The sequence below is a fragment of the Clinocottus analis genome, unplaced genomic scaffold, assembly GCF_023055335.1.
Source record: "Clinocottus analis isolate CAN_PGR_092001 unplaced genomic scaffold, fCliAna1.0.p SCAF_23, whole genome shotgun sequence".
NCBI lineage: Eukaryota > Metazoa > Chordata > Actinopteri > Perciformes > Cottidae > Clinocottus > Clinocottus analis.
In genome coordinates this window covers 4,370,888-4,437,040 of record NW_027175965.1, presented here as the reverse complement: position 1 = coordinate 4,437,040, position 66,153 = coordinate 4,370,888, and the positions used below count along the sequence as shown (strand labels likewise).

The following is a 66,153-nucleotide window of genomic DNA, read 5'->3' as shown; positions in this document are numbered from 1 at the left end:
TATTCCTCATCTGCCCGTCGCTTCACACATTATGGAATTAAGATTAAAAATGCAGCACGACTACCACACCTTGTCAAGAGACGCGGTTTCCCCAGATGTGCAGCCACTTTGGAAGCCGGCTGACTCCGACGGAAAACAACAGCGGGTTAGCGGGTTTTTCTTTCTCTAAATATAGTCTCAGAACAAATTTCTGACCCCACAATTGTAGAGTATTACCACGACAAAAGGACCTCAGCGACCGAAACCTCAAACTCGACAAACAGCTTTGACATCTAACGTGCAACAGCACCGACCTCAAGACTACCAATTAGGTCCTCTCTATTTTAAGGGGGGGCAGAAAAACATCCAACCTCTCGAAAGAAATATGGGTCTCATCCAACTATGAAGCAAGGCATCCCACTCTGTCTCTGTTTATGTGTGTGTGTCTGTTTCCTTTGCATATATTTTGTTCAACTTTGTTCATCTGATTTACTTCGAACTTGGCGGATGTGCCACTGAAGGAGTGTGAAGCCAGGCGATAGTTTCACCCACATGGCAACAACATAAAGTACAATATCAGTGTGCATTTGGGGAAGGCGGTAAGGAAAGCAACAGGACTACGGGTCCAGACATGCTCGGGGTCTGCGGAGCCGCTCTCACCGCGGCGTGGGCACGCCCGTGCTGTGACCTCGCGGACGTCAGCATGCTAACACGTTCACAAGAGGCAGATGAAAAGTTTGACTTGACGATGGAAAAGTCAGAAGATCGCAAAAAGTTATTACAACTAATCCCGGGTGATTAATCCAATAGTTGTTGAGGCATTTTACAAAAACAAAAAAAGGAATAATGTCATCCTGCTTGTGTGGCTGGAAAAAAAAACTGTTAGGAAGGAGTTTCAGTCAAAAAACTGTGTCGTTTGGTTCAAAAATGGAAAAATTACATATTTTATGCCTAAAGATTGACTGAATGGGGCATGCTGGGACTTAAAATTAGCGCAGGAGGATTTTGCGCACGGTTTCCAAAAGGTTAAGCCTGAAATCAAAGATAATCTAAAAAGAAAAGAGTGGAAATACAACAGTAAAGATCAACACAAAAACAAAAATAAATCTATTAAGACTCAATTACAGATCGTTACATGCAAGTTGAATGTCCATAATTACTTTAATGCTTGGTGCTTTAATTACAGATGGTGGGTCATTGTATGTTTATGTACCGTTTTATTGAGTATGTTTATGCTTTGCACAGTATGTGTGTGTGTGTGTGTGTGTGTGTGTGTGGTCTGGTCATTGCATGCCAGCCTTTACAGTGTGAGACCTTTCCTGAAACTCTTGAAAGCTGACAGTGCTTTGACGTGAGCTGTGTTAATTACAGTAATGGCCATGCATTCTCATTAAGTCATTGTTTGCGTATCCCCGGGCCTCATGCAGCCCCGATTGGCGCTCGGGTCCACTCCAGCACCGCCAGCCTCGCCGGCCTGTGTGGCTATGGCCTCGTTAACACAGACAGCTGTTCCTCCCAGCCACCGCCACGGCGAGCATGACGAGTGGTGCCGGACATGCCGCTGAACACACCCGACTGTCAGGAATAGAAGTATCCCACAAGGCAGGCAAATGTCAATGCTTAATCAGCGGGAAAGTGCTCCTTCGGGGGTTTATGTTTTTCAGGCCCAGCTCCCCCCCCTCCTTAACCCCCTTGATGAACCTGCCGCCCCCCCCTCTTCCTCCCACCCCCCTCCTTCACAAGACTGTTCACGAGGCTGTCTTGTCTTTTCCACCGGTGACCTGTGGTGAGGAAAGCTTCACGCACGAGATCAACAGTGGTCACAGGAGTCCAACGCTATCCCTCAGACAGAGCAAGCGGGCCAAAACGGGCGAGGCCAGTGGTGATGCTGCTGCACCGGTATTTATCAAACTGCTGCAAATGTAAGTTTGGACTTAAGTGGAAGATGAGCGTAAACTAACTTTGGCCCTCGGGAGTCTTCGTGCCACCAAATTCGAGCGCTCCTTTCAGTGTGAAAACACAAAAGGCCCTCTGGAGAGCAAGTGTTCGGTTTGTCCGTTCTGGGCTGCCGTAGAGACACGGCAGTGCAACACAGAGTCTACTTAGATATGAATGAAGGGCTCGTTCTCAGTGAACAAACCCACAAGGGGTTCTTAGTTTCAGGTCATAAACACTATAGTTATGAATATTATATTCAATTTCTGACGAGAGATTCCCCTAAATCCTAAAACACTGGCTCTTTAAGGTGGTTCAGCGTATAGAGCCCGGAGTTATGACAATGACAATATGTAAGCTGAAGCAATATGCTGAGATCAGAATGTTAGGTCGAGCACTGATTTTGTTTATCATTACTTAACATTATTTTTTATTATCCTCACTTGGAAAAGTGGTACAAAGAGTTTGTTTGCATTTTAAATCCATTTCAGACAATCTCAGAAATTCGACAATTAGGTGAGCTTCAGGGGCAGAAACTTACTATTATTGTTATCACTCCACCAAGTAAAAACAATTATTATGGATCATTCAGATATCTGTCTGGTCCGTAAAAGCTTTATGCAATAGTTAAAAAAAACACCTGTTACACTTTCCTGAAGACCAACGTGACGTACATACATCAATGACTTGTTGATACACTCCAAAACTGAAAGATATTCAATTTACGATCACATAAAACAAGTTGTTTTTTTTATCATAGCATTGGACGATTCCTCAAATTACCAAACCAGATAGTTCCTCAGCTCGTGCACATGGATGTTTGGACAGCTTGACAGTTCAAATCACTTCAGCCGTGCAGCTCGTGAGGAGGTTTCTGATCTCAGTCCCGTTTCCACCCTCATTTGCATTCATTTTCACTTTCCAAACATGATACTGTGGTGATACCTTCATATTTTTGTAAAATAGCTACTGCATGGCAAATTTAAAAAAAAAACAACTCATGGGATTAATCAGCATGATCAAAACCTAATCAGCCCATCTACACCTGACAGACTCCCCACAACCTGAACTAGTGACGCAGTATCAAATAAGAGTCGGTTGATATTGATAAATGCTTTCTAAAAAATTGTATTGCCATATTTAACTTATCCCAACTTATCCTATCAGAGGAAAGATGGCAGCGATGGCTTCAAGAAAACTGGGATTGAAATGTCCAATAAGGGAACGTCGGCTTTCCTCTGAACGTGTGAACTATAAAAGCTTTAATTTCCCTATCATCGCCAGGATCTAATACCAATCTGTATTCTTTATTCAGGCCGTCTGTGTTGCTGCCAGACACACAAAAAAAAGCCCTTTGAAAAGCCAATTCCTGGGAATTAAAGAAAAGAGATTAAAATATCATTAGGTGCGACATAATTGAATGTCAATTTTGAATAAACTTGAATTCAATTCCTGGTCATTAAACCGAATGTGGTCCACCGTTTTTTTTTCTTTTTTTTCTTTTTTCCAATCACGGGTTTGCGCCCGCAGATGAGAGCGTGGTGCGAACTTCAGAATCATTAAACGGAGGGGAGTTTGGTGTGGCCGCGGTGTGCTCCACTGCTTTGATTCTGGCTCGGAGCAGGGGGATGAGCAGCTGGAGGAGAGATCAAAATTGAAACAAAGCGCCGCAAAATTGAAGGAAACGTGAGCATAATAAATATTTAATAATTAAATTCCCGTAAAACAATGGCAACAGAATGAAGTAATCTGCAAAAGTGTGCGACATCATTTGCATAATTGACACAGCCCCCCCCTCCCACCCCCCCACCTCGTCTCCCTCCTGTAAATGAATGATGAAGACAATAAAAGATGTTGCTAAAATTGGGAACAATAACAGCAAAATTTCATCAAGGCCCCATGCTCTGATTAATCTGCGCTTGCAAATCAGTGCAGGGGGAAAGAGAGGGAGAAAGAAACAGAGGAAAGGGGGGTGGGGAGGGTGAGTGGGGGGGGGGGGGGGGCAGGTGATTAACAACAGCAGGGATTGCCGCCGCGGACAACGTGGCCTGTTTTGCTCGGCTCGAGGGGCAGCGCCGTGCGAACGCTTCCCCACAGCTGCTGCAGGCACCGGCGAGCTGGATCATCCCCTGGAAAAAGGCGAAACGAGTGCAATCGTTTGTATCGTCGTTAACCCCTCGAGCGCCGTCTCCCCATGCCTCGCCACTTATAAAGCCATAATTTATCTCCTCAACACCCCTCTGCCACCAAAAAAAAAAAAAAAAAAGGCTCAGATAGAAGTTTAGTTCCACGAGCAGCCGATCTGTTCAGTTCGATACCATTTTTTGTAACATTCCTGAGCACTTCTCTGTGAGTCGTGTGCTCCCCGAGTCCACTTTTCATTTGTAATTATCACTTTATCGAAAGGAACTGTGTTAAATAAAAGCGTGATACAATGAGAGCTCTTTTGTATTCAGGGTTTTCTCATTAACGGTTTCTGTTTATACTCCTTTTCCGTCTCTCTGATCATTTAGATAACAACTTTCATCTTCTGATGTTGACACAAAACCCCTAAAAAAAAAACAACAAAAAAAAACAGGCATCATCTAGATTTATGCTGCTGTTGCTTGGTAATTAAATAGCAGCATGGTTAGATGACGCAAGAGAGAAAAAAGGGAAGGAGGGGCTCAGGTTCCATCATGCTGTAAACAAGACAGGACAACAGACACGACACATAACAAGAACCACAACCCCATGTGAGAAGGAAAGGCTCTGTCCTTTTGGGCAGTCTGTCTTTGCATCTTTTCCAAATGATGTCATATTTATATTTTCGCCTGTGATGGTCAGCGTCTCTTATCCTCTGCGACTGAAAACATTCGTCAAAACACATGACGTTTTCACTCCATTCCTCCCCGACAACCTCCCGGGTGTCCTCACCCCCCCCCCCTCCCCCGCCCCCCATCTCTAGGTTCTCGAAAGCCACCACTATCTTGTAAATCCGGCGCAATTAGTGGCCTCGGCGTACCCGGAGACACTCATTTGATTTTAACCTCCTCTGTCCAATTAACAAAATGTAGGTTGGGAAATAAATGGCAGACGCCTGAGCAAATTAATTATGTGTCCACCAAGCTGTTAGCCCGTGTGCAGAGAGCAAGGGCTGGCAGCGAGAGCCGGGCACACACTGCCATATGGCCTGTGTGGGAGCCCACATCGTTTCGGGGGGGTTGGGGGGGGGTGGGGGTGCAAATCCTCACGGATATTTATGTCTCGGTCACAATGGATAACGCGTTGTGAAATGCAGCGGAATTAGTCTAATATAGTAGTTTTTTTGCAATTGTTTATCGCTCACGATGATCAGTACCTGACCCATCTGCGATCCCTTGAGCCAATTTCACTTCCCGCTGTAAATTAAATTCCACTGTGACTGTCCACACCGTGGGTTTTAATGGCAGATGCTTGTCTCTAAAATGCTGCTCTGAACAACAGTTTCTGCTTCCTTGACCTAAAGGAGGCAGGCGCCCAATTGTACATGCGTACATTTTAGTTTACAAGTCCCACTAGAGTACTCCTGGCCTGTGAGGACAGTGGTTTAGTAGAAACGTGGAATGGAGGAAAGGACACTGATGATGTCATCGTGATATCGTCGCAGCGATCTCAGGTCAAGTCTGAGGCCTCACATTTTCCGCAAAAAAAGCCTGCATCCCAAACTGCAATTGTGGGGTTGTGAAAAAAGGGCGAGAGAAGTGTAGAGGGTGCAGTGAACGATGAGTTGCATTGTGGGATATGGAGGATCTAGTTTCATTGCAGCTCTTTGCCCACAGCAGACACAGGAAGTCACAATGTGTCATCCTTTGCTGCTTCAACTTTGACCATTCTTTTTCTCTTGCAAGTCCCTTCACTGGAAGGAATCAATTAATTAAATGTTTACGACCAAAAAGTGTGTAGCAATGCCATGAACACCCTCAGAGCTCCTTGCTAAAGTTTGCTTTTGCGAGCAGGAAGGAGGACGCGACGCTGCTCTGTGTTCTCCTCCTGAACAGGATGTGATCTGTGGCCACCTAGAGGTCACATACGATATCACAGACATCTGGTCTCATTTCAAGGGCAACAATAACCTCAATCCGCCTCCATTAACGGGATCGTGACAGTGGATTATTGGCACAATATTCATAATTAACATAAATCATGACGGTATTATGCAGACAGACATCTAATCCACCAGGGATCCGGTAACCGCACACTACATATGTCTGATAAGAGCACCCCCGCGCAATAATCCTATTCACATTTTTTGGACCGCAGTTGTTGTGTTCCCAGCATAAGTTTACACTGGCACACTACAACCACAGCTCTGTTGGAGAAAACAGAGATGGATGTTACTGAGCAGGAAAGCTGTACCTGAACGTGGCACATCTAGTGTGTGAGCTAGCAGTTTGGAAATAGAAGCACTTTCACGAGCGCCGTGCGATAACTTGAAATGCAACAAATGAAATACTTTTAACATTAGCTGCCTGTTGGAAGGATGCACATTCGCTTTAAAAGGGGCAGATATTCCTGTTAAACTGAAGAAGGGCCTGGTTGTGCACGATACGGCGACTTTGCACGCCCAGAGAATTTGGCCAAACAGATGCTGAACTATAGAAAGCTCTTTCCAGCACTCAGTCATCAGTGGCGGGCCTGCACTTTAAGCTGGAGAAGAGAGCCTCATCTTCTTCAACCGAGGCCTCGGAGCCACAGGTAAGGAGGCGTTGATGTCTACCCTCTTCCTCCTACCTATGACCCCTACATTGATATTGACACGTCATGACCGCGTGACCCTCCTCTGAATTCATGTAGGCTCATGACGTCCAGGTAACTGGACGCCAGGTTTATGCAGACCCGTGAATAACCAGAGAATGAGCGGATTACACCTGTCTGCTGGGACAGAGGATCCGTTTCCTTTACATACACTGCAGCCGACTCCTTACTATTCATCTGCACTGTGTCCACAGCCTCATGGTTATAGACGGACACAAGCTGGCTTGACGAGTTTAAGTTGATTTTTCTGCCCACACGTCCATATTTTCACTCTATTAAAGCAGCAGCCATGTTTGAGTAAGACATGGTATTTATATGGATGTACCAAAAATGTTTTAATGAACTATTAAACACAAATTGAGTAGGTTTTGTTTCACTGTTGTAAAATGGAAAGACAAATACTAAACACGCATTAAATGCTTGATTACGGTGTACTTTGTCTCCCTCAAGTGGTCTGAATGATAAATGACATGTTTGAGTTTGGCTCTGATGAAAAAGAACTTTCAGATGTTTTCATATATCTTTTTTTTTTTTTTTTTTAAGTAGACATAATTACAAGTCGGAGCAGGAAAAACACAGGTATAATTAATGACTTTAATGATGGCTGCATTCCATTCAGAGGAGACAGTTTTGAGCCCCTGGCGCTGCGCATGCTGGTCCTCCACCGAGGGCGTTAAACAGAGTGGGAGACATCGTTAATGTTATTAATTGCACCTGTGCATTTCTGGCTTTGACAGTCAAAGTGCCCGCTGTGAGGAAAAGACATTACAGCTCTAATCAACTACTTATCTCGGTTTCAGCAACGCGTGTCATCTGTACTGAGGACTGCGTATGAATGTCTGGGAGAAATGTTTTGAAAAAGTGCAAAATTACAGCTCATAATTATAATTTCCATTAAAGTATTTAACAGGAAATTAAATAAAGTGGCAATTTGGCCTAAATTACTGAAAATACATCATAACATTAATGATATCTATGATCTCTTCAAGTGTCCTAGTGAGCCTCAAGGCAGTGTGACGGTGAAGCAGCAACTTTGGAACTGCTCCATATATTGATGAACATATGGATATAGTATATTCCTGAACACATGTACCTTGTGTCAGTGTTTATAGAAACATACACTTGGTTTGTGCACATACATTCGTGACACTTGTATTTATTCTCCCTGCTGACGAAGTAGAGACGTGTGCAGTGCAGAGGCACATGTGACAGGATTTATTAATTAAAGTGATTTAAGTCAACAGAACCGCGGGGTGGAAAGGCTTGTGCTGATTAACATGCTGATTTTCTCCATTTAGTCGTGACATCAGATTGCAACCCCAATCCATTCTGCGAGTCGGCATCAGCCCATGTCTGCTGAGGACAAAATGAGTCTCTTGTGGAATAATAGTATATGAAAAATGGAAAATAACATTGTTTCAATATGTTTTATCCACTCAAGTTTACAAGTTTCCTGTGTCGAAACAAGGGGATGCTGCTACCGGCTGACAGATGCTGTTAAGTGCACAACACCTTTGTATTGCTACTTACAGAGTGGAGATGTATGCTAAAGTTGAGTTGTTTTGATTACCTCTAGATATCATTTAGTTGCTACACATTTATTCGTTGACATAAGAGCACAGTGTACAGAGTGCAGCTCTACTTCAGCAAACTGAGATGAAACAGACAATGAAAGTGTTGAATAAATGCTCATTGAAGTTCAGAAATGTTACGTTTATAGTAATTGTTATGTTTGATCAGATGAATCTCAAAACAGCACCACATCTGTATCCATACACACATAAATGAAATAATGGAATAATCATCCTTTGTACACTTGAACCATCCAACTAATATAATTAAAAGGGCTCTAACTACATGCACACACACACAAAATCAAATATTTTAAAATGTTTAATTTCTGATCCAACATCTAAACCAATCAACTCTTGGATAGAAGGAGAACCGGGTGTTTCCCATCATGCCCTTTGTGCGCTGCCCAGATGCTTCCTGAGTGACGATCAAACACCTTTCGTTGGCGTTCGAAGGCTTTGTGCTAAAGTTTGCATCCTTCACATAAAATGCTGTTGGTAACTAAAAGCATGACCTTTTGTAGGCAATAGTGCATTAAATATTATAATAGCATGCCCATACTTGTTAAAGTAAAACACGTGTCACAGTAACTCTTTAAATTTGAAGTTTTGGTGTTGTTAAAGACCAAATGCAGACCTTTAAACTCAACAGGTATAACTCCACAGCAAAGATGAAACACTGTACGGCAATAAACACTACAAAGTGTCCAAAGAGAAGCTTTTACTCCAGAGTACTGGGCTTCAAGTCGAGGTTTACCGACTCCATGCTGTAATTTTTCAAAAGTCGACCGGGTTCCCAGGATTAGTTGAAGTGTTTTGAATAGGTGAAAATAAATTACTTTCGAGATAGCCACAATTATTCTTAAAACATTCATCCTTCAAAAATATTGTTGATTGGAAAAGTCCTTCCTGAGAGATATTTTATTGTGTCTAAAAATGTAAATTGTATATCTTCTTTTACTGTATGTTGCACACCATAGTGTATATGAGCCTACATTAGTCACGAAATATGCCGTGATAACGTTGTTTCTACTTGAGGCACACTTTTAATGTTAAAGCATTAAGTGGAATTAAATTAATCACACAATGCCTCCAATGATTTTGGTGACAACACTTCTTTGTGTACATTTATTAATTGCATTGATTGTAATAAAGTACATTGTTGTTTGAATCGCTGTGCAAATATTCTAGGATCTATTAAAACAGGGATTCTCAACCTTTTTGACCTCGGGGTCCTTACTTTTCAAATATTAACACTGTATTGGTTTATTACGACACTGCAACACGACTTTGGATAAGCAGCTGAAAATAGTTGGATGGATGGTTTAGTAACTAATTGATCTCATTCTTGGTTGCACTTGTATTCAATAACATTTATTGATGTATTGTGTTCGGCAGCACTTTCATCTTCATTATTTTTCCTTTTAAATACTTCTAACTGTCGTTACAGGCGAGAGGCTGGCTGAGTGTCTTCTTCTACATGCCGGAGCCTGTTAAACTGACTGACGCATTACCGCCACCAAGTGGTGGGAAGCTATATTATAACTGAGCGTCTCGTGGATAACCGTTAAGTCTCTGGTGTCTTCAATTCATCACCTATTCGGTCCCACGGCCCTCGCAGCCCACAGGTGAAAAACGGAATATTTTGGCGGCTCTATGGTTAAGAATCACTGCTTTTAAAAAAGTCAAAATAGGGACTGGCTTTATGCTAGTACAGTTTTTACTATGAGCATTTTACCAACCGTATGTGTGCAAAATTATAGTTAAATCCCATTTTGCTCAGACACCACATCCCATTAAATCTTCTTCCAGTTTTTCAAGATGGCCTCCGCTGCGTCGAGAGTACTATCTTGCTGTTAAGAGAAACACGGAAGGTTATGAAAATATTGTGTTTTTTTCAGAGAAAAACATGAATCCTAACATAACACTTTTTGGAAGCGCTGTTTTTTTATTTTATTTTATTTTTTAATTTTACCTTAATGAAGCAAAGGCGAATGTATTTCTCAAACTGCTTCTTGGACTCCTCTCCAACAAACGCCGTGACTGGAATGGCTGCCAGTTTCTGCAAAGAATATTGATATAAGGAACAAAACTTAAATGGCTGCAATGGGAAAGACACTTAAGAGTTAGGAAGTATTGCATATTGTAGGGAGATAAATGAATGAAACCAAGTCATTTACCTTTTCTTTAATCATCCACTTTACAAACTTGTAGTCGTAGGCCTCGTCTTCGACCATATGCGACAGGTCCTGATCTACAACCAACACAGAGCAGAGATGAACACCCGGCAGGCCGACAGAGCACGGATCCGCGTGGATAACGTACCGGTTAACGTACGGGTTAACGTCCAGGCGTAACGGTTAGGAGTTAATGAAGTTTCAAGTTGTGTCAACATTTCAATGGGCTCTCTTTTTATTGGCAGAACGCAAACATTGCTAGTAGTTATTTGTATTAATAGAAAGAGTTTATCGAAGCATAAAAGATATGCCCCATTGTAATCACTCTGAAAAAAAAGATGTATTAGTTCTCAATGTGAATTCTCTTTTTAAATATTGAGTTAAGAGGTATTGTATTCATTGGTTCTATATATGTGAGGGCCAGTAGCTGTTTCCTCTTAAAACTTGAGTTTTAAGTTTTATGAATTTCAAATCATTGAGTGTACATCTAAAATGATTAAAAACAGTTTTTCCTTAAGAATACACAACGCTTTTAACTCCTAAATGTGATGCAAACAGGCATTCAAGTGCAAATACACTTTGGGATTTAAAGCAAAAACCTTTCTACATAACAGCAGAGGGACGGCTTTTGCATAAAGTGATCTGCTGGGTTTCACAAATCTGGCAGTTCTCTTATCAAAACGACAGCTTGGACTTGGCAACTTCTTCTCTGTGAGCTAAAGCTTCCATCTCGCGTCACCCGTTCAATTCATTTTCCGCATTGGCACGTAACGTCAGCATGAAAACAAATACAAAAACCCAAATTGTTAACGTAACTAAATTGCAGAGAAAACAAGCTACCGAGCTGGATACGTCCGAACGAGTTAAGCAGCAGCGGTGCAGACGCGCCAGTGATGTCGGCTTCGATGTTCAGAAACTCACGGAGAGGCGTGACGTCCACCAGCATGAAGTAGCCTCCCTCCGGAATGATAGGAGTCATGCCAACCTCCTGCAGGATGGCAGCCATGCGGTCCCTCTTGCCCTCAAGTTCTTCTGCCAGCGACGAGAAGTAGCACTCCGGCTGACCCATCAGCTTCAAGTTATGCTGCAAGCCTTGTGCCACAGCCTCCTGCGAAGAAAAACATTTATAAAACAATCTGAAGAAACTACACTTTGGATTTCAAGGAGGAGCTTTGCAAACATGCCTGTAAAGGCGTCGGGCAGGTGTAGAGAGTATTCTGCATGACCGTCTGAAGGTGCGTCATCAGGTGCTCCGGTCCTATAGACCAACCGAGCTGGGAGAAAAGAATTTCAGCGACATGATGCGCAAGAACTTGAATTGTTGAATTTTAGAAATCATGTTCCCAGCCAACACATTTCTTACCTTCCACCCGGTTACGCTAAATGTTTTCCCCGCACTACTGATTGTGATCGTTCTGTCCCACATTCCCGGCAGAGTGGCTTAAGAGACAGAAAACAAACATCAAACCTTCATGAAATTAGAACTGAGGAGCTGCATATTTCTATTTCTATTTTTTTTTAAAAAGATGGAAGGCGATTGTCTTTGATTGACTACTTTGTCTAATGGGTGAGTTGAGCGTACCTATTTTGATGTGTTCGTGTCCCCGGTAGATGAGCCACTCGTAAACCTCATCACTGAAGCACAGAGTGTCGTGTTTAATACAGAGGTCAGCGATCATCTGCAGCTCGTCTCTGGTGAACACCTGCAGGAAGAGGACAGGACTGACTGAACGCACCGGTTCGCTCCGGCGTTGAAAGTCAGCGCAGGCGTTTTCTCTTGGACTGATTGCGAGCGTGATGCACACTTACCTTCCCGATAGGATTGTTGGGGGTGTTGATAATGATGGCCTTTGTCTTAGAGCTGAATTTACTGGAAAGCTCATCCGGGTCCAGGAACCAGTCGGCACTTGTGACCGTCTTCTTTCCAGACTTCTGAAACATAACAGACGACATTTCGTTAAACTCCACTAACTTACTCAAGGCGTTGAGTAGAAACTGTACACTTGTGGTACATGAACGCCAAAATCATCCGTTGCGGTGGGTGGAACTTACGAGGCGTAACGGTATCAACACAGGCGTGGCCCCTGCCATTCGCACCATCGGTACATAACAGTCGAAGAAAGGTTCTATTATGATGACCTTGAGAGAAAGACATTACACAATAAATACATTGTAAATACTGGGAACACATTGGTGAATATGTATATAAATCAATGAATATAAACACCTGTGTGTCACCCAGAGAGAGTGAGAGAGAAAGAGAAATGTCCGTACCTCGTCTCCATCTTCCACCAGTCCTTGCATGGTGCTGAATAGAGAACCATAGCCTCCCACTGTGACCAGGATTTCTTTGAGGGGGTCAATCTGGCGCTCGTAGACCTTCCCATAAACCTGAGAAAGGGCTTTCACCAAGGACGGATGACCCTTGCAAATCAACAGAAGGTAAAAAACAGGGGAACGCTAAAGTCAGTAGCACATATTTCAGAGAACACTATTATGATGGCAATTTTAATTTCATGTGGTTTCTCTGATCCAAACACTTAAAAACTGCAGCTTTTGTACAAGATGAGAGTTCTAGCTGGTAGATAAGTAATAATACATGCCAGGGATTGTTGGATACCTTCTACTTTTTTATTTGATTGTAAATTTCTATTAACTAATGTTTCCCGCTGACTGCTAATACATGATGTGCATCACTCCATTCATTCTAAAATACAGATCATCTCCCGTCGCGACCTAAATTAAATTCAAGATTGATAAATAGCACTAAAAATAAGAGGGAAAATATGGACTTTTGACTTTGGGGCTGAACTGTCTCTTCAAATAACTTGATTCCAGAAAACTACTCGTTAGTTCATCGTTCTTACGAAGCCCCTGGTGTACTGGTTCATCTTGTCTACAGATGCAGCCTGCGCGAGTGCCTCCTTGACGTACGACGGTGGAGGGATGTCTGGAAAGCCTTGGCCCAGGTTAACAACAGACGGGTCGGCCGCCAGTGAAGTGAATGCCACCCTGAATTGACAATAAAACAAGCAATTACTTGACAGGACTAGAGACTTAAACAGAACAAAGTAATGCTTTTGACCAAATAAACAAATTTCTCATGAAAAAAAAACTTGCATGTTGACAGAGTGAGTGTCAAAAGTGCAATAGGTTATACAAATAAATCAATCATTCAGTAAAAAACACTCCCATTCCCATTCAATTTGTTTATATGACATGTATCAAAATCAAGGACAGACTTGCTTTGCTCTTGTCTAACGTCAGTGATCTGGCTGCCTCTCATGTCACAACAGTATGGTGTATGTCACTCCAAAGGTCTGTGAACACAACTCCTCAAAGTGCGCCGTACAAGGAGAGGATTGTTTGAACTCACCAGACATTCTTGTCCAGTCCCTCGATTCTTTTGGAGTGTGTGTGCCGGGATGTCATTATATGCTGCAACACAAAACGGAGATGCATGAGAGATAACACCTTATGTCAACTTCTTAACAAGTGTCCCTTTACTTTTTGCAATCCCAATTACTACTTACTTGCCTGTCCCACAAACTGTGTGCGGGCAGTAAAATAATCATCAACCACTCACTCTGCTGCCATACACCAACATACCAGGACTTCGGTCAATGTTTTTTTTTTCTATTTTACTCTTGACACCAGGTCAGTGCATAATCTGAATGCATCATCCAGCCAGTCACAGGCAACACCATTCCCTCACTGCACTGGTGTTAATAAGATGAGGTTGTAAAGTAAGAGTAGCAGTATCCAAGAACTTAAAGCTTTCTTTTAACGTTGTTAAATGTAAAGTAAGTCCCACCAGTAAGTTCATCACCAGTCAGACTATGTGGCTACATGGAAAGAGCTTCAAAGTGGACTTACCTGTGAAGTGCAGAACCTCCTTTTGCAGTTTACGTTAGCTGAATGACATGCAAGCTTGGAGCGATTCAGGACTTGTCGTGTCAAGTTCATGCTGCACAAGCCGAGGGATGGAAAAACACGAGTTAGAGTTTTCTCATATTGTACTCTTAAAATGTGTGCTTACATGTTTGATTTATTTTAATTTATGTTGTCTATATGTTATATGTTGTCCTTTTTTTTAATTTTTAAACTGTGTTTTGCACTTTATTATTATTACTATTGCACATTTCACTATATGTTGGACAGAAGAGAAACATACTTTCGATCTTCTGTAAGTTTGCACTGCACATTGCACAAAATTGATAATAAAATTGACTTTGACTTTGATTCGGCCACACGGGCCGTTTGCTTCAGTGCACGTTGCCACCCGTGCATCTATTTACAGTTGTTGTAAGGGTCATTTCACTGCAGCACTCTTTTTAGAGACCAAACATCACCATAAATCTAAGTGCGGTGGCAAGATCTGACCAACACATATGTGTCCTATGTTCAACACACATTTAAATAACCAAAATTAGACATCAAGAATTAGGCTGACAACTGTTTGTTGACGCATTAGTTCAGTTGGAACAAATAAACATGACATTAAGTCATAGTTAATGAAAGTGGCAATGTAACTGACTACAGAGAGGCCATAGGGAAATGTAAGAATGCACAAACAGTAACACTGGCAATACATAAAATAACTTTATTTGCAATTTCGTCTTTATATCATTATGTATGTTTAGATATTGTACACTACACTAAGTACAAATACATCAATATGGAGAAGGGTCACTTTGAATGAGCTTCGTGCTGCCTGTCGGACAAACACCGTCTCTGAAGGGGGTCACCTTGGACTCCTTACTATTTTAAAATTCATTTCATTTATCAAACATACAGCAGATGGGGCCATTGTGCTACACATAAATCCAGCAGTCGCCTAAAACAGCGTTAGTCCATTGGCAACTAGGTTAAGCTAATTTTGCACGGTTGCGAGGGTTTCTAACGGAAATACAAGCCCAATAAAAAAAATGGGGAATTGAGACCACAATGGGGAAGTTTTACACCCCGTTTTTCGCCTTCAACTGTGAGAGGTTCTCGTTGCCCCACCGAAACGTTACAACGGGACACATGCATGTTGTTCGTGTTATCGTGCGCCACAGCCGAATGACTCACCGCCGTACTGTCAAGTGATGTTAGCTCGCATTGCTAGCACTCGCTAGCTAAACAGTGGGCAGCATTTAATGATTGGCGGCTGGCAAACAGACGAGCTGTTGCGCTCGCTTTCACTTGCTTTTAAAAGGAGGCAGCGACAGTTAACCGCCGTCGGTCATTCTTCATGATAAACGTATTATGTAAGCGTGAGTAATAGAAGTTATGCACCGCCAGCTCTGCAACTACAACTTACGTGTCGTTACACTGAACTGACCCAACAGCGCTCCAGTAGAAGTAGAACGGTCAGAGGAAGGAGGGCAGGAAAAAGTGGTGCTGCCTTCACAGTTATCGGAAACTGCTAATATTTACCGTTATATGTTGGCCACGGACAATAGACGTGAACTGACCACGCAAATTCAGCTTCACTTTAATATAAATAAAAAAGCAATATAACAGGTTTATATATAATATATATAATTTTTACAATAATACAAGCCTTGGCCTTCTGACATACAATTTATTCTGACACTGCATTAATTGTTGGCTTTTAAGACGAAGGAACAAGGTCCACTTGAATTAGGCACAAGTTGTTATCGGACTTTCTACGGGGTAACCGTGAATGCAGCTCGGTCCCGACCTGGATCCCCGGTGTCTTTGCTGAATGGACCATCTGGACAGCGAGCTCTAAACGCTTCACACAACATGAGAGAAAGCGCTGTTTTCACAAGGAGAAAAAAATAACACACATGTAAAAATAAACAAAACAAATGTGCTGGCGTGGGGGGAAAACATCTTTTTTTTTTCTTTTTACATCGTGAATCTTATTTCCTCTACATGTAATAATTCCGAATTCCTTCAGCCACATATCCAATGAGGGGACATCTCATAAAGTCGAAATTATGAGCTAATAATCGAAATTATGAGATAAATAGTCATAATTATGAGATAGTAGGTGCGCGTGAGCATGCGCTTCAGTGACGCTGGCTCTTTTTTTTCCTGTTAACTGCGCTGATTACCTCCCCCCCCCCACACCCCTCCCACCCACTCCACCCTACTGCCATCTGGTGGCCAATCTCTTGTATTGCTTTCTTTAAGATGGATCAGAAGTCACATGTAGTTAAAACGTCTCTGCCTGGCCTCTTTATGACATTGATGCCTGGCATTAACACGATATTAATGTTAACAGTATAGTGTTAAATACCAGCAAGATTAACACAGCAATGCTTGTAATGTGTATCGCACATTATAAGTATGTAGATATTAGGGTTCAAATTGGGATGCAAAATAAACAAGAACACAGTTATATTATTTTTCTGGGGAGGTTATCCCCAGTTCTTTCAATATCAAGAGGAGGGTTCAAAGAAAACAATAATTTGTCTGGAGAGGGCTTTTACAAAGTGAAACAATAAGGTTGTAATATAGCTGGGTAATCTGAATCACTGCCGGTATTATTTTTGTGCAGGCCCTTACATAAACAATGGCAAAGTGTTCTTTGCTATTGTCTGAGACCTCTGCCTGCAGTTAGAGTTTTTGACAAAACACCTCAATAAAATCTGTTCACCAAATGCTGTCCAAGTGTCCAAGTTTCTTATACGTTGAAAGGGACGACAGTTGATCAGAGAAAGACCAAGGACCCTATAGTTTCAAGTGTGCCTTTGTTTATATGTGGGATAAAAGCATATTAGAAACACATTCAACACAATACAACAACCTCCAAAATGACCATGAAGTTGAATCGATACCTCTATGGGACAAGTTCAGCATTTATGAAGGATTATAGTGCAGCGCTGTTGTATTAAACTGCCTTAATTTACTTCCTAAACTACCAGCTGAATGTGTATAGGAATTAAAAATGATGTATCTTACCACTGGTCCAGAGGCTTCAGAGTGATTCACCGTATGAGAAGAGTGCCAACAGGGGGGATCTGGAATGTATTGATCAGCTAGCATCTGCCCTCCAAGTTAGTTACATTTAAAGAGATGATGTGATGGATATGCAGAGATGGAAAGCGAGCGATAATTTCCCTTTTGCAATCAGGTAAGTTTACATTATTAATGCGATACATCAGGCCTGAACTATCCCTCTGTCTGGCTGCAGCAGAGGAAAATATTCAAACCACAGTCAATTTTCTGTTCATAAGTGGATCCCTATCCACCATGGCATCATGTGTTCTGTATTATAAGATGTTAAATGCATAATATTCATGCAGAAGATCCTATGATTGGGCATCACGTGTATAACATCTTATATTCGTTAGAATGCATTGGGCCAGTCTCCGCATTGTGGTTATGAAATGAAAAAAAAATACATCTTGATGAAACCCGGAAATATTCAGGTGTACTGTATTGTTTTTGTATAATTTGAAGTTTGCGGACAGGAGGAAATATTTACTTATTTATGGTTTCTCCAGAAACATATGCCAACTTTTGCCATATTTATGAGTTTTGTTGTTGACAATGGATGCCTATTTGTTTAACTTTTACTATTGTTTAAATAGAAATACATTTATTTACAGTGCTGTTGATGTAAAATATATGTGAATTTATGGTGTATTGTCAATTGCAGTCAATGCATGACCCAATATTAAACACATTTATAACCCACAGTTACCCATTCCATAACAGATGTCTCATACTAATAAGGTGTGGCACTGAAAGAGGGCGTCACCCAATTTCACTCTCTTCTCCTTATTTCACATGAGGACTCCACCTTGTGAACAAATTTGTCCTGGAAGAAAAGCACTTCAACAATGCTAGCTAGTGAACTCAAGCATCAGTGAACAATAAGGTAAGAACTCAAACAACTTACTAGCCAAGTGTAAATGTGAGAGTACATGTAAAACACATTTTATTATCTTTCTAAACTTTACTATTCATTTTGGTCTGTGAATTGACAAAGTGTTTGCCTCAATGAATTGTTGAATAAAGTAAAGAAACTCAGGTTCAAAGTAATGAATAAATATTTACAATAGTTAGCTATTTATTAGCTAAGCATTTCAACTATTTATCCATTTCTTTTAGCTAAGTATTTGCTAACTATTTTAACTGGTAATTTACTACTTTACTACTTGTTTATTAATTACTTTGAGGTAATTGTTAGCTAAATATTTAAATGTTTATCAACTAATTTAAGACAAAAATTACAACTATCTATCAATTATTGTGGATAAATTACTTTTACATAACTGTTAGCTAAATTTTAGCCAACTATTACCTAACTATTTCAACTGTTTATCCTTTACCATTATCTAACTAGTATCTATCTATTTTGAACTGTCTATCCATTACTTTGAGCTCACTATTACTAATTTAACTATTACATAACTAATTCAACTGTTTATCCATTAATTTGAGCTAACTATTTATTTCTACTCTGTATAACTTACTTTTAGCTAACAGTTGGCTAAATATTAAAATGTGTATCCATTCATTTAAGCTAACTATTACATAACAAATTCAACTCTTTATTACATTACATTACATGTCATTTAGCTGACGCTTTTATCCAAAGCGACTTACAATAACTACGTTCAACCATAAGTACGAACTAGGAACAACAAGAATCAAGACAGTACAATTTCTCAAATAAAGTCAAACTACAAAGTGCTATCAGTAAGAGCCATCTAAGTGCTGCTGTCATTGTCTTTATTCAAGGTGTAGTCGAAAAAGATAAGTTTTTAGTTTGAGCTAATTATGACCTATATTTACTCTGTAGCCATTATCTTTAGCAAACTGTTAGCTAAATATTAAAATGTGTATCTATTAATTTTAGCCAACTATTAGCTAACTATTTAAACTGGTAATCTACTACTTATAGGTAACTATTAAGGGTTTGTTCATTACTTTAAGCTAATTGTTAGCAAACCATTTCAATGTTAATCACTATTTTAAGTGGAGTATTACAACTGTTTATGCATTACTTTGAGCTGTTAGCTAAAAGTAATGTATAAAGAGTTACAATAGTTAACCACTAGATTACTAATAGCTTACTATTTCAATTATGTATCCATTACTTTTAGCTAACTATTAGCCAACTCATTTTTTGATAATGATGATGACAATGACGATGTATTAAGAGAAGAATATAATGTCCAAACTTTGAGTTTCCCTTGTTTCTTTTATTACGTTCCATCTTCCTTTAGAACACACATATATTAACCTATGTTAATATAAATGATCGATAACTTCAGTAAAGCTTGGTAACAATTACAATCAACTCTAACTTTGGATATTAAGGCATATGTTTGTAATTTTACATCAACAGCCTAATTACATTCCCTAGAGATAAAATGTCCCTCTCATCGCTATATCTCTTTATATTTAGCTACAGTTTAAAGATTTGAAATCACTTTTGTTTCAATATAGTAACATTAAACATAATACACGATAACTAAAAGACACTTTTGATCTCTCGGCAGAAAGGCAACATGAGAAGCACAAAGGACAAGCTGGTGCTGAAGCTGTTGTGTCTGCGAGTATTATTAGCAGAGAAACTGCTCCCGTTTTGGCCCTTTGCTCCCCTCAGCCGGCTCATAAACAACGTTCACTCCACTCCAGTGAACTTCTCTGCTCGGGCTTCTTTCACAAGTCCACGCCCCTGTGGCTGACAGCGGGCTACATGCCTGCACGGTCTGGCCAAGGATCCAGGAAGGCTGGCGGACGGAGAAGAGAGAAAAAAGAGAAGAAAAAAAAAGGGGGCGCCGCGCACATCATGATCCAAAACCTCGTCGCATGATAAAAGCCGAGCCCTCACATCCTGCAGCTCCAGCTCTCACCTAACGCAAGGTAAGTCGCAACCGCCGCTGTATGGAGGACTTAACGGGGGGGGAGCCGGTTTGGTCCCGAGGCAACATAGATGAGATGTATAGCGTGACGTGCGGTCGGTCGCCGGTGGGCTCTTGCCAAACGATTCACGCCATGATTACCGTTAGTTTACCTGGTTGTATTCACAAACAGGGCGGCCGTCGTCAATGGGGGGGCTATACGCATTTGTGGCGTGCACGAGCCTTAAAAGCTGCGTTCAAGAGCGGTCAACTAGCTCTCACCCTTTGGTGTCTTTAAAATCTTATAACGGGGGACTAAGCTCCTAACGGGATGACTTATTGATGAGTTACTGAATCGCGGCTCTTCTGACTTTTTTTTGGAAGCTGGTAAAGCAAAGTCTATAAAAGTGCGCCTCATTAATAAAACCCTATTTTTTAAATGTATTTTTATTTCTGCAATGCGGGTGGTTTTTGTTCGTCTTCTCTTCTATATCCTGAACAAGACAGGGCTTTTTGTACGCCTGGGGCTGGGTGTGTTCTAAACAAGTCTGTTTTGGGATATCTGGGATTCAGACAAATTTCCTGTCAGGAAGGGACAAGGATATGGCTCGCTCAGCTCAACTCAATGGCTGACTCATCCAGAGCAAAGACGGGTTTTTTCCTAAAGACCTAATACAAATTGCAGGCTTTCCCACCCTGACCCAAATGCCCCCTTTTCTCTGTCACTTCATTGTTTTTTCCATGAATCCACCCTGTTATTAAAGCAGTTTAAAATCGCTATACAGTTATGGAAACTATTTTTTTTATTTTTTTATTTTTTTGCCATCGACCCAGATGACAATTTATTAGATATCAGTTTAAGAACTCAGTCTCCAACCCTTAAAGGGGTACTCCACTTCACATAGGGATCAGTTTACTTACTACCTCTACATTCATCATTTGACAGGTCGGTACTGCAGCGTTGTCCAGTCTAAGGGGTTGACCTTGTTCTTGTCTTACACGTTTAACCCTTTAACAGTGTGTTTTTAGGCGCTAAAACTTAACTGTAACCTTTTTGGTCGCCTAAAAAAATCCTGAAAAAAGAGCTTAATGCTATTATTTAACTTTGTAGGCTATTACCGGCTGCTTTTTGCAGTAATTACCTCTCAGTCTGTACCGCAATTTATCTGTAACACTCTCGCCACTCCCCTGCCATTTTGAACTAAAGTTGGTAAAGATAACCTGTCCATCTGTGCCACCTCTGAGCATTCAGTGGAGTGTGGCTGTAGAGGTAACAGAAGTCTCGATAGCACATTTCACAGTCAGGGAACGGTTGGGAACCACTGATATTGGATTATCTTTTTTTGTGAGCTTAATCTTCTTTTGTGTATAAGCTTAATCTTCAAAGTAATCACAATAGCTGTCAAGTGCATGTAATTGACTAAAAAATAAAATGTTAGAATCTTGTGGAGTACAAGAATAAGTGAGCATAAACTCATGCAAATAGAAAAAGGCCTCGTCAAGTAAAGTTCAAGTGCCTCAAATTGTACTTAGTACAGTGCATGTAGCCTATTTAAGTACCTTTTTATTTGGCTTATCTAATTATCAGTGTAGAATATACTAACACTTTTCATAGGGACAATTTCTTTAAAAAGTAGTTCCAACAATAACTGTTCCCGGCAAAGTCTGCGTATGACGCAGAATAACTCAATCATTGTTTCAGGAAATAGACGTTGCTGTTTGTTTTTTTTTCAATACTACATTAAGATGGATATCCGAAAACCTTAACACAAAAACTGCTCGGAGAGACAGATACAACCAGAACTGAGTGAGGAAAATGTTTCTTGGCCCTTCAAACGTCTGTAGACAGTTTGGTGTAAACATCCCCTCAATGCATCCTATCTTTTGTCATGAAAACTGAGACAAAAGAATCAATACAAATGTTTAATTGAACTATCAAAACTGTGACGTCTCCCAACCTATTCAATGTTACCTTGCAGCTAAACTCATTAATAATGAACTGAAGTTTGAGTGTAGATGTATTCAGCTATTGATCGCACTTGACACTTTGGCACCCTGGAGCTGCAGATGATAAACAATGAAAAACCCTGTACATTATGCTCTGGCACCTTGTGGATCTTTCATTATACCTGCATAGACTTTTAGAGACATTGTATTCTGTATTTAGATAGTATTTTAAACAGTTTTTTTTTTACATTTGCATTGTTTCCATTGGCCCATTTTATGCATCATGATACGATCATGTTGAATAATTTCACACTGAGATGTTTTTCCACAAAAAACACAGATGCTTATTGAGAATTTTTATCGACGAGGCCTTTTAAGTTTGAACGACACTGCAGCCAACCTACTGCCAAACAGACTATAGGAAATAGGACACTTGCAGCTGTAGTAAGCACTTTGCAAGAGGTGAGCACACAGAGTGCGAGCAGAAAGCTGCATCAGGGACACACCACTCTTTTTCATGCTACATTTTTTTTTAACAAAGGCAGGGATTTAATAGTCTTTTAAGACAATAATAGCCTGTTCACTATTGTGGTGTATGTCATCGTGCACATTGCAAAGCCATTTTTCAAACATTGTAAGCTTCCTGGACTTTGAAGTTAATGTCCTAATACAAGCTCTGCAAATTGAGTCATTCATTTAGTTGTTTGTGGGCGCCGATATTTAAATAGTTACGTTTGTAAAGTGCATTTGTTTATTCGTATCTCGAGAGGGAGTCATCAGTTTGAGAAAACATTCTGTTAAGTCACTGGTCTCTGTTTTTCCCTGAGCTATTACCAAAGAAGATACAGTGTGGAAATACAAAGTTCATCGGCACTGCGGGAAAGGAGTATTTGGATTTTTTCGTGTTTTTTGCCCCACCATTGATTAGACTAAACGTGATATGGGATCATTTTCCATTCTTTTGTTAACAGGGCATCATGATTCCTGTGATGGAATTCCGGCAGTTCTCTGAACAGCAGCCAGCGTTCAGAGTCCTGAAGCCGTGGTGGGACGTGTTTACCGACTACCTGTCTGTAGTCATGCTCATGATTGGTGTCTTTGGATGCACTCTTCAGGTCAGTGACAACGCCTTACCATGATGTCTCTACTTTCGTCTCCCTCATGGGTTGCAGAAGATTATGTAATGGCTTTGTGCTGCCTGTATTTCCACTGTAACCATCTGTTCGACTTCGACATGTAGCTAATGCACGCTAATGTGACTTCAGTTTAAACGTTTGTGAGATAAAAGGAATTATCCTACTATTTTTGTTGGTCCATGTAGAGTGATTTCCTTCACTCGGGCTCTCCCATAGAAACATTACTACCCTACCTCGTGCATTGGCAGCAGCTCAAAAGCCCTAATTCACTAGTTTTACAACCTGGACTGTGTACAGCAAAGGGAGCATTCAGCCCAACTGGAGTTCACCAATGGAAACATTTACCCACCCAGCCCCTTTTAGTAAACACAAGATTCCAAACTCCTGGAGCCGAGTGCTTAACTTTTCTCTCTGTGAGGAATCGCATCATTTTTTGGCTCCCGCGATGCTCTGTAAGGTAAATCCTGGAAATTATACCAAAACATTTTGAGAAAAACTGTTAACAGGATATTTATCAGCATGGGAGCAGCTGTTGTTGCTGTAACAGTGTTTGGACATGATCGAATAGTTAGTGCGTCGAGAGGATACTTTTTTATGTGGCTAAGTTTACATTATAAGTCAGACTAATATCAACATGTCCCTTTGTGTAAGTACTTCACACAACATTTCCCGCATTTCGAGTTAAAGGGATGAATATAAAAAGAGAGACTGAGTTCTAAAAATTCTGCAGATTAGCTCTTCAGAGACCCCAGCAGACCTGACTTTGCATTTTAGTCTGTGATGTGCTGCAACACAGCTGCATTGACCTCAGTTTAGGGATATTGTCCCTTTGCATTCACAAATGCAGTTTGTTTGCACTTAACATAATGCAATAGTTTCAGATCATCAGATCATCTGATAGTTTAGAATCAGACAGCTCGACAAAGTGCACAACATCTCTCTTCCCATCAGGCACGCAACCATTGAAGGAAAGCGTCCATTTCCTGTTGTTGTAGATTAAAGCAGATGTTTTTCTCAACTTGTCCTGTATGGTAAACACTAAAGACGGTCCTTGTTTACTGATGCCAACGTTTGGCCGATATTCAGTGTGTTTACATGCACTCAGGACCCCGAGTTTATCAGAGAAAAAACTCAAGTAATCAGAAAACAGTTTGGCCTGGTCACTCTAAATCCTTGTACACATGCAGGAAGTTGAGGTAACTTTTTTTACCTTTAGCACAGTTTCGGAGCGCTTCGTTGGCTCTTCGTAAGTCAGTGCATTATTGCTGATGGGAAGGAACTGGTGTGGCGTGCTGCAATATTTCCTGGATGTGGAGTGTCTATGCATGTTGAGCCAAAAACCATGTATTGTCCCCTGCAGCAAACTAATCTTTCTTTTTTTTCCTCTCACTCTTTTTGTTTTAGGTAATGCAAGATAAAATCATATGCCTTCCTCTGAGAGTCTCGTCGCTTTCGGTGAACACAAGTGAAGCGGAATCAAAATCACTGTTACAACTGCAATCCAATATTTCAGCCCCACTGAGAGAAATGACGGGTCTGAAAACCGATCTGGATCTTCAACAGTACAGTTTCATCAACCAGATGTGTTACGAGAAGGCTCTGCACTGGTATGCCAAGTACTTCCCTTATTTGGTTCTTATACACACTCTCATTTTTATGGTGTGTAGCAACTTTTGGTTCAAATTCCCTGGCTCGAGCTCTAAAATAGAGCATTTCATTTCCATGCTCGGCAAGTGCTTTGACTCACCCTGGACCACAAGAGCTTTGTCGGAGGTGTCCGGAGAAAATACTGAGGAAAAGGAAGATAAAAAGAGTGCCACTTTGAGGTCTACCATCGCTTTGTCACCTGGGGAAGGAAGTCTGGAGAAGACACAGTCCCTCAGGTCGATCCCGGAAAAGATTGTAGTAGAAAAGCCATCAGCAAGTGCTCTTGACAAAAAAGAGGGCGAACAAGCCAAAGCTCTTTTTGAAAAGGTGAAGAAGTTCCGTTTGCACGTTGAGGAAGGGGACATCCTCTATCTTATGTACGTTCGTCAGACAGTGTTCAAGGTGTTCAAATTCCTCCTAATTGTTGCTTATAATAGTTCCCTTGTGAATAAGGTGCGGAATAGAGTGCGTTGTGAAGTGGAGATCCAGGACATGACGGGCTACAAAGAATTTGAATGTAATCACACAATGGCTCATCTGTTTTCCAAGCTGGCCTACTGCTACCTGTGTTTGGTGGCCGTCTACGGCTTGACAAGCCTTTACACCTCTTACTGGCTGTTTTACCGCTCACTCAAAGAGTACTCCTTTGAGTATGTGCGACAGGAAACCGGCATCAACGACATCCCAGACGTGAAGAACGACTTTGCTTTCATGCTGCACATGATTGATCAGTATGACCCTCTGTATTCGAAGCGGTTTGCCGTGTTTCTCTCCGAGGTCAGCGAGAACAAACTGAAGCAGCTCAACCTCAACCACGAGTGGACCGCGGAGAAATTGCGTCAGAGACTGCAGACTAACGGCAGTAACAGACTTGAACTTCAGCTCTTCATGCTCCCTGGGTTACCCGACCCTGTCTTCGAGTTGACGGAGCTGCAGTCCCTCAAGCTGGAGATCATCAATAATGTCACCATCCCTGCCTCCATCTCGCAGCTGGAAGACCTACAGGAGCTGTCTCTTTACCAGTGCTCTTTAAAGTTGCACACAACAGCTACCTCGTTCCTCAAAGAGAACCTGAAAGTGCTTCGCGTGAAATTCGACGACAACAGGGAACTTCCGCACTGGATGTATGGCTTGCGCAACCTCGAGGAGCTCTATCTCACTGGGTCTCTATGCCCCGATGTCTCCAAAAACATAGTTCTTGAGTCGCTGCGGGAGATGAAGTGTTTGAAAACTCTCTCCCTCAAGAGTAATTTGACAAAAATACCCCAGTCCATAGTGGATGTCTCCAGCCATCTGCAGCGGCTGTACTTCCACAATGATGGCTCTAAACTAGTAATGCTCAACAACCTGAAAAAGATGACCAACCTCGTCGAGCTGGAGCTTGTACGTTGCGATCTGGAACGCATACCGCACGCGATCTTCAGCCTGACGAATTTGCAAGAGCTTGACCTCAAAGAGAACAACCTTCGCTCAATAGAGGAGATCATCAGCTTTCAACATCTTCGAAAGCTCATTTGCCTCAAACTTTGGTACAATGGCATCATGTATATCCCAGAGCACATCAAGAAGCTTGGCAGCCTAGAGCGCCTCTACTTCAGCCACAACAAGATTGAGATATTGCCTTCGCACCTGTTCTTGTGCAACAAGCTTCGCTACCTGGACCTGTCCAACAATGACATCCGGTTCATCCCTCCAGAGATTGGAGTCCTTCAGAGTCTACTGTATTTCTCTGTCACCTGTAACAAAATCGAAAATCTACCGGATGAGCTGTTCTTTTGCAAAAAACTCAAAACGCTAAAGCTCGGCAAGAATTCGCTGTCCATACTCTCACCAAAGATTTCCTACTTAGCGCTACTGACATACTTGGACCTCAAATGCAACCACTTTGAGAGTCTGCCACAAGAGCTTGGTTGCTGTCGTTCTTTGAAGCGCAGTGGTCTTATTGTGGAAGAGACACTGTTTGAAACTCTGCCTTCTGATGTCAGGGACCAAATGAAGGCTGAGTGAGATGCCTTATTGTAGCCACAGTGCCTGCTGTCTACGTATTCAGAACATTTGTTTTCTATGAACTCATTACCATACTTACACTACTGTTTTCCCTGTTTCCTTCACAAAGGAAAAAAAAAGACTTATTCATATCATGTCACATAGATTGTGGTTGCAACAGGGTTGCTTGTTTAGGAAGAATTTGTGGCTGGATAATCTGTCAAAAAATTTGAGGAAAAGTTCTCGCTGAGAATTAGCTGCTAGCTTAGCACTAAGACCCGCCAGCACCTCTGAAGCTAACTAATTAACACATCATAGCTTGTTTGTTTCATCTGCACAAACAAGTTAATGTAAGAACGGCAAGTTATGGTGTTATGGGGAGTCACATGCTGAACTGTGCTTTGACTTTGTGCAATTCCTGGAGTCTTTTAATTAGGGATGAGTGATACCAAATATTTTTAATTTGAAATGATACTTTTTTAATTACATTTTAATGATGCTAATACCAATTACCTTATACTAATTATTTCTTAAATGGGTTCAATAACCAAAAACGTTGCTATTAAGAGCAAAAAAAAATTAAAAAATGTCCAGTATTTTACATAAAGACTATAAATAAATAATAAGTCCCCTTAGAACTTTGAGGCTGTGGTGTTTTTAAATACAAGGGGTTACTTGTGTGGCACTTTTGCACTATTGTCACAAATAGTGCATCTTGATGTATTTTTATCTGCAGGCAAAAAGTAGCGCTGCATCCCGCTACTTTTCCTTTCTGTCATTCTTCGTCGTTTGAGGTGGAAGTGTGCAACTGTGCGGCAGGTTGTGGTGTCACATTGGTTTCCACTGTCATGTGGCACGAGCCAGGTAAATATGTCAGGGCTGTCATGATGCAAAAGTAGAGAAAGAAAAGAAAAAAGAGATGTAGCATCGACGTTTGTATTTATTTATATATATCGAAACATCAATATTTATTTCATGGAATCAACACCAAATGAGTAGCCTACAAGTATCAAAGTAGCAATATAACAGTATCAGTCCGCACATCCCCTCTCCTAAATAGTAAGACTTAGAGGTGCTGGTAGGAAGATTAATTTGTTTAATCACAAAACAGGACCAGTAAAGCTACTTCCCTTTGCTTCCAGTCTTTATGCTAAGCTAGCTGTCTCCTGGCTGTGGCCTCACATACAGCCTGCAGACTCTTGGCCAGAAAGTGAATAAGGCTTTTTCCCTAGATCATGTTTGAATGCATATTTCCTGCCATTGCTACATGAAATAATGTAATAACTGAATGTACATCTAAACTGAAGACCTCACTTTGGGTATGTTTCGGCCAGTAGCCTTAAGTATGCTGTATTGTATATATCTACTGTTGCCCTTTATGAAGTATTTTATTTTCTTCAAGAGACTGTTAGTTCTCATTGATCGCAGCAACATAGAGACACAAAAAAACAAAGGCTATAACTCACATAAGTAGGCCTACATGTAAAATCTTGGCTGAACAATTCTGTATCTGAAAGATGACAATTTAAAGTGCATTAAACTTAAAGGACTTGTCACACTGGTGATTTATTTGGGGGTGGGCGTGGGGGGGTGTTAATCATGCAAATGTATATATTTCTGAATGTTACATCTTAGGTCGGAATTTCTTCAAGCTCTAACAGCAGAAAACTCCTATTAAAATTGATATTACTTGCTGGTAAGGAATAATAGGCAAGAAGAGTAGTCTATTATTATACGCACATGAAAAAGATAAAGTTGTCTCGAAGCATCTACAACATTTTAAAATGTATTCATTTTACAATTTCCCTGCCAAATTATAAGAACTTGTGTCTGCAATACAATCATTAATAGAATACATAAATACACTGAATCAATGTTCATCAAATACATAATGAAAAAGTAAAATAAAAAGAGGTAAAAATATAAACTTGCAAATAATGACTGAATATACTTTGGACTTTGGTTAACATTACTGTTACTGTCCCAGTGCTAATGGGATTTTTTCTACTGGTGTCCCTTTGAATGGTAGCACATTGTGTGCAAATCAACCATGAACCCAAAAATATGAAGTGGAAAAAAATACTGGGCAAAACAAGTAGAACAGTTCATTGGAAGATATAACCACACAATATTGTGCAAATACAAATGAAACAATGTTGTCTCTATCTGGTCTAATTAAAAAATGTTTAAATACAGATCTACTCTTGTGAAAGATTACATCTATTTGTATTTTAGAATAACAAAACAAAGCTGTGATTTAACTAAATGACACTCCTTGCACTTTTACGACGGTCCCTTACGTCAGTGGGTCATCTCCTCTCCGACTGTCAATCCGTACAAGATTTTTCCTAAAGCTATATGCTATACACCGGCTTCTTCTTGCTGTGGAAACAACAACAACAACACGTGTCAACATCAGGATATATATATATATATATTTATCCTGCACATTGCTGCATCGCTGTTGCTACTTGCTGGTCACAGTGAAGACGTCCCCGAGGAGCAGCCTGTGAATATCATCGAGCCGGGTGCACCTCCAGCAGCCGGTGCTGCCGTGCCGGCTGTGTCGCCAGTCGGCGGCAGAGGACCCGACCAATCTGAAGCGGAGTGGGGGGGTAGTGAGGCTAAGCTGCTTACAGCCCGGCCAGCAGGCCTACGGTTGAACTGGTGCAAAGAATGGACGGCTTCATCACCGCGGCGAAACATGGCGTGTAAGGAGAGGCGTTGTTCTGTATTGCGGGCATCGACCTAACTGGACCAGACCTCCCTGAAGGTGCGTATCTGTGCGCGTCTTTAAGTGCCCGTCCATTTAGGTGATTCAAGGGTTATGTGTATAACAGCTGCGCTTCGGCCCCGTTATGTGAGCAGGTTATATAGCGTGTGTGCGTGCGTGTGTGTGTGTGGGGGGGTGAATTCAGCGCGCTTATGTAGATGTGAACGCGTCGTGATTGTCTGTCTGACTAAAGCCCAGCTATCGGTGGTGCGTTTATGGCTTCACGGACATCAGGTTCACTCTCGTCTTTGCTGCTGCGGCCGGTCTCGTCCTGCTCTGCAGCCTCGATGCCAACACTGACCTTCATGCTTTCAACACAGACAATAGAATTCAGACAAAGCCGTGATGGTCCAGATTTGATTCAGTATTTCCTATGTATTTCCATATTTCCTGTCTTTTGGGAATATATATATATATATATATATATATATATATATATATATATATATATATATATATATATATATATATATATATATATATACATACACACACACACACACACACACAACAATATGTTCTCTATCTGGCTTTGCCTAAAACTGTAAGACACAAGCAGTGTATTCTTTACGGACCTCTGTGTCACATTGGCTCATACTTACTGCCATAAACATATATGAATATAATTTGTACCGATTTTTTTCAGAATAAAACTGAAATGAATACATTTGCCATTTTACAACTAAATGTGGAACATTAAAATATTAGAAACACATTGGACTTCAGAGGGACCCAATAAAACACTGCCACAACATCTCTCTGTAACTTTCAACACTTTGACCTTATGGCATGGATTTATTACTAGGCTGTAGTATTGGATTTCATTGGATTACAGGGGCTTTCTCTTTCTGGTTTCTCTTGTCTGGTCACTCAGTGTGTCTCGCATGAACGGGACCAATGAGCAAGGCACTGCAGGATGTAAACATGATTATGACCAGACTTAAATTCTGTTGTGGTAGCAGCCTGGATACGTTCATTACCACATACATTTGTTTATGAATACAGTATTGTTATATGAACATATTCATCATTAAACTTGTATCCCGCCCCCCACCCTAGTTGTCCATAGAAATAAAAAAAGATAACTCTTTCATATTTTATTATATTTATTACTTTATTCAAATTCATTTTAGGTAGCTAAGCTAAGGTAAAAGCTTAGCGCTGCAATAGCACAGGATTTCTTTTTAAGTAACTATGTTTTGAAAAAAAAATACTTTTCCAACCTGCTGGTCACACAGATAAAAACAATTTTTGTTCAAAATTGAAATACCAAGACAAAGATATTGGTCCTTTTTAGCTTGAATAAGAGGATGACAGGTGAACATGTAAAATAAACCTTAGTCCAAAAGCATTTTAATGCAGAAAGGAGAGCCTATATATGTCAAAGTAATGTGGCGATACAAACACAAACAGTCCCTTTTATTGTATGTATATGTATGTTATTTTAGTGAGAGAAATCAAGCATGATGGTAATTCATATTCTCTTTTGCAGGAATGTTCACCCTCACAGAAGTAGCCGCTCTGAATGACATCCAGCCAACTTATCGAATTCTGAAACCATGGTGGGATGTCTTCATGGATTATCTTGGTATTGTCATGCTGATGTTGGCCATATTTTCTGGAACAATGCAGTTAACTAAAGACCAAGTGGTTTGTCTCCCCATTCTGGAGCAAACTCCGGAGGGGTCTGGGGGCTTCTTAGGACCCCAACCACCAGAGATCGCCGATAGTTTATGGAACAAAGAAAGCGCCATTGGAGAGCAAGCCGCTCCTTTAATGGCTAAAAGGCCTCCTGATAGCGTTGGCCCCACAATTCCCTTCCCCCAGTCAGGTACTTTTGGGCAGCCTCAGCCAACAGGCGTCAGGACCAAGCTTGATTTTCAGCAGTATGTTTTTATCAACCAGATGTGCTACCACGTCGCTCTCCCTTGGTATTCCAAATATTTCCCATACCTTGCTCTAATCCACACTATTGTACTAATGGTCAGTAGCAACTTCTGGTTCAAGTACCCGAAGACAAGTTCCAAAATAGAACATTTTGTTTCCATACTTGGAAAATGTTTTGAATCCCCCTGGACTACCAAAGCTCTATCTGAGACAGCGTGCGAGGACTCGGAGGAAAACAAGCAGAGACTGGCCGGTGCCTCCTCGCTCCTGAAGCATCTGTCCACAAGCAGCGAGGAGGGGAGTCCGAACCAGTCCGCCCCGTTGCTGACTAAATCCGGGGTTACGTTTTCTGCTGAGAAGCTCGTGAGTGAAGTTCCCGCCATGACCATACTGGACAAGAAAGACGGCGAGCAAGCAAAAGCCCTGTTTGAAAAAGTTCGAAAATTCCGAGCCCACGTGGAAGACAGTGACTTAATTTACCGGCTGTACGCCATTCAGACGGTCATCAAAACGGTCAAATTCATTTTGATCCTGTGCTACACAATGACTTTCGTTGCCTCCATAGACTTCGACCACGTGTGCGAGCCTGAAATAAAGCATTTGACTGGATACAGCAAGTTCCATTGCACGCACAACATGGCGTTCATGATAAAGAAACTCCTCGTTAGTTACATTGCTCTCATATGCGTTTACGGCGTGATCTGTATATACACGCTGTTCTGGCTTTTTCGAAGACCTCTTAAGGAGTATTCCTTTGAAAAAGTCAGAGAGGAGAGCAGCTTCAGCGACATTCCAGACGTCAAGAATGACTTTGCTTTCCTCCTCCACATGGTCGACCAGTACGACCAGCTGTATTCAAAGAGGTTTGGCGTGTTTCTCTCCGAGGTGAGCGAGAACAAACTTCGGGAGATCAGCCTGAACCACGAGTGGACCTTTGAGAAGCTGCGGCAGCACGTGACGCGCAATTCTCAAGAGAAGTTGGAGCTCCATCTTTTTATGCTCTCCGGAGTGCCAGATGCCGTGTTTGATCTCACGGATCTGGAAATCCTCAAATTAGAACTGATCCCAGAGGCCAGAATAACTGCTAAGATCTCACAAATGATAAACCTCCAGGAGCTGCACTTCTATCACTGTCCGGCCAAAGTTGAACAGACTGCTTTCATTTTCCTCCGCGACCACCTCCGGTGCCTTCATGTCAAATTTACAGATGTCGCTGAGATTCCTAGCTGGGTGTACTTGTTGAAGAATTTAAGGGAACTGTACTTGGTTGGCAACCTGAACTCTGAAAACAACAAAATGATCGGCCTTGAGTCTCTGCGAGACCTCAGGCACTTGAACATTCTGCACCTCAAAAGCAACCTCACAAAGATCCCGACAAACATAACCGATCTGTCCCCGCATCTCGTCAAGCTGGTCATTCATAACGATGGCACCAAGCTCTTAGTTCTAAATAGTTTGAAGAAAATAATGAATCTCGCCGAACTGGAGCTCCTCAACTGTGAGCTGGAGCGCATCCCCCACGCTATTTTCAGTCTGACCAACCTTCAGGAACTGGATCTGAAGTCCAACAACATTCGCACCATCGAGGAGATCATCAGCTTCCAGCACCTCAAGAGACTGACGTGCCTCAAACTTTGGCACAACAAGATCATCACCATTCCCTTGTCAATTAGCTATGTCAAAAACCTGGAGTCGCTCTATCTCTCACACAACAAGCTTGAGTCTCTACCCTCATCGTTATTCACCCTTCTCAAGTTAAGGTACCTCGATGTCAGCCACAACTCCATTGTGGTGATACCGCTGGAGGCTGGCTTTCTGCAGAACCTCCAACATTTCGCCATTACAGGAAACAAAGTCGAGGTAGTTCCCAAGCAACTGTTCAAGTGCAACAAATTGAGGACCTTGTGTCTCGGCCACAACTGTATCTCCTCCATTCCGGAGAAGGTTGGCCAACTCTCACAGCTGACACACTTGGAACTGAAGGGAAACTGTCTGGATCGTCTCCCGGCGCAGCTCGGCCAGTGCTTCCTTTTGCGCCGGTGCTGCTTGATTGTAGAGGATCATCTCTTCGACTCGCTCCCCATGGAGGTGAAAGAAAGCGTCAATCAGGAATCTACTGTTTCTTTTCCAAACGGTTGCAAGTGTCTAAGTGATGGACGGTAGTCACACCCCATGTGGCGTATTATCTTCGTGGTAAAGAAAGTCTTCTTCTTTTCTTATTTTTATCGTGCCATTAGTAAAAGTTGTCCAAGGTACTCTATTGGTACACTTCATGATGTTTTAGCAATTTATAAAATGAACATACCACATGACATACAAGAACGGTTCCACGGGGGACATTTTAGATGAACTCCAGAAATGATCATGGTTTGTATTATGTCAATATATATTTATATTATAATTTTTAAGTTAATGTAGGGACATGGTTGCAGTTAAATCACTCTGCTTATATTTTGTACCTTTTTTTTAATGCAAAACGTATCTACAATATAATGTATAATTATGAAACTGTGCCCCTTTTCATCTTTTTGATCTACACTTGATTGACTTCAACTTAAAGGCCTGGTTTACTCAAATTACAGGCCAAAAAATCTCACTCCCTTTTAATGGTATCTAGCAGTGCAAGTAGTTTTTAATTAAAGTAGTATGTGGTCCGTGGTGCTCACAGCAATATAATATTGTATTTAACAAAAATTCAACGGTGACATTTTATTTCCAGTAACAGCGTCCCAATCACCCTGAATAGGACCTTGCAGTTTTTATTACACCTACATTTTAGCAAAGAAGTGTTCTTAGTGAAACTTGTTTACAGCAAGTGTGTTAATTATCCAGAGTGAAAGGGGCGTTGCTTCCGGAAGGAGACGTTGCTGTGGAAACATTCCGTTACCCTCTAATTTTATTGGGAAGGAGGCAGAAATCTCAGGTATGGATATCTCAAAACTTGAACGAATAAATACTAAATAAATAAAATGAGCTAAAATGTTTATTTTTGTTATTTGGGTGAACCTTCTGGAAGAAAAAAAATCCATTAAAGAGCAAATTGACAGCTTCTCACATATTGTTGTATACAGGCCTAGATCTAGTAACAAGGGCCTTATGCATTCCAATTTGAATATACTTGTAATAACGCACCACAGTTCCATCTAATCCTTTTCTCTACTTGTTGAAATCTTTTGCGCCATTATTTTTGATGAATTAGATTATTTTCCTCTAAGAAATAGACAGTATATTGTTTCCTTTCTTGTGTACAGCCAACCCCAAATTACGTTTTTCATTCGTTGTACTTTTGTTCATGTTTAATTTACTGAGACAGCCCAGGTCAAACATTTTAAACTCATAGATATCGCCATGAAACTTTCCCAGCTGATTACTTACATAAAGAGGATTTCTTTGGATTACAAGTTGTTTTTTTTTAAAGTTATGTTTAAATATAAAAATGAGGCATTATCTAATGGTAAGATTTGATGAATTTAAGCGACAAAAGAGTAAAATAAATACATGTGTACTTGGTATGTGTCTTCTGAGAAAAAGATGTTATAGAAGCCATCTTACCCAAAATCTCAAAATGGATTAGTCCATGAAAAAAGTCATGTTTTTGCCTGGGTGGCCTCGTTTTAATTACGTTTCATTCATGTGAACTGTGTATTTTCCACGCATTTTGTGTGTTCTTTGTATGTATTTACATCTCATTGTCTATTACTGTTTTTCTCTCTGCACAGCACTAAAATGTGCTACATGAATAAAATGACTTATTACACTGTTATTATTACTATTACTCACAACTAGAAAAATAAGCCAAAATTGCTCTGCAAAGCTGCTTTTCTACAGTCAGACCATGATGCCTGAAATACTAGATGGTTTCAATACCTTATTAAATTATGCTTCAAAATGAATGTATTCTTTGTTAAACAAAAGTTTACAATATTCTAATAACCTTCTCCTCTTTTAGCGTATGATAACTGTTTCAGGACACTGAATCAGTAATATTCTGCTTTGTAACATTTCATTCTATTATCCGAACCTCTGCTATCCAGGGTCGCGGGGAGGCTCCGGCCGAGCTGACATTGGGCGAAGGCCGGGTTCAACAGTCTATCTCAGAGCACCTAGACACAGACAACCATTCACACTCACATTCACACCTACAGGCAATATTTCAGTCAGATTGAGCACAGCTGCATGTCTTTGGACCATTTTCCTATAGTTTTCCACACACTATAATCAACGCCTAACTTCCATTAAGTGAGGTTCAAATTTGTCAAAATTCCAGCAATGTTGTTCTTCACTTGATATCATTATGAAAGACACTGGACAACTGAGGCCTTTGTGTGACTAAACACATTTCTTAGATGGTGTCGCTCTCTGGTGGAAGTAAATAGTTACTACATTTATCATCTTTGCTGCTTTGAATCATAGTCAACTGCAAGTGACATTCATTATATATATATATATATATATATATATATATATATATATATATATATATATATATATATATATAATGACTATATATATATATATATATATATATATATATATATATATATATATATAGTCATTATATATATATATATATATATATATATATATATATACACTACTCACACAGACGTCATACATATATATATATATATATATTTAGAGATTCCAGTTCCACCATGAATTGCAAATCATAGTTTTGCTTAAGTTCAACATCAAATGGCTTTAAAATATCCTAATATTAGGACTTGAAAAGAAAAAAAATCCCATTGCAGTACAGCATATTAGTACAAACATGGTAATCTGACATGGTTTTAACTTCAGCAGAAGTTCTCCAGTTCACACAAGTTGGTGAACTGGAGACCTTAAACTTTGGATTCAGTGAATGAAAATATTTTAAGGTCTTGACGTTTATGTAAATTTGACATTACGTCAAGTCTTTTCCATTCCTTGGTTCTGTCATTGAGGTTCACTCGTTGTGGTCCATTACAACAGGTTAGGGAGGTAAAGAATTATGTAAAATATATATATTCTTAAATTCATTTCTAAACCACTAAAAATGTTGTGACACTTTATTTCATGAGTAGTATATAATCATTAAGTAAATTGTTTATAGCAGAACTTAATATAGTTGCATGCAGATTTGAATGTTCATTAAATATATTTGTCAACTACAACTCCTCGTGTGAGAAGCAGCAATAAGTGCTGCATAACCTGTTACTAAATTCTTCACGGCAAAATATACACATCTTCAATTTTTATTATAATCAAATAATAAATTACCTTTTAGAAATACTTTAAAAACACCTCACCCTTGAGGGAACTGTACATGTGTTTAGACAGTTCATAAATGTTGGTCTTATATCCGCTTATACAACTACATTATGGTGTGTTATATACTTTTTTTAAAAATAGCATGAATATAAAATGCCAAGAACGCTCAATGTATTCACCGCGCTCCAGCCTCTTTGAATTAAATGTGTTTGCTTTTTGAACACAATGTTGCGACGCCATGATGTATTCTGATGAGAACATGTGCTTTCAGCTAGCAGGCTTTCGGTTTTAGCCTAGCATGCTTCAAAGCCTGTATGTTCTTTGCGACACATCCTCGCCCTCCCCCTCCCCAATTCGTCAAATACCGCCGCGTACACACATTCTTCCTGAACTATATGTACGGAGGGAGGAGGGGGGGGGGGACAAAAACGTCCTCGAGCCCGACTTTGATTGTGACGATCGTGCCATTCGGCTCGCCGGCTCTGCGCCGGGAGGAACGAGCGCATGCCGTGAGGACTCTGGCCGAGCCGCAGAGGGAGGGGGCGCGTGACTCTAAGCCGGCCTGACACCGGGGTTGTTAGAAGCCCGCCATCAGGTGGATGAAGGAAAACACACCGCCCACAGTCCAGCCTTCATTACTCCCTTGGAATCAAGCGGGCTTAGCACTCGTCACAAACACTTAGCGTGCCCTCACGCCTCGCACCGCCGGCCATATTTGTATCAAGTGGTCATCATGGAAACCAATGGCCGTCAGCACACGCCCGCGGACCTGGGGACCGAGCTAACGCGAATAGCTGGACTGGCTTCCCAATCTGGGCGTCTCCCGTGTTCCAGAGCGTTCCAGTCTGGCGCATCGGCCGCCCAGACGAGTCATCGCTTTAACGACCTGCTGTGCGTTCCCCGGCTCGTCCTTGGCAGACAACATATTCCCAGCAAACGCAAGGTGTTTATCGAGGATGATGGGCGCTCGCGCTCGCGCGCGCAGCGATTTAGCGGCGACAGAAATGAATGAGAATTGGGAAGCGTTTCACCGCCAGTTGATTCTCCCTCCCTGCTATCTCCGGTAATCTGGCGTAAGCATTTATTTGGTACGGCCGTGCTGCGAGTTTTGGGGGATCTGCACGAGGCCTGCTGCTCCGCTGGTGCCCCCGAGGAACGCGGCAGATCTTCAGCGACAGCACTTTGTGAGCACTTGCACAGCTGATGAGCTGTAATTATGTTTTAATTATTTCTGTAGGGCATCTTTCTCTCCCGACATGAACCCCTCCTCCTCCCCTCCCCCTCCCGATGCAAATTAAGACATTCGGTATTTTGAAAACATTTGGTGATGAAACTCTCTCCAGTCCACTAATTACCGCGCAGCCTCGTGTCAGCACCCATAGACGGCGGCTTTGATGTCTACTGGCCGGGATGATAATCAAGGGCACAGATCGCATGTGATAGGCCGTAATTGGGACAAGTTGTTTAAGAAAGAAGAAGACGAGGAAGAAGAAAAAGGGGGGTTTGTAGGGTGGGGAGGGAGGCGGGGGGGGGGGGGGGGGGCACCACATGACTTTGACGGTTGCTTTTGCACAGCCACTGCTCCGGGAGACACTCACCCCACCCCCCCCCCCCACACACACCCCTCACCCTTCCCCCCATCCTGTGCCCACGGGTGAGGAAGCCTTGTCACTTATTAAGGAGGCTGTTGCCACGAAGTGACAGATGTCCTGATGTGATCTGTCTGCATCTTTGGCCTCCATCTGTCTTGTTAGTACAAATAGTTAAGGATTGGTGTGAGGAGGGAGCGTTCGTATATGTTAAATGCATTGGAAGCTCTTGTTTGCCGAGACCGGCTCCCCTGGCAATCCCTCCACAACAATCTCCCCAGCACTTCTCTTCCACGCCTTGTATTTCTTTTCTTTTTTTTCAAGGTTTCCTTGCCTCCCTCAACCACTTCTGCAGGCCCTGATGTTTCGGGTTCAGTGCCACTGAACCATCTCACAATCTCCATCTTTTTTTTCACTCCCTGCTTGGCAGGGAGAGATTAGGGGCTCGGGTCCTGGGGTGCGTATCCCACCCTCTCTCTGGTCCTCACACCCTCCCTCTCTTCACCTATCCTGGGAGATTCAAATCCTTTTAGCTTCTTCCTCAGGTAAAATTGCCAAGGACCTTGTGAGCCCTGGGTTCCCCTGGAGGTAAAATCTATAATGGAGTTTTGATTTGAGCAAGAACAGCCTTGAAAATGGACTTCTTTAACCAGGTAGCTGCCTCGCATAAGGTCAACAGTACTCCAGGTGGACACAACATGCCACAACTGTGTTAGAAAAAGGCAGAACAAAGGAACAGTTTTACTCCAAAGACAGTGACCTGTCGACACGGCTGTAAATAAAAAAAATAACCAAAGCGATTATTCAGCGCCGCTATGAGCATCATGAATCTCTGTTGGCAGAATAACCTCTCATCTACTCTCCCGCCCGTCATTGATTTATTACGGCTATATGTCAGACTAAATGACTCCAAATGAATGAAATTACCAAGAAACACTTGATCAGTGAGCATTCAATCCAGTTTTTCTTGCCACCTTGACTCAAAGACAGAGGGCACCAAAGCCTCAGTTTTGGAACGACTGCTGTTCAATTGCTGTACAGACAAAGTTATCATATTAATATTATTAAATCATCATCAGCACAGAGCATTTGAAGTGCTCCGTGTATTTACTGTTTCGTGTGTTTTGTAATTTTGGCCACGAGCCAGAGAGGGATTCAAAAATAATATATTTTAGCTGGAATACCTGCCGATGAAAATGACACACAAAAAAATAGTATTAGGACTATTACTACTTATAGTAATAAATAAAACATATTAATAATAGACATATAAATAATAATATTGCAAATAATAATATTAATAACTATAATACTCATAATAATATTTAGTATATGATTCTGTTTATTTTTGTTTCATTTCAAAGTATCTGTGGACACAGTTGCAAAGGTGCCATTTAACATGAATCACATGAACAGACAGTCAGCCTCATCACAACACCAGATGTTTCAGGCGAGTGACAGAGTTTGAGAATTCGACATTTCACACAAATATGCTTCATTACCACTTTATTGATGTACCCTCTGCTGACGTTCAATTATTCATCAGCCACTCAAAAAGGAGGAAAAAAAAAAGACTCTTTGCTCTGCCTCAATTTATGCTCGGTATCAAAACAGCAACAGCATCCCCGCCGCAGCTATAATCTCAGCTAATCAGCGTCATTTAATGCACTTAGCAGCAGTGTTTCAAATTCAAATGGAACACTTGTGCAGAAAAGCAATCGCCGTCTGCCCTAGTTCTCATCGATGGTGGGTTTGTCAAAGTGATGCAATTGGTCATTACCTCACATCAGACGCCTCTGAGACATAATTCTGCCTGACAGTTGGATTCGAGCTTTGACAGCCTCGAACTTGTTGAGTTTTCTCTAAATACTTGCCACTGCAATGAGTTAAACATCCCCCGGAGGCACCGCAGAGTTTTCCTTTTGAACAAACACCCGAGGGACGCCAAGCTGGGACTGCACGAGGAACTGGAGGTCTTACGGAGAGGGCTGTTTGGGTTTATCTAATGGTACAATGGGTAATTTCTTCTGCCACTGCGGAGGGAGGGGAAGAAAGCCGGATGAAAAGCGAGAAGGGAGTATGTTTAAGAGAGAATCTTTATCTGGGCTTAATATCCCATGCTCAAGCAGAGTGGAGGATTTTTTTGTTGTACAGATCTCTTTTGTCAGATCCTACCTACCCATGGAAGACCCAGGGGCACTCTAAGAACATACGCATCACCTAGATTTGCCTTCCAGCCCACTTCTCTCCAGCGATTGCACCCTCTCCCCGCCGGCTTCTTTGTGTAGAAGAGACGAAGCGAGCATTTTGGAAATCAAATCTCAGTTTGTCGGCTGTTAAAACTGGAGCAGACTTCAATTTGAATAGATTTATCTCGACATAATTGTTCTGAGCGTGCACACGCGCAAGAGCCCCTCTTCTTCTGCGCTTTGTATGGTTGTGATGTAAAAAAAAAAGGAGAGAATTGGGTGGGGGGGGGGGGGATTTGGGGAAGGGGGGGGTCTGCATCTCCCCGTCTGCACCATTGAGAATCCCTTCAAGGATGGCAAACGCTATCCTCCACTAGACTCAAACTTATGTACGATCAACACCGGCACGTTCAGAATCTGATTACTTCCCTCCGTGCTGGTAGCTGGTGCGCTCAGTGTCTCCGAACGCGCCTCGGAGGCCCCGAGACCCTGGAGCGAATTCCGGCGTTGGCCTCTGGAGGCCGAACCACTTTGCAAGGGAGGATTCGGGCGAGGGAGCCGGATGGTCGTCATTGTCAAGAAGGAGTGCACAACGCTGCTGGGACAAAGGAAGGCACCGGTGAAAACAGGAGGTGAGTGGAACAGGCTGAGGTGGGAGATAGGAGGAGGGGTGAGGGGGGGGGGGGGGGGGGGGGGGATGGGAGGTTGAAGAGAGTCCCAATGCTCCCTGCCAGCGATGACCAGAGTGTCCATCAGCGAGGTCTCACGGGTGCCCGCTGAAACAGCAGCGCTGGCAGAACTAGAAAAACACCCACCCTGGGAAAGTGCTTTTTCTCCCGCCAGACGCGGAGTGATGGATTGGGCCGGCCAGTGCACACAATGCATTTGTGAAGAGAGACAGAGAGGAGGAAGAAGGGGAGGGAGGGGATGGAGGGGAGGGCAAGGTCTGTCAGAAAAACACTTCCACTTTACTCCTAGAATGCACTGAAATATTTAAGAGTTTGATATTTATTTCATTATTCCACACATCGGAGGTGAGAATGGACGGACACACGAGCGGGAGCATGCAACAAACAGAAGTGTTGTGAAGTCACGGCACTGTGCTGTTGCTGCTGCTGCGCTGTACGCTGAGGGTGTTTGGAGTAAAGACAAAAGAAACGCGCAGATGAATGCGTTAATGCGCCTTTTGTAGCAAAATCGGGAGAAATTACCTTCGATTAAACAACTTGACAACCGAGGGCCTTGGAAAGTTGGGAGTGGATTTTCAGATTGGCCGCGGTGGTCGGTTTTTCCTCCGGAATGATGGAAGTGTATCTACTGATCGGCGCGCACCAACCACACCTGCCAACCTCAAGAGTCAACAGTATTGATTAAACCGCCGCATCCGCTCAAATCCATCCCCATTTCCTTTGAAGGCGAAAATCATCCTTGATATCTGCCAACAGCTTACTTACTTAGGGATTTCTTCCTTTCCATCTAGGTTGTATTAATTAATGCATGCTTTTCTTAAATTAGCCCTCGGAGGAGCTATAACTCAAATTCCTGTATTTATGAAAGTAATAGGTTGGAGGGAGAGAAAAAAAAAAAAAGAAAAAAAAAGAAGCTAAACTGAAATAATTATGCAGTCCAACGCTTTGCTTTGAGAATAAACTGCGAGAAACCTGATGAAATATGAATGTGCATTGGGTGCAAAGATAGTTAAATATTTACAATCATGTGTTAGTCCACAACCCCAGTAAAGATGCTAGTCAACTGCAATAATTGCTTTGCTGCAAAACTTTGCACTTGATTCATGGATTTGCGAGGGGGAGGGGTTACACAAGTTCACAGCGCTTTTTTTTTTTTTTCCAACTGGACACCCATTCAAAATGTATAAATATATACTGAAAACTCCTTGTACACCCTCGTACAACCCTGTATACGTTCAATTTTTCTACTCGATATAATCAGGCAGGTAGTTGCATCTTAAGCAGCGGCCCATACTGCAGTTAAAGAAAGGCCACACTGCAGTAAGATGTTGAGGGAGCCCCCTGAGGGACTGATCTTATATCAGGAGACTGTATATTTCGACGCTAAAGAGGCTATTCAAACCCAGCAACGCTTGAATTATTAAAGACACTGTATGTTTCTCAAAGCCTTGATTTAGCTCTTTTGAGGGGCGGGATGTGCAGCGCCGTGTCGGTAGTGGTGTGGCCAGAGGTCGGGGATAGCAGAGAGGGGAGGAGGACGAGGAAGAGGAGGAGGGGTTGTTGTGGGCTATCAGAGGTTGGATTGTTTCTGTTTTCGCCTCCCCACCACCACCACCAACATCGGACCCCCCCCCCCAAACCCTCCGTCCGCTAAAATGGCCTTTTACTCTCTAAGCATGCTTTTACTGCCTTTGAAGAGTTATTTTTGTTGATGAAAAGGATACGCCGCCTCGGTCGAAGCCAACCCCCGGCCATTCACAAGGTTGTTTAATACTTTCCCCTCCGTTTGGCTTATAAATTTATCATCGGTAAAGTATACCAGTGGTCTCATACCGTCGTACAGGCTTCACGCTAAGTGGCTGAGGTGGAGTGAGTGAACGGCGGACAGAGAGAGAGAGAGAGAGGGAGAAACACGGGGAAAAGAGAAACGGTTTAACAGTGGTTGATCCTTGTTGCGGAGTGGAGGAGTGTGTGCACTCAAGGTTTTAAGACGTGTTAACAGTCTCAAATTGGCTTTATCGATGACTCTCTTGATTCCTAGATACAGTACAGAGGCCTCACTTGTTAACAACTTGTATGTTAATGACTTGTATTAGAAGTGATCAATCTACTTTGGATGCAAGCCTTTCCCATTCGCTTTGAAGTGAACGCATTGATTGGGTGAGAATATAACAGAATTAAACAATCGCTCCTCCCTAAGTGCTGAGCGCCTGAGAGTGTGCTTCGCTCTCTATTAATAGATTTTTTTTAAAAACAACATGGCTGGTGGAGCACAGATTCCCATGTTAACATTGGACTGGAATACACACGGTGTGGCGGGAGGGATCTGGACAACAAAACGCTTCCCCTTTGGAGTCCGGCTGCAGGGATTTTCCGCCATTAACGGAGACATATCGTGCTCATCTCCAGGTTCATATCTGTATTTTGGCTTCCTACAGCAACGTGTTAACATGCTACAACGTAAAAAAAAACTAAAACATGATTCCTCTCATAAGGGCTGTCTGAATATATCTGTATGAAACGCTCCGTTTTAGCGCCTTTCCCTTTAAGGCCACCTCCTAAAAAAATAAACACTGATGTGAGCGAAACATCAGATGCTCCACCACCCAAACCTCCACATGTCCTTCCTGCACCGGCATTGGCGCAAATTGTGAGGTGAGGAGCCGTCGAATGAAAATGTAACTTCTATAGACGCCCAGCTGGTTCCTCCATTTCAATATGTCTTTACGTACCTCGCATTGTGCAGGGGTACTTGCCAGTGTTGGGAACGCTATTGGAACGAGTAGTGAGTGAAAAATACCAGTGACTATGCAAGCTAAGCTACAGCAACATGGAACGTTATTTCTTTTACGACCAACGAACCACTTCAGTCCAAGTCTTTGCTATTATCATCATTTTTAAAATGACCCGATGGCCCCAAGTGGAGCCAAGAGCTATACCTTTGCAGATCTTAGGCGTTATCCAGAACCTGAGTTCTGGATAACCATCAGTGGTGCTGAAAGCATCCCATCCTTTACAAATAACACGTAGAACCTCCGCCTCTGCTCTCTGTGCAGCGTGAAAAGAAGGGACGCTGCTTATGGATGCCATTCCAGGTGGAATATTGCCGATGCATTGCCCACCCAAACAGATGTCTCTCCTGAATTAGTTACCTCGGGTTCCTCCCTGCATACCAAATCAGGGGGGAAATGCACACAAGTCGTGCACAATTCTGATTTATTCATCTCGTCTATGCCTCATGCTTAGACAATAGCATGCAAATCGATAGTATTAATCACGATTTTATGCTAGGTGGTATACACTGGTATGGATGTAGCAGTTTGATGCTTTATTGATTATTCTCCCTCAAGGATATCACAGATAAATAAATGATACAACCTTGAATATCAATCGCTGTCGGGAATTGATAGGGCCGTCCTCTCGGAGGCCCCCGAACAACACGCAGGTTGCGGTTGCTTTGCAGCGGCGCGGCGAGGTGGTCTCGACTTGTCCTCTGTTCGATCACGGTTACATCATTTCCTCTCTTTAAGTGGGAGGGCAAGAAAACCAGTGGAAGTCATGATATCACCACCAGCTCTATTCCTCCTCCTCCTCCTCCTCCTCCTTTAGCCGACCACACGGCGCAGCCTTTCTTTATTGATAGTGGGACGCTTGACAAAGCAGGGTAATTAAAGCAATAGTGCCGGTTGGGTTTCATTGATAAAGATTGGAGCCGATGCACCTCTCTGTGGCGTGTCAGCAGCAGAGAGCTCCCGTCCCCTGGATCCCTCATTTCGCCTTTCATCTCCCCCACTCAGCCATGAAAAATTCATCCAAGACCTCCAGAAATATTTATTGTAAAATCTTAGGGAGAAGTGGTAGCACTGAAAAATTCATGGCCTTATTCGCCTCCAACAGCTGTGGACCCCTTAATTAATTTGATTGCTCACATTACACAATAAATTCATTTATACAATATTTATCTGTCCTCGTCCTCAACTTGGTCTAATCAAACAGACACACATACAAGGCTGGTGTGTTTTTTATTCTTTCTTTTTCTTCCCACATACAGTACAGAATATATTTCATATATTTAGTTTTACTGCTAATGTTTTTTTTTTCTTCTTTTTTTCAAAATGCCACTATGTGGGAGACCCTAGTAGTGTAGATGTGCAGCCTAGTACAGTGTGAGGAAAAGCCTTTCATCAAGATCATGACATGTCAGTATAAAAGAATGTTTCTGTCCCGTTTCATCTGCGTGAACACTGATCTAAAATCTATCTAAAATAATCTGGAATAAATAAATACATTTTTTGTGCTGGTATTATAGTAATAATAAATATAATGTATAATATGTCATTTCATGCCATATGTTTTTTTGTGTCATTTAACAATTAGTGGTTCTACTCTTTCAACATGTAAAGTAATTAAAAAATAAAATATCTTTCATAAAAGCTCTTTGCTGTTTTAAGGCCTTTGCTTTGAGCTAAATGCTAACATGCTCACAATGACAGTGCTTACATGCAGGTATAACAACAGATATGTTTGCCGAGGTCACCATCTTAGTTTAGCTTGTTAGCATAGCATAGCCTTATCAATAAACCCAAAGTGTATTCACTTTCTCGGGTATTTAGTCCTGAACAAAAGGATTTGACAAATGAATTTCAGTGGATCCACCAACATCATTAGGCTTCATCCTCTGGGGACCATGAACATCTGTAGAAAACGTCAAGGCAGTTCTCACAGCAGTTGTTGAGTTATTTCAGTCTGAACCAAAGCGAACATGGCTAAAGGCGTCCTTTCATGAGGTAACCGGAACAATACAATAGTTATTTATCATCTAAATATATTTTAACGTTTTTCCTGACAGACCGTTAGATGAATTGTGGTAATGACCATCTGTGCTCCACGCTACTTTCTACTGGGATGTCCATTATTTTTGCATTGTTTTGATGTGTATTTTTCTTCTTTCACATGTAAAGCTTGACACACATCAGTGGGGCTGCTGTTTATAATGGTGACTGGTGACAGTCATGTCGCTCTGTTCGCGTTCAAATGTGTCATCACAACTAATTTAATGCTGATATATACTGCAGGACAACCCTTTCCCTGGGCATGTTATACTCCCTGTCTCTCATCTCCGGCACCTCGCAGCAACAAAACAGCTTTCACCCAAAAAAAAAAAAAACGACTCCGACTGGAAATGAAAATGATTCACCATGTAGCTCCAAATACCAATTCGGAATCATTTTCCCAGAGTCTGTAATTCTTTTGCCTCCTGACGCCGCAACGTTTTGTTTCTGAAATTGGGATTTGGGCATACACAAACACAAAATTATACACTTCAAAATTGGGTTTGTCATTTTTTTTTCCTACGCGTTCATAGCAGCAACCAATCTGTAGGAAGCCTTGACAGCTAGTAACAGCTCCATGTGACAGGTGTCTTCCTCCGCTATGTAATCACAGTGTGAGGAACCATGCTGTGCAAAACAGACAACAACAGTTTCTATAATGATGGAATATCTACAGTGTGCAGACTTTAAACGAGGACTCTTGAGGATGCCTCAGATGCACTTTTGAATTGCATTTTTAAGTCAACGGCAGCGGTGTGAGAAGCACAACCCTGGCAATAACACACTGTCTGCAAAAGGTTGGATTTACGATTAGTGAGCTGGAGGAGACGAGAGATAATAGGGCCTATCAGGCGATTCATTACCCGTGGACCCAGGTATTCAGTCTTGCTGCCCACTGAGATTTGGTACCGGTCCAGTCCTGCACCAGATGTAAGCCTGAGGGGGAGTGCTGGGTCAGGGTTAATGGCTGTAGCATAGTATCATGTTCTGCTCTGCTGAAGTCCACCCTCTCGCCCTGCCAAGAGGGCTCAGAGGTCGGCGGGGACATTAGTCTCGGCCCTATTCTTCATTAGCCTTGCTAATTACAGGGCTCCTCTACGGGGATGGCAGCTCATGCCTGGGACGAGCCCCGCGCTCTCCGGCCTCCTGTCTTTATTCTATGCGCCCCGCCATATCCTCGAGCTTCGGTTCGCTCCAGTAAAAGAAAAGAGCCGGTTGTTCTTGACTCGGCGCATCTCCAGCCAGCTTAGACATATGTCAAGTCAACACATGTCCACACCCGCGATCACTTGCTGAACCGCGCTCTCTGACACGAAGCCCCAGAATTTTTGCACGCTGACAGGCCTTATTTTCAGCCACGAGAAATCTCTCTTACAGGTCCTTTACACTGTTATCGATGGAGGAGTGGCCTGTGACATTGCCTTTGGCCTCTATCGCCTGTTGTTGTTATGTGTAAGACAGCTCTTCCAGCGCTGGCGGTGCCCTGAGGAGCAGCGCTGCCTGCTGGGCGAGGTGTCAGAATGATGATTGCTTTCTGACCTTGGCCGGCTCTCCATTACATCCATAATGAAAAGCTGCACTTCCTCTGCAGCTGCCTCTAAATGGTAAAAGGTGGCTCGCTCTATGCCTTCCTCTTTTGTTTTTACGCAGTTGCTGGCATTTGATCCTTAACGTGCTTCGTCTTTTGGTGACCATGCGCCTCTGGGACCCGACATCGCGGCACAGCAGTTGGGTGTCTTTCGCTCAATCATCCGTGGCGCTGTCTGCAGTCTTTGATTAGACCCTTTGAACAAGTAGCAGGGACCTTTAAGATGACCTCATCTCTTAGGACACGGAACAAGCCCGTGACCCTCATGTGGGAAACTAACCTCACTATAATTCAAAGAATCCATTCCCTCACTTTAAAAAGACAAAAAAAAAATTCACTTGGAGCTGTGTTTTGAAAAAGAGAAATCTACAGTTGTTCTGACCAAAATTGTAATTCATTTATGTAAAGGACATTAAGGTCAGATACATGGTAGATATAGGATACATTAATATAAATTAGTAGTAAACCAAAAAAAAAGTCTACATGTTGTTACGCTACTGCAAGATTACATTTTTCAGTTCAAGTGAACTGACACATCAATTTATCTTTTACACATTTTTCTTTAGCATATAGTAAGATTATTATGACTCATTATCTAATTACGACATTGATGCAAATGTGCAAGAGCTAATGCTATACAAATGCTACATTCACAGCTAGTGCCTGGTAAGAGTTACGGAAGACGTAATTGTTGAAACAGTTGCACTGTTGTCCACTTGTGATGGAAGTGACAAACTAAATGTTTTTTATTGGACTGATGTTATGTTCAAGTTACGAGTGACAAAGCTACAAAACGACTAAGCGTTGCAGTGACTTTGTTGCCGAGTAGCTGTTCAAGCGCTCGTTGACACAATTGTGTCGTTTAAATAGCACCAAGAACCGGCTAACGGCAAGAATCCGTTTCTCTTACATTGTTTTTTAGACGAAGTCCAGTGTGTCGTTTCAAATTTTTTAACAAGTGGCGCTTTTCTCCTGTAGGAATGTATTGGTGTAAATAGTACAGACAACAGCATGCAGGAAGTATGAACGTACATCCTGTAGTTTAGCTAACTGACCAAATTATTATGAGCTACAAGTTGAATGAATTTTCCAAGCAACGATTGCCTTTACAGACGGTGAAATTTACCATCTTTACTTTCACATTGATCATTTAATAATATGATTAAAATGGCATCTCTTGACCAACATTGCATCTTTTGACAATTCCAACATTAAAAAGATGAATCGTTCAGCCTATTTTTCCTCCAGTAGTATGGTCTTGTTCTGCCTACGTGATCACTTCTGGAACAAAACACTGCGAGTGGGCGGCAGGTCAGTTTCCTGTGCGGCGCGTGCGTGTTGCCGTCATCATGTGCTTTTGGAGACAAAAGAAGAAAAGATGAGTGGTTATTAACAAGCGAGAAAGTGGTGGAGCGGGGAGCCTTTTGAGCAGCGCAGAGGTACCATCCCATAACTTCTCGGCACATAGGCCTGTCTGAGAAGTACCATTGATCAGCTCCGAGTCTCTTTTTCACCACTAACCGCTATCCCTCATCCCAAACTGTCACAGAGCCGTCAAGATCAAATCCCGCTTCTACATGGCAGGCCTGAGAGAGCGTCTCCCTCTGATACCATACAACCCCAATAGACAGGGGAGCAATAGAAAGAGCCCAGTAGAAAACTAGAACTGCTGCCACATCTTTGGCAACCATTACTGCCTCTTTTTTTGCGACACGGTTTTTTGATATGTCACCTTCTGATCTGATGCGGGTTTCTGCTGGTCTCGCCTCGAGGGGTCGGGGTGGTGGTGGTGATGGGGAGGAGGGGTAGGCTGCGCTTGCAGAAAAGTCTGCGAGAAAACGAGCACTTTGCATTCAATTGCTCCCCGTTTGGTGCTTCTTTCCCCCACCGCATCCGAGGAAGAGAGCAGACAAACAGATATCCAGAGGAGCCCTCTCTCCTTTTTCATCCCTGTTGTCAAGTTAATTTACGGCAGAGTCGTTCCAGGATGCTGGATGCCATGTGAGTTATTGATTATTTTCCTCCCGCTCTCAGAGCCATCATCCTGAGCCTTGATGGAACAATGAGGGAGGGTTGGGCCCCAGAGGAGTGGTATGTACAACTCTGTACACGCCACTTTACACTTGTAGTCGCTGTCGGGAGCATACAGCAGAATTCAATTTACACCGCTTTTAGACAAATGTAAACATGCTGCATACCGGGGCGCAAGTGCAAATCTCAGTAGTCTGAGGTCACCAGACACGAGCAGGCAGGAATGGGATTTGACTTCCACTAAAGGATGCGAAAATTAGAAAGGACAAGATATGTTTTATGAGAAATGAAAATCTCATAACAATAGCTGTGAAAACACTTTTTACTGGTTGTAAAAAAAAAAAGACAATTTGATAACCGTTACTGCAATACAACTGGCATGCATCGTTCACACATTCAGCTCACACATTGATTCGAGGTTCGGAGGCAGTGCGGATCTTCCTTTGAATTGTTGTTAATTTAAAGGTTAGTAAATTAATTTAACCCCCAGAGACTGTCAGACTGCAAGGGAGAGAGAGAGAGAGATGAAGCTGAGGAAAAGTGAGGAGGAGTGACCCTGTGGAGCGCTGTCAGGATGTCAAAAAGCCTCCCTGACTCAACTAATCCCCTCGCCTATGAAGTAGTCCCTCCTGTGATTAACTGTCTAATGAATGTGCACAAAGAAAGCGAGGAAATGGGTCAGAATAATGCTTCTTAGGCAATTTGATAAGACTTTTGTCCTCTGATGTTGTACCGATTAAATATTCTTTGTCGGTTCCCCAGGAGCCAAACATTTAACCAACAGATTAAGGCAAATAAAACACTTGGCCTCCAATCCTAAATCGCTAACGACCATTCATTTCGGCTATTACCTGAAACATTCTGCATCCAATGTTGATTTCAATGATGGTGCAGTACCGTATAGCGCTCTTCTCAGCCGACATCAGTGTTTGCTAACAGTTGGGTTCAATCGGTTTTCATACTGTGTCATCAAAAGAAAATCAAACAGAGGGATTGTTGCTTTTGATGTGAACAGATTAAACCATCAAAGATTTTAATTGTTTCTAAAACGCTTTCAGATCTTTAGTATTCCCTTTGCTGAGACTGTCTTCCATCTGTCTCCCAAACGCTGTAACATGAAGGGGGATGCAACGCACACACAAACAAACAGAGGACTAAGTGTAAGGCTCAGATAATTATGCACAGCTCATTCATTAGAGGGTAAAAGTTCTGCTACTCCCATTAGTTTTTTTTAAAAACTCAGATCATTTAATCACTAATAATGCATATGGAGTTGATCAAAGGGTAAACATTTCAACCTTGATTTATTCCTGTCCCATTAGCACTGTATCTGATGAAGCTCAAATGAAAATGGCCGCCCCCAAAGCCAAAGATTTACTTCCAGTGTATGGAAAGAAACAAATATTCATGAATGCTTATAACCAAATCAACATTTTTACAAAATATGAATCGTAATAAATTCTGATTCACACAAGGAAGGTGAGGTGTGTAAATAAGAGCACATATATGATTGAAGGATTGCCTCCACGGGGCTCTCAACATGGCGACAGCTGTGCCAAGGCGGCTTGCAGCTAACGATGTTGACTGTGCAAACAGTGACAAGAGTTCTCACAGAGATAACAGAGTTTTACCTCAGGGGGGAACCCAAGGGCGTGGGTCACGCTTCCATGATGGCGAATTGAGTCTGGGCAGCGCTTATCGGCGCTAACACTGACCGCTGGTTCAGCGCAGCACAGGGCGACAAAAATTAGCCAATGGGGCACACACAATGAGACAGACATGTACTAAAATAGAAAAACTAGTGCAATGTAATACGGAGGAATTTAGATTACAAGAGACAGGGGCCCTTCATTTCCTTGTTCAGGACCTTCACCATATCTTAACATAGCACTTAGCTTTCTGCTACATTAATGCGCTAAATCTCCAAATTACCACCTTTGGACAACTATGGACACTAGCAACTTTCCATAGCTTCAACGATCTATTGGTTCCATTTATTATGATAACATTGCACTCGCCAATTGAGTGTGCGTTGCACAGATCGGTTGCAGTATTTGTGGACCACATTGTTTATACGCAAGTCAAAGTGATGAACCGTGGCCCAATTCCATACATACCATACTGCTACATACCAACTGTATACAGTATGTACTCCATCCCAATCTTCATGATAAACTACCATTAGGGTACAAGAAATCTGCATGCCAAATGATATACTATATTTCTATAGTATGAAACATACATGACTGTTACCCTTTCTCCGCCTCCGGAAATAAGAGCCAAATTGGGGCAATTAGGAAGGTAAAAGTTGCTGGAGTGGTAGAAGTGCCAAAACTTTGCGCTGGCAGTAATCTTTTCTCCACAGCGGGTCTTGGCCCCGGCTTCAACCTCTGTCTTTTATCTTCCCTTTGTTGGCGTGGCAGCGTTGAAACAGAGGTTCAACGCATCTCCTCCCTCCTCTGGTGTGGCTCCACAAAGATGATTGCCTTCTAGTAACAAGCCTCTGCCCCGCATCACCGCTACCACCACCGCCATACCTCTCCCCACCTCCCCTCCCTCACCTCCCCCTTTTTTTCCTCCTCCTCCCGTGCTCCCTTGTTCCCTCGCTCTATGCTTAGCAAACATCAAAGGGACCTATCATACCCCGATGGTTTAAATCTTTTAACAGGGAATAACAGCCGGAGTACATCCAGACCCCTCACGTCCCACAGTCATGTCACCATGTGTTCCCGCAACGATTGCCAGGGGAGAGGCTCTGGCCGGGTGGAGATCCTTTCTGGTGGTGCGTGTTCTCTCTGCAGGACCGTGAGGGGAAGGGGCTGGGGAGGGGGTGGCCCGGCACTGTGATCAGGGGCCAGGCCAAATTCTGTTTGAAATGTGAATGGGCTAATTTTCATCAGCCTCCCTCATGCTAGGGGAGGTCCCAGGTGCCACAGCATGCCAAGGGTCATCATTAGAAGACGGCTGCCTTCAAAAATATATATATATATTTATATATATCTAACAAACAAAAAAGCAGGAACGCCACTGCATCTTGTGGCAGCGTTTCTCTTTTTATTCTTTTACTATTTCTCTGTTAAATTCATAAACATTAATGAACAAAATTTATACAACCCACATGCTCCTGTTTTTTTTTTTTTTCTTTGCGAGGCTCCTGCATCTTCACTTTCTCTTCATCTGATTTCTTTCTTTCCTTTTATTCCAGCCGCTTTTTTTTCTTTCTCCTTCTTCTTCTTTTCCTCGGCTGATGTATAAACAAACAAAATAGTGACTGAAAATGTGGAGACGACCTAGCTGGAGATATATGGGGTGGTGATAGGGGGGTTAGGGGGGGGGGGGTTCGTATCTGATTTGAAATTCAGACGGATTCCGTGATCAAAGGAGGCTCAATATCTCTCAGCTGTTCAAAGGGACTTGTATAAAACAAATGTGATGTGACCAAGTGCAGAGGAGCACTCATTAAGAGCTAAAGCAGATAATGACAGGTACGATGAGGAGATGGCGCCGTGCTCTAATTCTCTCCCCCCACTGAACAGGCATTTGTTTGCTTTCGCGTGTTTTTGTGTGTGTGTGTGTGTGTGTGCGTGTGTGTCTTCAGCGCGCCTCGCGTTTGTGTTGCTTTTGATATTGATTAGGGAGGGAATAGGAGAAGAGGTACACGAGGGCTTTCAGATGCCGCTACCCTGCTCCCTTTTGTCGGAGACAGCCCTTGAGTTCTCGCTGTTGTTCTCTGCCAATGCGCCAGCGCCGGGAGTTTGGGTTGCTTTGCACACAAAGTCACAAGGAGCTAAACGCCTCCCTTTAGGGTCTGCAGGGTATAAACCACCCCATTGTTTTCTCCTTTTGTGCTGTTCGGAAAGAAGTGAGCGAATGTGAGTCGTGCACCCACCTCGTGGAAGGCGTTCGTTAATAAAGAGCAACTTTGTGCATTCGCAACGCGAAGAAGGAAAATACATCAATCTAATGAACCGACGGCGTCTGCTCTGGAGAGGAAGGGAGTCTCGAGTGATGCGCCGTTCGAAAATAACACGGGCGCTGTGCAGATGCTCCAAGATTATAATCTGCGCCAGCACAGAAACAATATGCCAAACAACCACGACGACAACATCAAGAAGATATTATTAGGCATTAGATGTGTGTTTCATGTTTGGCCTTGCATCTTTCGCCTTCCCCCCCCCCTCAACCCTCTGCTTTTTGGGGTCTTGACCTTCAGCGAGCAACGCGGCTCCAAATGAGCCCGGCCAGTTTTGTAGTCTTTTTGTGCTTGGAGGAGCCATGAAATATTCAGGCTCAGTGCTTCCCTGAGACCAGGCTGGTGGCTGTGGCTTTGTTAGAGCGCCTCGCCCACTGCGCTCCGGTCCGGTGTCCACCACTGAACTCTGAACCTTGAAGTGGAGGGAGGGGGCGAACCCGGACGGGCCGCTACCCTTCCAACGTAATGTCCCATCTCCACCGTGAGGCCCTCGACGAGAGCGCGCTTCCTCCCCACCTCATTGCCGAGCGGCGTGTAGCCGCCGCACGGCTATTTCCAGCAGGTGAGGGTGTGGGATACGGCTCTGTGTGGACTTTGTCAATTCATGACCAATGGCGAGGTCCTGCATTATACACTAAGCTGAGCAGGAGAGCAGGTTTGTTTTATTCACAACCTTGTGGATTCAAACAGATTGCTCAGACTGGGGAATTGAAGCAGATACTATCATACAGGTCCAAGACATGGAGAGAGACAGAGAGAGAGAGAGAGAGAGAGAGAGAGAGCAGGTAGGAATAAACTATGTATAAAAGCGCTGGTAAGCTTCAGCCCCGGGCGAAGCTACACGGGCTACAATGTTACCCTCCCCACAGCCACAATCAATTCTTGGCTTCACAGTATCCAAATGTTTATTTTTGCTCGGCTGAAGTATAATGACAAGTCGTTCCGAGATACAAATTGCACGCTCGGCTCGCGCCGGCCGTTACTGAGCGCCGCGATCACATTTACCTCGGTTTTTCAGACTACTTCGCCACGAATCTAGACGAGTTCGAAACACTGGCCGCCTGTGAATCGGGGAGGTGGGAGGGGGTTCCTGCGGGCCGGCCGTAGAACCGCGCACGTGGCGTCTCCACATAACACCGACCAATTTGGACCATTCAAATCCACTCCAGATTCCAAATCCTGCATGTCAGGACTAACAGCTGGAACATATTACTGCTCCATCCCTCCGCTGTAAAATAATGCCCCCATCACGTCAAACACATTATCATATCATTCAAATTCATACCACTGATGGCTTTCAAGCATCATCTATGTAATCCTGGAATAATTTCCCCCCACGCGCATGTCCATATCTGGAGCCATGAATAACGGCTCCGTGACAAAAAAAAAGGGCAGGATGTATGTGTTGCCGCGGCGTGTCCGCCCTGTGCGAAGTCTAAACCCGGCTCTCCGCTCCGTCTAGCCTGACATGCGCCTAATCCGCCCTGACGAAGGGATGCGCTCTGTCGGTTAGCGGGGGCTTTCGCAGAGGCGGCGGGCGGCCCCGCAAACCCCAAATCCCACCTCCACCCCAATCTCTCCCTCAGCCTCAGACACACTACATCCATAAGTATTCCATTAACCCCGGTGCTACCTGTCTGAAGGGCCGAACACGGCTAAATCAATGACTTTGTGTCTGTGTCCGCCCACGCCAGCTTTGTCTGTTTGTGTCTTTTGTCTATGCTAATGCATCGCACCTGCCCCCCCCCCCCTCCTCCACCCCGTTTGCATATAGTCGCTGCTGGCTCCTTGTCAGCATTGCTGTAGTCGAAGTCTATGCTGCCTTTTAAAGTGCTCACCGGCTGAGGAGACGGCCCTGCGTCTCTGCTCCTTCACCGCAGCACCCTGTAGGGCCTTTGCAGGCTTCGGGCCCCCCCCCCCCCCCCCCCGTAAAACAGCATGGGGTCCCAGGCTATGGGGTTGGATTCACCTGTGTGGAGCTGGTGTTAGCTTAGGGGTTTGGAGTAGAAAGGAATACATCACGCCCACATAGGTGTATCCACGTCTGGAGGATGGTAAACGGAGCGCCGGAATCCGAGTGAACCCGGACCTCGGACCGACCTGGAGGAACCAACAGTCCATCTCCTGCTTAACTGCTGTTTACCTGCAGTGAAACCTCATATTTTTGGACGATGGAAAGAACTGCCCCAATCTGACAGGCAATCCCCAAATCAACCGGCTTGAATCCCAAAATGTTCTCAAGCTCGCAAACAAACACACAAACTCGCAAAATAACCTTTTCTGGGTAATCGTGTGTTTTTCCTAAAGCCACGCATTCCATGCATCTCTCTCCCACTGGAAGAAGGCTGCCAAGCCAAGGCCCTGATTCACACCTGTGATGCCTCACACTCACACTAGGGGGCAGTATGTGACCTAAAAACATGCGGCGGTGAAGCCAATGCCTTGACAGGCCCTGTGTGCGCGCTCCAGAAATTAAATGAAAATTTCAAGTCAAATTGATGTTATCCTCTATAAAAGCAATCCTCCCAGCACCCATCAGCAACGCTCCTACGAGCCGCGTACGCCGCCGCGCGTGATTTCATCGGCCTCTAAATAATCATATGTTCCGCAACCAGGCGTCATGCATTCTCTTCAGCTCATAGTAGCAGGATTAGCGCCTCGTCTCTCGGTTTCCCTGCATAGTTTTACAGATAGTCATCCACTACGCCTGAAAAGGTTGCAGTCTTCGGGGGATGAGCACACACAGATGGAAAGTGTCTTGAGGATTGAAGACCTGCATGCAGGTGTGTACAGACGTAGACAAATGTGCATTTGCGTGGAATTTCGTAAAGATTTATTTAGAATGAATCCAGGGGGCTGCAGAAGTCTGGACCCTTCCCATCATCACGCCTCCTCAAATGGACATCTGGGCCGACGCTGTTGCTCGGGCCCGGCCGGCGCGTCCAAGAATCGTATCATTTTCAGGAGCCCCGCTTTTTCTTTTTTTTTTCCGCCACGTGTTCCTCCAGACAACGATCAGCCCGCGAGCGGCGAACACACGACGAGCGGCACCGAAGCTTTAAAAATCGCAGGTGGGCGCGTCCGCGGCGCCGACGCGCGCGCGCGCCCGGTTCTGTGAGCAGAGTCAATTAGCAGCGGCTGCAGATTATTTCTTAATTAAATAGGGGGGGGGCTACCTTAACCACAAGGTGCAGCAGCTCACACCTCACAGTGCAACACTAACAGCTGCCAGGCCTTGTTCTGCCAGAGAGGGAGAGAGGGGGCTGTTCATTAAGCAGCGCTATCTCTCCTGGGCTTGTCCACCTGCCTTGATCACGTTTGCATTAATAATGCATCGCCGAGTGCAGTAATACAACCATTACATTCGCTGCTCTCCTCAGCCTCTCGCTGGCAGCCTCGCCACCACAACATGGGGGGAAAATTGTAATCTTTTTTCTCCTTTATCCAGGGCCTCCTCTTATATTGCCACCCCAAAGAACACACCGCTGCCGTGTATACTCTCTCTCACACACACACACGCACACACACACAGTCACACACACCAAAATGGCTTTACCCTTTCTCTTTTGGGTTCAGTACACTTTGAAAACAATACAGTCGACACGGCTTCCACCAGATGAAAGTTGACCATTTGTAGTCACAGTCTGAAGAATGTTCATTCCAACACAATTCTTTATCTAGTATATATATATATATATATATATATATATAGTTTTATATATATATATATTTATATATTTAGATAGATATACATCGCAGCGACTAAAGAACAAGAGTGTTTGTTTCTCACAGAGAGAGAAGTGCCGATTGATAGGATTCACAGCCGCAGACATGCCTTTCAAGGTGACCATGAATTTTAATGGTTACAGAAATTGTTTGGGAAGATTCCCCTTCAATTATTGGGCTCCCCTGATAGGAATAGATTGGGGGAGATTTGCATAGATTTCGAAACACCTGTAATTAAATCGAAGACGTGGCGCGGCCTCTCTCAAACAGCGGGCGCTTGCTTGTGCAAGAGGTCCAACAAAAAAAAAACTAAAAAAGAAGAAGAAGAAGAAGGAAAAGAAGACACCGTTTCCAGGGATCACACTCTTGTTAAAATTCACAGAATAATTGTCTTTGTATAGGAGCGCCGTATATCCAAACAGTCAATAGGAGAAATGGAGCCAGTTGCGGAGCAGGCGTGACTGCTTGCTGGTAGGGTAAATATGACTTATTATTTCCTGATGTAACACTCCTAAGCCGGAGCTCAGATTTCCATTTGGAGGCAAACATTAAGGAGATTCAGGAGCCATCCAAATGGCCAAGTAATTAATGTTACCACGCACGCCCAAGATATTAGAATGTTAACAGCGTTGGAGCCATGTGATTCCGAATACAGAGTGAGGGCTTTATTACTACGGCCCAGACAGGGGGTGACATCCCTCCTAATTGGGGACATCAGAGTTCCTGCTGCTGTGTCTTATCCTCAGTTCAGATCGCTCCTCTTTTTTCTTTTCTTTTAATTTATTCACTTTCACTTCTCTCTCTCCCCCCCCCCCTTCACTCCCTCCCCCTCCTGTTCTTTCTCCTACTCTCTCTCGCTCCTTATCACTGGGATCTGCTCTCATTAGCAGTCCCCCCCCTCTCCCCTCCCCTCCCGCCCCTCCACACACACACACACACACACACATCCTCTCTCCTCGTTTGCATTTCAAGTGGCGGCGCTGTGTAGGAGCGGCCTCCATCCCTCCCAAGTCAGGGAGGAGGGGGGGGGGGAGGAGAGCGAGAGAAAGGGAGGGAGGGAGAGAAAAGGGAGGCGAGAGCGGGAGCCGTCGCACGACACTCGCTCGTCGATGCTTCATCACGGGCGCCGCATCCCCGACATCTGGGGCCGCCTTTTCTATTTTTTCTTCGTCTTTTTTTCCTCCCATGAGCACCAGCGTGTCATTAACAGGATTAATCTGGGCCCTAATTTCCTAATGATCGCTGTTTTAATGTATGTGAACGAGCGCAGTCTCCTGACTCATTACCGCCAATTTGCCCGAGACACACATAATCAGACTCTCTAACAACCCACCAACATTTATTTTTGCTAATATGATTTTTTTTTCTTCCCTCTCCACTGCGGCTCGTGCAAACACAGTTTAGTTCTGGCTGAGCGGATTCCCAATCAGCGCTTTACCAACACGGCATGAGAAACATGTCGCTTATCTCCGGATGTTTGGCCCAGTCTTACTGGGATAAACCCAGCCGAGGTTGCTCAACACCTTTTCCTCACATTGTGACCAAACAGCGCTGAGCAACTGCCATGCTGAATATAACATGTGACCCCCTTCGATAAAGTTTTTTGTGCCAACAAAACATTGCCAACAGTATGAGTTTGAACACAATGTGGCACAGGAAACCGTAAGCCCACTTAAACATTAACATCAAGAGGAGCGTTGACTGGGGAAGCGGTTGGGGTTTTTTGTGGCCGGTGGTACCACACCGGCCAATAAACACACAGATGTATTCAAGCCCCGGGGCGGCTGCGGGGCAGACCTGTGAAACCTGGCCATGGTGTCTTGGTTTAAGGGGGAAGCGTCTCAAGGATCCTCACCCAGGAGGATCCTCTGTGGCTTCTGTGACAGTTGACCTCTAACCCACCCCCGAGCCTCGCGGCGGTGGACGCAAAAAAAAAAAGAGGGGGAAAAAAAAAGTGGTTCAAGTTGCATCTTTGCAGGTCAGCGGCCCGCGTGTGATTTCGTAAAAGCTGCGCCTTAACGGCAAGCGAGGTTGACACAAACTTTAATATTAATGTTGGACGCATATACGTACGCATGGCCGTAAAGAGTTGTGGATGTCGCGTGTTGAACAGGCTTTGTGTGCACGTCAAGGCTACAATTCTGTCATTCGCTTGGTCTTTGGGCTCAGCACAAACATATAACATATAGAAAAGATATATAAACATCGCCTGTGATGCGATTTAGACAAGCGTCTGTTTTTGTCTTAAATTTCTTCTGGATACAAAAAAAAAACATTTTGCTTTTGTCGAGTTTGTTTTGTAATATAATCTGACACCTTTGTCCAATACCTTCACTGAATTGAATGTGCAAAAACCACAACAACAAGTAAAAATAACCTGCATTCATAATTTCACTCAAATAAAAAAAAAGGTATCATCAGAAAAATGTACTTAAACAGATATTTTCAAAATCATATATATCATTGTATTATAATTACCAATGCAATTAGGCTGCTTGCACATTGTTGCAGCAGTGCTAGTAAGAGATCATGTTATATGTTTGGGTAAGGTAATCGTTTGCAGGTTTTGTCTGTAAATTCTTAAAATACAAATTAGTAGGTGTAACTGTGACATAAATGCATTTCAGTAAATCGTCCAATTTTCAAAGTATCCTCGGTTCATATGACATCTTTTACGAAAAAGCTCCTTTTCTGTCTGTTTTCCTACGAATATCAAGCAACACGTGTCAATTTCTGCCATCAACATGCGTGTGGCCTTTTCAAAATCATCTTCACAGGCAAGAAAAACCTGATTCCATGAGTTACATATGATCTGATTTGATGGGAAATGTACAAATTTCTGGGCTTCATTATTTTGTAATCTAGCTATGAACGCCGGATGAGACCAACCTGCAATATTTGCATCAGAAATGTCGTCGAGTAAAAAAGATAAAGTATCATTGCTACCATACGAAACGGGACAAAAAAATAACAAATAGCTTATTTTCAACCGTCACGCAGCTCCCGCACATTTACTGTCATTCTGCCAAATGTAAACAACAACCCATAGTCATTTGGCTCATTCCATCACGCTGTGTGTGTGGATGGACTCCACAAACAGCTGCCACGTGTATCACATCTGACATTAAATACAAAAAGAGATGTAATTTCTTGCGATACAAAACGAGACACAGTTACAAATCACGGAAGACACGCCTTGAAACACGTTGCATATTCATTTTCGCATCAAGAAAATTATGTTACTATGTTACCGTGCTCGCAGCACGTGTGCAAATGTGAGGTGTCAACAGAGGAAGCTGAATCTCACAGCTGCCAATAATGCAACACTCGCCCCTCCCCACGCCACCACCCCACCGCCCCCCTACCAATATTTGAAAACTTGTGTGAAAGGCATTTAAACATAACCGATATCTGATTTCGTCTGTCACGATAATATTAATTAAAGTCCTTTAAATGCCAGCCGGCTAATTGGTTTGCACCTGCACGCGAGGAGCAGATTTCATGATTAATATTACCCCCCCCCCCCCTCACCGCCCCCAAGCTCACCCCTCTATATCCCCGGTAAAAACTCCCGGTACGAGTGGAGGAGTGCAGGGTAAATATTGAATCTGGGTCTTAAACTCCTGCCGCACTCGGCAGAGCCGGGGAAGGAGATGTGCAAGAGTTGAGAAGCCGTCCTAATTAAGGAGCCGCAATCAGGCTCGGAGCTCGGGGGTAACTCCCCGGGTGTCACTTGTGATATTAAACCATGCCGTCCTCCTCCTTCTGTTTGTTGTGCTTCACTGGCTGGAGCTAATCCCTTTTAATATAGCCGCAAATATGCAAATGGCCGTTTCAATATACTGGCGCCCGGTCTAGCTATCCTCTTTTAATTCAGCAAAAAGTTAAGAGCAGGACCTTGTCAGTCAAACTCCCCATCCCCTCATAACAATACTAATGTTCTCCCATTACTCTCAGTCCAACTAATTAAGGGGAGGTTTGCGTGGTGAAGGATTTGCGGCTCCCAGGAGAGTGCAGGGACGTGGCTTCTTTCACTTCTCGGGGCTGGCCTCGGGCGGATCTGAAAGTTATTTGCTCGCACTCCTCAAATCTTCATGAGATAATGCGAAGAAGAAAAAAAAAAAGAAGAAAAAAAAAACGGCAACGCGTGCAAACGAGCTGCTCGGGTCCAGGTCTGGACCGTCTCCCCTGGCAGAGGCAATACTCTCCACGCGAGCAAGGCGCCGAATGGAAAGCTCGCCGTCGCCGCCAACGCCGCCGCCGCCGCCTGTAAGTAGATGCTGCAGTCTGCGAGCGCGGGGGTTCGAAAGGCCAAGTACCCCACAATGAGATGGCGGCATTTATATCCTCGCGACACAATTCATAAATAATGGATGAATCTGTAGATCTCCGGCACCCGGTGCATCTACATGTCACAAGTGACTCAATGATGATACCATAAAGCAGAGCTAAAGTGGTTTAAGGTCTATTCCGTGCAAGTCTCGGGATAAAGAGGGCTAAGAGAACCAAGGGACATACTTCCTCTAGTTTTCCCCCCTGCCGCCTGTGGGGAATACTGGAGGAATGAAAAACTCTGCTCTCAGCTGCTTAACCTCCCGACTAAAAGCAACCCGAGAACACTGTTACTGCCAGTCGACGGTGGGAGTTTTCTCGAGCAGAGGCCGGTGTTTGATGCCGGATTCCCGCCTCGTCTCGACAATGAAGTGACGCAACGGGCGCATGGGATGAAGCGCACGTGACCCTTCTGAAGCATTTCAAAGTCAGTCAAGAGCTGCAGGTACAAGCGCTGACGCGGGAAGCAACTCGGCTGTTTGTCGTGGACGGTGGCCCGGAGAGCTCAATGCGCTGCCGCCACCGGAAGCCACACACGCCACGGAACGGGGAAAATATCTTTGAGACTCGCTCGGCATTACGAAACTGCTCGTGCCGTACCAACTGGTGCTTACAGATAGTTGCTATTCAGTATTTACACCCGACAAACTGCCACATGTAACCGTTGTGTGCAATAGCTCAGTGTTTTTCAACCTTTTTTGAGCCATGGCACATTTTCTACAATATAAAAAATCCTGTGGCACACCCACAACCAAAGAAGGTACAAAGTGTCTCGTTGTAGCAAAATATAGCATAGGTAAGTGATTAATGCACAACCTACTGGCATGGAAGAGTATTTAATTGCCACTCCAGCCACTCTATTGTAGGCTCAGTCGCTTAATAATGGAATATTATTTGTGGCCACTAAATTATATTTTTTTGGGACCGATCAAGTGAAATTGGACATTTTCTCACGGCACACCTGACGATCTCTCACGGCACACTGGTGTGCCGCGGCACAGTGGTTGAAAATCACTGCAGAAGCTGACTGAACCACCTTGACTAAAACGTTAGCTGACATCGTATGACCCATTTGTCCTGAAGCGTAAAGGCCCTGGTCTTAGAAGGTAATGGAGTACGATCAACATATCTCGATATTTCATATAACAACCTGAAATGTGATGAATGATGATAAATTAACTTGAAAGGGCGGGTTGAGGATTAGCAAACATTACGAAGCAGCAGATAAAAGTGAGCTTTTACCTCATTGTCCACACAACTAAATACACAAAATGAATAACAAAAAAACAAAGGAGAATTTGAAGACAGCCCGATAACCTTGTGGGAAATGTGAAAAGGCGTTTCATGTAAAATTCAGTCAGTTTCTGGTAGTCGCGACTCCAACATTACTTTTCACTTAAAAATGCAACTAAACATACTTCAAATTATGAAACATCCCAATCACATTAGATGACTAAGTAGCACGAGTTGAGTTTGCATGGTTCTTATTCTTTGTATTTTTGAAACATGTTTCTGAATCAAGTGTTATTATTATTTTTTGGTATTTCTTTTTTTCCGTTATTTGGCTGCATTGTGAGTTTCTTATGTGTAGTTTTATGAAGTATCAAATTCTTATTCGTATTTATATTTGCTTGCGTTTTGTAAATTTGCATGGTTTTTTTGTTTTACATTTTTACATTATTTTTGAAGATTTAAGCTATTCAGGAAACCGTCGCTGTGCCTTTAGAGTGCGAACGGTGCATTGTACCAAAGCACAGCATCTCTAAGAAAGAGCTCGTCAGAAGATGGGCTAATTACTGTTTGAGGACTTGTTTAGTGAAAAACAACAACCAAAAAACATAACATTACATAGCCTGACTGAATTCACAGATAGCTTCAATCCCTGCGAGATGTTAATAGGCGTCATGCCTGACTTGACAGTTGCTTCAATGTGTTACCTCTAACAGAGAGAAGTGCTGGGCTATGACCTGATGTTAATAGTAGTCAGATGCATCCATATAGGCGCGAATGAGGTGAAAATGAGGACTGAAAGAAACGGCTGAGGCCCATACATATGTTTGTGTGCCGCTCTAAACAGATTTAGTGGATTAGACTCAATACAGATGCCCGAGAAAAAGAAATCTCACAGAAAACAGAATGATGGCTACACTTGGCTCTGCATCCCCCTCAGCAGCAGCTGCATTCAGTCTGGCAGAGGCTTTGGAAAGTGCATTTTAACTCGCTGGGTAAACTCAGCCACCCTTCAAATAGCTGTGGAAAAGAAGAAGAAGAAAAAAAAAATAGCTCCTTCAGTGGCTGTTCAATTATTGATTGACAGTAAAAAGCTTGTGGGTTCATTAAGATCATAGATGTGCTGGGGGGGTAATGCTCCAAAACTGGGGTAACTGCACGGCACTTAGTCACAGATGGCCTGGTAACAGTGCTCAATAGCTGGGAGGAAGGAGCGCAGACAGGAGCCCCGGCGTCCCACTGAACCTGGTATTGGTGTACCATTAAACACCGAGCCAGACTGTTCCTGCTAAGGATCTGTGTATCTGCTTGAGGGGAGCTCAAAGCAACAGCCGCAGACAGCCTCCTCAAGGACGCCGGTGAAAAAAATAGAAACGTCACCTCTTACAGCGCTCTTGTTTAAGAGAAGGAAACTCCACCGCCATGCGGCATGCAAAACTAAGCCATGCATCTGCTGAAGTGCATGAATATCCATACGGGTGATTCAATTAAAGCTTAGCTTAAGACTTTAAAATACTAAAATGGGAATGTGCCACGGCCATATCTAGCAGCAGCTCTGAATGACATTATCTGACCATCTTTCCTGAATGGGCGCAGACGTCAAAACCTCCAGAGTCAATTTATTGGGGAGTCTACGTAGCAGGGGGTGAAGGCTGGCTGACGCCAGGTAAATGGGAAGCAAGCACGAGTACGAAACAAGGGGACTACTTCATTAAAAAAAAAACTAGCTATCTAGGTCACGAGAGCTAACTGCATAAAGATCACTGAATTATTAACTGTAATTGGGGCACCTAGTTGAAAAAAGATTGAATCAAACGAGGGAACCTCTAGTAGTAGGTGTGTAGAAGAAGAGAAACCGGATTCTGTGCACAACCCAGAAATTACATTATATCTGGTAATAGCAAACATGCTCGGAGATAGCAGAGCAATTGTTGTTTCCCGGCTGCCGAGCATTCATCAAAATGTTAATTTGAAGAGACTTTCCTCGACTTGCAGTACTGTACGTTCGTAATTAAGTCGGAGGGAGGACTCCTCCATCCCCCCCGCCCGAGGTAGGCCAGGTTAAATTGAGTTGAAAATGAGATTTTAGCATCTAGTGCAATAATAGCGGGGAGCTGAACTTGGGTATGATCTCTGTTAATAGAGTGAGAGCACAGGAGAATTTGGTGTTACGCTGTGAATAGAGGCAGAACAGGTGGAAACTAGGATCTTTTTCATGAACAGGCATGAAGTCAATTAGACGGGAGAGAGCGAGTGTGAAGAGTGGTGGGAGGGACGTGTGCACTCGTATAGACGGGAGGAACCCGGGGTTTTCGGTAGACGCCACGTGACCGGCATGATGAAGCCGATTTTGCTCTAGCGCTGGGTAAGAAAAACAAATTCGGAGGCAACAAGTATGTGTTGAATTGTTCATTAGAGATGAGAAAAGGTGACGCTTTAAAAAGAACAACAATCTTTTTAACTTCCCAATTAGGCTTTTTGTCAATAATTCACATGCCAGTAATACATCCAATATAGTCTTGTAAGTTCAATGCAGCCATTTTTTCGTTAGCTGGCGAGTTACCCTTTTCAAGAATAAGCTTCTTGAGTATGTAAGTAAAGCTAACAAAGAGTGTTGGCGGCAACTGGTATTTGTTGCTGGCAATCACCCGCGTCAGCGAGTTTTGTTACCACACAGGATCGGCTCAAAATAAGCCGTAATGTCCACGTTCACCATGATGAAGGAACATCCAGGGAACGTAAGGCTTTGGCTACACATGGCTAACGCTTGTCAGTGGGATCGATTCAACTGACCATTATTCTCACCAACCATTAACCTGCTGACTAGTTTTCTTGACAAAAAAACACAACATTCAGTTTGCTGTCACAGAAGACCAACACAAATCAGCAAATATTACCAGAATCTGAAAATGTTGCTGTTTTTGCGTGAAGAATAGCAAAATATTCTGTCAAATGACTGAAGGATTAACCGACTAATCATTTCAACTCTGCTGGGATTTGTTGACAATAAGAAACATATATAAAATCCCCAGACATACCCACAATCTACTTTCCACAATACTAATCAAGGCTCTGCAGAAAGATCATGTTTTATT

General features: G+C 43.0%; 3 protein-coding genes across 5 annotated transcripts; 2 read left to right on the top strand and 1 right to left on the bottom strand.

Moving 5' to 3' along the window:
* Positions 1-7,953: 7,953 nt before the first annotated feature.
* Positions 7,954-15,800, bottom strand: LOC137793714 (kynurenine--oxoglutarate transaminase 3-like). 3 transcript variants are annotated; one of them, XR_011078237.1, is made up of 15 exons: positions 15,744-15,800; positions 14,315-14,405; positions 13,815-13,876; positions 13,306-13,450; positions 12,713-12,862; positions 12,491-12,577; positions 12,248-12,370; positions 12,021-12,141; positions 11,802-11,878; positions 11,623-11,712; positions 11,360-11,546; positions 10,442-10,515; positions 10,237-10,323; positions 10,004-10,114; positions 7,954-8,043 (listed from the first exon to the last, which is right to left on the bottom strand). XR_011078237.1 is itself a non-coding variant. In XM_068590022.1 (14 exons), exons 2-14 carry the CDS (start codon positions 14,402-14,404, stop codon positions 10,058-10,060), a joined length of 1,350 nt encoding a protein of 449 aa, XP_068446123.1. In that variant the 5' UTR covers position 14,405; positions 15,744-15,800; the 3' UTR covers positions 8,132-10,057. The 3 variants fall into 3 exon arrangements, 2 of the variants coding, with proteins under 2 accessions (XP_068446123.1, XP_068446124.1); XM_068590022.1 differs by lacking the exon at positions 7,954-8,043 and having other exon boundaries at positions 8,132-10,114; XM_068590023.1 differs by lacking the exons at positions 7,954-8,043; positions 15,744-15,800 and adding an exon at positions 15,512-15,737 and having other exon boundaries at positions 8,132-10,114.
* A 4,340-nt stretch (positions 15,801-20,140) lies between these two features.
* On the top strand, positions 20,141-28,526 carry lrrc8c (leucine rich repeat containing 8 VRAC subunit C). The gene is made up of 3 exons (XM_068590081.1): positions 20,141-20,275; positions 23,172-23,315; positions 24,741-28,526. The coding sequence occupies exons 2-3, from the start codon at positions 23,178-23,180 to the stop codon at positions 26,988-26,990; spliced, it is 2,388 nt and encodes a 795-aa protein (XP_068446182.1). The 5' UTR covers positions 20,141-20,275; positions 23,172-23,177; the 3' UTR covers positions 26,991-28,526.
* Positions 28,527-29,457: 931 nt separating this feature from the next.
* Positions 29,458-35,372, top strand: lrrc8db (leucine rich repeat containing 8 VRAC subunit Db). Its single transcript, XM_068590082.1, has 2 exons — positions 29,458-29,742; positions 31,235-35,372. Exon 2 carries the CDS (start codon positions 31,237-31,239, stop codon positions 33,790-33,792), a length of 2,556 nt encoding a protein of 851 aa, XP_068446183.1. The 5' UTR covers positions 29,458-29,742; positions 31,235-31,236; the 3' UTR covers positions 33,793-35,372.
* Positions 35,373-66,153: the final 30,781 nt, after the last annotated feature.

Excerpts from the sequence above, each read along its gene's own strand:
- LOC137793714 (XM_068590022.1), bottom strand. The coding sequence starts at position 14,404 with ATGAACTTGACACGACAAGTCCTGAATCGCTCCAAGCTTGCATGTCAT. Across the intron at positions 10,516-11,359 it reads GGTGGACGTCACGCCTCTCC|ATCAGGACCTGTCGCATATG; the intron begins GTGAGTTTCTGA and ends TGTTGGTTGTAG. Across the intron at positions 10,324-10,441 it reads AGTGGATGATTAAAGAAAAG|AAACTGGCAGCCATTCCAGT; the intron begins GTAAATGACTTG and ends TATTCTTTGCAG.
- lrrc8db (XM_068590082.1), top strand. The coding sequence starts at position 31,237 with ATGTTCACCCTCACAGAAGTAGCCGCTCTGAATGACATCCAGCCAACT.
- lrrc8c (XM_068590081.1), top strand. The coding sequence starts at position 23,178 with ATGATTCCTGTGATGGAATTCCGGCAGTTCTCTGAACAGCAGCCAGCG. Across the intron at positions 23,316-24,740 it reads TCTTTGGATGCACTCTTCAG|GTAATGCAAGATAAAATCAT; the intron begins GTCAGTGACAAC and ends TTTTTGTTTTAG.